This window comes from Nuphar pumila, chromosome 3 (assembly GCF_984573655.1).
Source record: "Nuphar pumila chromosome 3, dmNupPumi1.hap1.1, whole genome shotgun sequence".
Taxonomy (NCBI): domain Eukaryota; kingdom Viridiplantae; phylum Streptophyta; class Magnoliopsida; order Nymphaeales; family Nymphaeaceae; genus Nuphar; species Nuphar pumila.
The window spans coordinates 13,496,281-13,568,369 of record NC_143251.1 but is presented as its reverse complement, the minus strand read 5'-3'; the positions used below and the strand labels follow the sequence as shown (position 1 = coordinate 13,568,369).

The following is a 72,089-nucleotide window of genomic DNA, read 5'->3' as shown; positions in this document are numbered from 1 at the left end:
TTAGCACACATATGAGCATGATAGAATCACATATAGAGTTTTTTTATTGCCTTAGATCACACATGAGCATATGATAGAATCACATATAGTGTGTAATTTATTTCATTATATTTTGTTTATCAATACTGACTGTTCTTTTCTTGTGTAGGCTGCTAGCGATAATCAGGGTAGTGGAGCTGAAGGGACAGATAAAGACAATGAACAAGAAGACGCACAAAATCTTGGCGATGATTAGAGGACTGTGTTGAAGAAGTTCTATTTTTTTTTATTTTTCCTAATTGTAATTGTTGAATTGTAAATAATTAAACTTCTTAGTTTTAAGGTGGAACGATTAATTATTATAGATACTTGTTATATGATTTTTTTTGTGTGGTTTGTTTTTTATTTACAGGAAATATAAATTGTACAGGAAATATAAATTGTACAGTTCTCAGTAATTAATTTTTAAATAATTTTTTTTTGATTTTTTTTCGTTTTTGCGACGGATGATTCCGTCGCTATTCATATTAATCTAGCGACGGCTTAGCGACGGAATTAAATCCGTCGCCACGCCGTGGTCGCCGTTTAGTACCGGCGGATTGGCGACGGAATATAGCGCTCGTTATTCCGTCGCAATTAGCGACGGACTTGGCGACAGAATTATTCCGTCGCAAGTTAGCGTCGAAATATTCGCGACGTAAGCATACTGTCGCCGCGTTGTCGCTAATCCGTCGCTAACATGGTTAGCGACGGATTAGCGACGGATTAGCGACGGAATGTGGTCGTCGCTAATCTACTGCTTTGTTGTAGTGTCTTGGAGGGAGTCTAAATGGTATGTTGGTGATGGGATTGTGTTGCCAACACCAGCCCCAATGCCTCCCAAACACCCAAGGCATGTCTTGGAAACCCTGATGCAACACCAAATCTGTGGAATCCGTGTTTCCAAACATAGCCTTACTGCTTGAAGTTAATTTGTTGAAAATCACCATATATTTCCATCCATAAGCTTGTAAGTCTGATTCAACATGGTTGCTACCTTTCCATAAACTACTGTAGGGATGTAAATGTTCGGACTTGGGTCAGATCTAGGCATTCCTGGGTCTGACATATTGAATCTGACCTAATATGATTTGGATTCAGATTCAGAGTCATATGGGATCAACGAAAACCAAATCCACGTCCAAGTCCAACTGGCTTAAAATCCAATACATTTATACAAATTCAGATTTGGATTTTATTTGGATTAGGATCTTACTCGATCTCGTATTTGGATTCTGGTGTAAATTAAACTCAGTATCAGTCCAGATTTGATTATCAATCGAGCCTGACTTGACTTTAGCTCTGACTAAATGAATTCAGATTGGAGTTGGATATGTCAGTTAATATCCCACCTGTTGACATCCCTACTATTCACAAAGAGAAATTACTCACATAATATTGATTTTTTTTATGTAAAACAGTTTATCATTAAGAACACCTTAGGATCAAAACTTGAAATAAAAGAGACAAACTTCTTCCCTCAGAAGTTCCCTGACTATAACAAATTATGAGGATTTGTAATCCTTATCCAAACTAGAGCTTTTACTTTGCAGATTAGTTCCATGTAAATCAAGAGTACACTCTCCTAAGTTATGGTGGTTCAGGTTGAACTTGAAGTAGTTAACTATCTGTGTTATTTCTTTTTTGCAAATTTCGCTATTAAAACATAAAATATCGTGATAAAATGTGGCCTCTACGATTTGATAATAATTCACGATATTTTGAAAATCTCATGCTATTTTGCAATTTAAAACCGTGCGCTACCATATCGCAATTTTCGCGATATTTTCAAATTATCGTCCATATTTGTCACTGTGAATTTAGGGCCAATGGACTCCTTTCTTATTTTTTACCGTATATTTCTTCTTTTGCCAATACTAAAACACAGTAACATTTAAGCGTGGTACGCTACAAAATATATACAATTCCCTTTACCAGATATATATTGCATTTTCCATCACAGCCACAGGATCAATGTGGCCATCATTTTTCATGAAGATCTTTAGCAAGTTTTTGGAAAATCTACTGGCAAGAGCCATCCCCCACCGGGCCTTGGCGGATTGACGGGTCTGGTTTCTCCGGGTTATAAATCCAAAAAAAAAAAAAGGAGCCACCCCACCGTTGGTGGTTGAGAGATCATGTTGCAGCCCAAGAGGCCTTATATGGGCGTTGACAAAACTAACAAATAGAAGAAAATTTGTACACCATTCGACATTTGGTAAGCAAAATGATAACTTAATAAGGCAAAAGAAATTTTACCATAAATTTTTCTGGGCAAAAATCCATGTATTTTAAATAAAAATTTCCTCCTATCCATGGGAAATTTTGCCAAGAAGAGGGCCACTGCCCCCATGCACTCCGTTTGGCTCTCTGCACTCATAAGCGCTTAGTGAATATAGCTACGCACAAGTCCTTGTCATAAATTATAAATATGCTAATAAATGCATTTTTAGTTTAAGTTATGATATTTTTTTTGGAAAAGATTCAATTAGGTTTTAGGAGACCAACTTTTTTGCCCCTGTTTTCAACAATTGCCTCACGTTTCTGAAGTTCTTGTTATGGGCCTCTTATTTAGTTTCTATTATATATATATATATATATATCTTATGAGATTAAATGAGTTTTATCAATTCCAAAGGGCAATATGAAAAACCTAGAAAATCATCTCTCTCAAGATGATGGCTGTAAACCTCAAGTATTTATTTGACCGTTTTGAGGAAACCTGTAGCTCATATAAGGAATTTCAGAAAAGTGAGGCCTATTTTTGAAATTAAGGGCAAAACTTTGGCCCTTAAATAAAGTTGTTTTATGAATAAAAAACATAGAATTTTATTTATTTTTTACTAGCAAGCTTGAGCCACGGGCTTGGTTCACTGGTGAAGGAGCCAAGCCTAAACATGCATTGTTTAGTTAGTTCAACCCGTTTAACAGCCCTAGAGAGAAGGAAGGCTAAGACTTGTTTGCTTCAAAGGTGCCACCGTCAACAAATGCCTTTCCGGTAGCTAAAAAGTCAGAGATCAATGTACCCTGTTTGTTTTAATTAGTTAACTTTAAACCATGAGGATAGGAGTAGTAACAGAACCGTGCAAGACGACCCAACGGTGAGTTTTACTCTATGTAAGTCAAGAGAACACCACCCTAAAGTTACGATGGTACAATACCAGAGAGAGAGAGAGAGAGAGAGAGAGAGAGAGAGAGAGAGAGAGAGATGTCCATGGATAAGGCTAGTAAACGAGCCCAACTAATTAACTGAACAGGGCATGTTCGGCCCCGCTCTTTTACTAGTGGATTGAGCTCGTGGCTCGGCTCCTGTTTGTGTTTAGCCAAGCCGAGCTCGAGCTCAGCTCATCCCTAAATGAGATGAGCCGAACACGAGCTGACTCGTGTAAAAACATTCCATGTTATTTTTATATAGTATATACATTTTTATATATTATACTTGAAAATATATATAACTTTTTATAAATTACACTTAATAGTCGTATATATATTTTTCATTCATCCTTTTTTTTTTAATATGTTTTATGCATTCATCCTTTTATATATATATAAACAAGCACTATCAAGCCGAGCTGAGCTGAACACCTTGTGTTCGGGCTTGATTCATTTAAGCTAAATAAGCTGCTCGTGGCTCGGCTCACAAACTATATGAAGCGATCATGAACGAGTTCATAACGAGCCAAACCGAATCACGAGCTGCTCGGTTAGTTTGCCAGCCCTATCTATGGAATTGTTCACTCAGCCAAATCATATAGTCTAGCCATTTGGTCCCGTATGTTGTAGCTATCTTTAAAGCTATAGATAGGGCTGGGAAAGAAGCCTAGCTTCCAGTGGCTCGGCTCATGTTCCACTGGTAAAGAGCTTTCAAACTCGTAAAATAGACTCGACGTGTTGAGTATGAACAATAGGTGCTCGGCTCAGCTCGATTCTTGTAGCTCGTTAGATATTAAAAAATATACTTTAGATATATTTTACATGTATTTTTTTTTGTAGAGGGAGAGGAAGAAACTAGGGATACAGTAGCAGCAATATAGCATCTTTACATTGTGAATATAATTAATCAACCAATAAATAATAATGGTATTGCACCAGCTGACCCCTGCACGAGACAGAATTCAAACTACAAACCAGTTAGAATATCTAATAATTAACCATCAAGGATGAGGACAGTGTGTAGGGCACCCCTGCCGCGTCCAACCAATCTAGTCTGACCTTTGCGAACCCCTCCACGGTGAGCTGCATGGCCTCGTTGGCTGTGAGGTTCTTGTGGTACCCCTTCCACCGGACCCTGCGGTCCGTGTTGGAACCGGGCCCCGTGTTCTTGTACTCTATGTAATCCACGGTATCGAGGGTGGAGTATTGGTCCCAGGTGTGCCACCCTTCCGGGTCGATGAGGTCCCCCAGGTAGGAGTTCATCACGGCGACCCTCGAGTAGTTCTTCCAGGGGCGGCCAAGGTAAGTGGGGATGGCGTGCTTGGCGGGTGCGAGCTCCGGCGAGGCGTCGATGGTGCAGTACTGCATGGAGATGCCCGAGTCCTTGGCCTTGGTCTCCCTCCCCTGAGCCGTGATCATGTTCGTCTGGCCGGGGTTCGGCCGGCGGACGAGGATCAGGCAGTTCTGGAAGACGGCGGAGGCATCGCCGAAGATGAAGTCGATGGTGCCGTGGATGTTGCATTCGCGGTAGAACTGGGTGTAGGAGTGGACGTAGAGGGTGTCCTGATAGCCGCTGATGTTACACCGGTAGAAGGCGGAGAGGTCGGAGGAGACGCGCAGAGCCACCGCTTGGTGCTTCGACGGGCCGGCCGTGTTCACGAAGGTGACGTCCCTCGCTATGAATCCGCGGCCGGATACGCCTACCGATCCGAAATCATGAGAAATTGGAAAACTTGAATTAATTCATACGATTAGAGATGATGAATAATGAAACATGAATTGAAGTTTTTTACTTACCAACGGTGGCGGAGTTGTAGGTGGAGTAGCCGTCGTCGAAGCTCCTGTTGCCTCTGATGATGGTCACGTCCCTCCCTTCACCCACGAACATGAGGTTGGTCTTGTCGTTGGGCACGTCCACATTCTCGTCGTAGACCCCGGCCTTGATCTTGATCACGTACCGAACTCGGCTCCAACTGGGCGCGTTGCGGACAGCTCCGGATACGGTGCGGAACGTCCCCGTTCCGTTGGGAGCCACCACAGCGTCCGGATTCAGGAAGGATTTCTGATCCGCCGTCGTGAGCCAAACGGGGAGGCTGTTTTGCTGCTCCACCCATTCTTGGAGTCCCGGAAAGGAACCCAACGTTCGACGAAGAGTGTTTTTGGTGGCCGGAAGGGCTCCCTCTCTTCGACCACCATTAGTGCCAATCTTCGAGGTGGGCATGTTATCCAGGGTATGCAGAGAGCTGCTCATCATCTTGTTACTGTGATCTGCGCGTTTGAGAGTTGCGGATTGGATTCTTGGGAGGGAGAGGAAGGAGAAAGGAGGGAGACAGTGAGTGCAGCGTCGGTAGTTCTGGGTAATGGTGGTGCGTGGGATCTCTTTGATGGGGCAGAGCTCGGTGGTGTTGTGACTCCACATCGGGAGGGAAGCGTTGACGGCAAGAAAGCAGAGGAGGAGGAGGATGCACAAGGATAGTCCAATCGTCGAAGGGAAGGCGAGCATTCTTGTTCGAGATCTTGGTTTCTTGGAATAATCTCTGTGACTGCGAAGAGGAGAAAGAAGGGCTCTCGATTCAGGGGAGCGCGAAACCTGATGAATCCACGGTAACTTCTTTTTCTTCTTCGTCAGAGTATTCTCGTGTGAGCAATTCCATGGATCACAGTTTGATTGCAGAGAGAAGATAAAGAAAGCTGCAATCGAAAGCAAAAGATAAGAAGCGCAGAGGTTGGCGAGCTACGTCGGTTTCCATGCCACATAAACTCCGTCAGAGTTAGTATGAGAATAGGAAACTGGGTATCTCCATTTGCTTCAACGTATGGTAGAATGACACGTACAATACTTGGTCAAATCGGTCAGAGTTAGCATGAGAATAGGGAACTGGGATGACGTAATTGAGTCATCCAAGTTAGCCAGGCGCTATTTCTAGCCAAAAGGGAGTTTAATTCATGTAGGAACTCAAAGAGTATGAGTATATGATAGAGTCTAGAAACATTCACCGAGCTGGATAATGTGAAGCTCGGGTGCCCTGCCCAACTTGGGATCCAGGTATACTAAAAGCATATATATATATATATATATATATATATATATATATATATATATATATATATATATATATATACACAGAGAGAGAGAGAGAGAGAGAGAGAGAGAGAGAGAGAGAGAGAGAGAGAGAGAGAGAGTCTTTTCTCACTTGAGGCAACTCCTCTCATTTACAATTTTTCACTATATTAGCATTATCACTTTCTTTATTCTCATTGATCTTCCTTCTCATGTGTGCAGATCTGCATGTAAACGTTGGGCTGGTTGTGCTATCATCCTTATCTTGATGTGAGCACCATGGTGGCTATATCTTTCGAGCTTTCTATGTGCGGTGTGTTAGAATCTCATATCCAGATCCAATCACTAAGTCTAGATCTGGATCCAATACAATTAAAAAAGTCCAAAATAAACAAGAAGACCTGATCCCCATCAAGGAGTCCAAGAAAGTAAAACAAATTCAAGATTGTGTCAAAGAAGATGTTATGGGACTCTCACATAAGAGTGATCTCCCACATGAGAATTCATCCAAGAAGTTAGATCCCAATGGGACTCCTCCAAATTAAATATGAAGTCTTGTAGGCCTTGAATCTTGGCCATCTTGTACATGTATTATATATAAACGTGTACCAATGGAGCTCTACCCTCACTAATAGAAAACATTGAGGTGAAGGGTCATGAAGGTAGGATCATTCAAATCCGAACCACTTTAAATTGTGTAGTGTGTGTGATTGATTTATTTCTTTACTCAAATTTGTACTTGTTTATGGTATTAGAGCCTACCCTGGGCATCATGTCTGCATCAACATCAACAAACTCAACTTCAGAGACAAATTTTATTGTTCTTGCTCCAACTACCATACAATATTTCTTGAGCACAAAGTTGTCTACAAACAAATATTTGCTGTGAAAATATTAATTTATCTCACTATTGATTTCATATGCTATACAAATTCATTGATGAATCAAAACCATGCCTGGTTAAATTAATTACCCAAGATGGAAAGCAAGTGCTCAATCCTAAGTTCATTAAATGTCAATGCCATGACCAACTTCTCTTTAGCTAACTTATTTCTTCCTTAACTGAACCTGTTCACAGACATGTCATTGGCATGAAAACCTCATTTTGAGGTCTGGGCATCCCTAAGAGAAGCCTATGCTGGTCACTCTCAAATTTGTGTATTGCAGTTAAAAGATCAACCGCATACCATCAAAAAAGGAGAGAAAAGTATTGATGACCATTTAAAAAAAAAAAATCATCACCCACCAATTGGCCATGACAAGCAAACCTGTCCTAGATAAAGATTTTGTTTTGTTTATTTTATGGGCACTTCTACATGAATATACGACCTTAAGAGTCTCCATTTCTACTCATTTCGATCCCACATGCATAAACCAACATCACAGTCTAATTCTATGAGAAGAAGCGCACATAATAGAATCCACCACAGCTAGTCATGATGTTGTTCCATAAGAAAATTTCAACTGGAGGTTTAATAGCAATTTTAATAACTCCGATCGAGGATATGACAGAAATTTTCAATAGAGGGGCCATGGTCATGGGCGTCAAGGTGGACGTTTTAATGACTCACAAAATAATGCAGGTGTTACATGTTAATATTGCAAAAAAAAACAAATCACACAATCCACTAGTGTTATCTCATTCAGAGAGAGCTTTCATCAGAATCATCACTGACAGCATATCAAGCATCTATGTCAAATTATTCAGATTAAAGCTGGTTTTCAGATTCAAGTGCCTCTCACTATATGATGACATACTTGAACTTTATATCCCTTAACTCTGACTATCAAGGCAGCGATACAGTAAAAATTAGTAACGAGACATGTTTGCCTATCTCTCATATTGGTTAATCCATTTTTTATCATGCTGGTACTAAATTTTATTTACGAGACATATTACATGTTACTCAAATTAAGAAGCAATTACCATATGTTCAACGATTCACTCAAGATAATAATGATATTTTTTAGTTTCACCTGTTTCACTATTGTGTTAAGGATTTAGTAACAAAGAAAGAAATACTCGGAGGAATAACCAAGAATGGATTGTACTATGTTCAACTCCGTCACAATAAAGTAACCAATGTTGGAGAGTGAACAACTATTCACAGTGGCATTGTCGACTGGGTCACTCGATGTTAAGAATCATTCAACATATAATTTCTAAATTTAGTTTGTCTTTCATTAATTGTATTGACTCTAAAGTGTGTGGTGCTTGTCAAAAAGGGAAACACTATAAAATTCTATTCTCTAACACTATTCATAAGTTTTCAAAACCTTTAAATTTGATATTTGTTGATGTGTGGGGACATGCCCCAATCTCTAGTACTCAAGGTTTTAAAATTATCTCAGTTTTATGGATGGTTTATCTCGGTTTACTTGAATATTTTTTATGAAAAATAAATCAAATATAGCTACTATATTTAAAAAATTCAAAGCTCATGTTGAAAATGTTGTGGTCTTAAAAATCAAGTTTTTACAAACTGATGGTGGGAGAAAATTTAAGGCCTTAGATCCATTTTTATAGAGTTATCGGATCGAACATCAAATTTTTTGTCCACATACACAAGAACAAAATGGATCAGCTATGCCCAAACATCGGCACATTGTCAAAATATGGCTCACCCCTGTAATACCGACATTTTTTTAACAATTATTTAAATAAATATTATTGTCTCAAATATAACTTTTATTTATTTAAATATGCTTATGAATTATAATTTATGTGGTACATTGATTCAAAAGAAATTCCAAGTGAATTAAAATTTTATCCAAAGTTAAAATGAAATTTAAATTTAACCCTAGAGTTAAAATTGGCTAAATTAAAAATTAATGAGAATTTAATTTGAATTTGGGTTTGAAATTAATTTCACCTAAATTGGGATTTAGTATGTGGGTTTGGACCCAAATTAGGTTTGAAAATTTATTGGATTTGGATTTGGTATGAAATCTAAGTCTTAATATGGATCTAAGATTCAATTTGAAAATATAAGATTTTCTTAAAAAAAATAATAAGTATATTAATTATTTAATTAAGCAAGTTAGCCTAAGGGGTTGGGTCATCCCCCTAGGTGGGCCCACTCCTCTTAGCTGCAAATGATTTCCAAAATTCAAAGAAAAAAAGAAAGAAAAAGAAGAAAAAAATGCAATTTGGAAAGTTTTAAAATCCAACTTGTGTTGAATTTTGGAATTTCAAAAAGAGGAAAGGAATGGGGGTCAACCAACCTTCTCTCTCCTCTCATTGTGGGTTGCTAAGGTAAGACAACAACTTGCTCTGTCCATACCCTCTCTCTTTAAAAGAAGAAAACAAGGGGGGGGGGGTCCCCACCCACCCCCTTTCTCTCTCTTTCTATTTCTTTTTCTCTCTCTCCCTCTCTTTTATTCTTTAATCTTATAAGGAGATTCTAGCAACCATTGGAGCTGAAATTTGAGGTTGCATTAAGTGGAAAAGATATTCAATCTGTTGGAACTCATATTTGAGGTAGTTACCTCTATCATATATGCTCGAAAGTGGATTTTAGGTGTGTTGAGAATGCAAAATCAAGATCAATGGTGATCCATGATGGATCAACCATAGATCTTGTATTAGAGAGGTTTTAAATATTTATATATCACATACCTCATGTTGATATGTTTCAAAAATATTGATTTCTTTAAAACAAGATTCGTTTTGGGGTTTTACCAAAAAACAGTCTTCGAAAATCATGTAGTCTTGTATCTAAGTTGCAAATCGGTTTTGATTATGCAAGTTTACTGATTTGTATCAATGATTAGATGAATTATGATATTGAAATTTGATGTGTATAAGGATTTAATAGATCTGGAATAATGTTGGTTTTATTAAATTGCATGATGGTTTATGAAAAATATATTGTTTCACAGAAGTGCTTTAGATATTGACAAAAAACATGATTTCGATTATGTATGGAAGCATGTATTGATTTTTATTCTATGCTACAACATCATGATTGTTTGATTAGGTGTATACCATGCTTAGAAATTCATGTTAGATTATTTGCAAATGTGTTTTCATGTTGATGATTAAATTTAGAAAATAACTAGATGTTGTTTGTATTTTCCTAACTGAACAATGTCGGTAGGAAAATCATAATGCTTAAACGAATTAGATTCTGACAAAATCCTTTTACGTGGGTTGTGTAGACATATACATGAAGTCTCAGTAAATAGGTCTTGTCCCAAAAGTTATTTTTTCAAGAGTTATAGCTTCTATAATACGAATAAAGAAATCTAGTCTGTGTACAAAACCAAATCTAGTATGTCCTACCACAAAAACTCCAATAAATTTGTTTTATAGATTTTTAGCTGATTTTTAGATATGTGTTGTTAGGCATCTTAAACATTTTATGAAAAATAAGAAAAAAAATTATAACTCTTGCCAGTAAGTACTAGAACTTCATCCAAGTTGGTGAAAATCTATTACTTAAGAAAATCAAGACCTGTGTAATTCCCTAATAGGAGCTCGGTCCAGAATAAATTTAAAACTATTGACAAAGAGGTCTGAATCAAGAATGGATTTGGTTGAAAGGTAATAGACAAGGCTATTATAAAAAAAATAAAGAAAATTATTGGCCTTGAAATAGTGTTATCATCGCAAAATTGTTCCCCTCCCTAGCGAGAGAGAAACGAATTTGCGAGTCAAACTCGACCAAAGTTTTGAAAATGATTTTGAAAATTTACTCGCCTCCGTTTTGAAAATTTGCGAGAAAATTCCGTAGAATGGGATCCGCCTGTCGGTACGAGGTTCAACCGTTCCTGGCGCCTTTACCAGGGGTAATTAAACCAAGGACCAATTATGTGCTTTAACTCGACTCAAATATCTAAATTATGCTCTATTTTTCCTAGAATGCACAAAGAATCAGGCTTGTGCTATGGAATTTTAAAAAATGCAAGTTTGAAAAAAATATGATGTTTGCTTTGGAAAATTGAAATATGCTGGAAAAATGATTGGAAGAGTACTTGAAATTGGGATTCCTGGGAAAATCATTGAAGTTCATTGAAAATCAGAAATTTGCATTGGAAAGTGATTTCTCAGGAAAACTTGAACTTTGGAAAATCGATTTTGAAATTTGGAATTGCTTTTCTGAGAAAATGGATTTGAGAATTCTGAGAAAATCAAGAAATTCATTGGAAAATGACTTTTGAAATGGAAAATGAATTCTCAAGAAAACTGGAAAATATGAGAAAATAAATTTCTAAAAACTTGGGATTTTGAAATTTGAGAATTTGAAAACATAGGAAAATCTTGATTTGAACTTGGGAAATGCTTTGAAATGTCATTTGAAAACTTAGGATTTTGAGAAAATCAGATCCTGAGAAAGACTTGGAAATTCTTGAGAAAATTGAATTTTCTGAAATTGAAATTGGAAAATGAGTTTGAAATAATGCAATTTGAATGATATGAATGAATGAATATGAATTTGAAAGGGGAATTTCATTGAGAAATTGGGAAATCCTTTTGAAACTTTGAAAAATGCAGTGCATTTTTGAAGTTAGCCTAAGAGTGTAGGCTGAATGTGGCTGATATAAAGATCATAAATCTTGGTTTTCTTCGTATTCTGACTATGGCCATAAATACGAATCCCACCGAGTTTATAAACTCCATAAGAGCTTGTGCACGTGCCATTCGTGTAAACCATAGTGAATTTGAAATAATGTGCATGAATCATACATCACATATTAAAATTTTGCAGAAATTAAACTATATGCAATGCAGCCCTATTCTAAGCAGAAATGTAACTCTTATTCCAAATTATTACATTTGATGTTACATTGAATTGAAATAAAAAGAAAAATAAAATCTAAGTCTTCTTCTTGAATGTTCCTGCAAAACTAGAAAACAAGGTTAGCACAAAAATGTAGGTTTTTCTGAATTTATCCGAAAATATGGGAAATTATCGGATATTATTCAGATATAAACCCCAAATCATACCCCATTTGATATAAACATGATAAATAATGAATAAATTTTGAAAATAAACTTGAAAATTCGAGATTGGGGTCAAAATGACCAAAATACCCCTGATGACCTTGAAATCAGGGTTTTCTGAAAGAATTTTTATAAATTTTGGAATTTTGAAAATCAAATGAAATAAATCAAACATAATATGATAAAACATGATGATATGCATGAAAATTTATGAAATTAGAAATTGAAATTTCGAAATTATGGTCAAAATGACCAAAATACCCCCGATAACAAGACTATGGCCTTGAAACCAGGGTTTTCTGAAATAAATTTTGCAAAATTGAAAAATATGAAATGCAAAGGAGATTGAAATTAACCCTAATAAGATTCTACATGCTTATGTACATGATAAAAACCCTAAAATGGCGAAAATATAACAAAATATTGAATTTAAACTGATTTTCGCTTGATTTTCGCTTCTGAATTTAAAGATAAACTAACACATGGAGCAAATGAACTTGGAATTAAACCAAATTTGGCATGGACACCCAAAATAACCCTAAAAACAGAATGGAGCTCGAAAATCTAATTTTTTTGTATTTTTAGACATAGAAATTTAAGTAAAAACCCTAAATTTTATGATTTTTGCCTAAAATATTGATTCTAAAGGGGATTTAGGATATCAAACTTCCATAAAAATTTCCCAAATTTTATGGGGTGACAGAGGACAGTAAGGCAAGGATTTTTGCCTTTTACACTTTCTGTTTTTGACCTATGGTCGGAGCTGTACCACTCCGACAAGTCGGATCAGAATCCGGCGACTCGAGTAAATGAAGGAAACAGACAGGTTTTGGTAGAAAATATGAGGAAAATAGCATACAAATGGGAAAATGGCTGAAATTATGGGAACATGTCCCTGCCAAACTGAGGAAAATTTTCTATTTTTACAGAATTGGGATTTGGATTACAGTTTGGAAAAGGGAATGCTGTTATCAGAGATCTAAATCTCTGGAGTTTCTGGACATTGGAATCTGTTAGAAAGAAAAAGAAAATCCGGGAAAATTAATGAAACAGATTCAAAAATTCTCAAATTTTGGGAAATGTCAGTAAATTATGTTAGGAACAACTTTCATGTTGAAAGTTTTTGCAGACGAGCTACAGATTGGGCGGACTTGATGCATTAGGGTCTGTCTATACCCTGACAAAGGAAAATCGAGATTTTCCCAGGGGTCTGAGAAATCCGATTTTTTACAGAGATCAAAACTAATTGGAAAAATCTCAAAATTTCCAGATCATTAGTAGATTCAATCATGAATCTACTGTGATTTTTAGAAGACGATCCGAATCTCCCACAAGGGTGGTGCCGGAGGTTCTTTTTTTGCTACATGAGAAATTGAAAATTTAGAGAAGCAGAAAACCCGGTTTAGAATTTGATTAGTTTAGAAAGGTTCCGAACCTGAACAGACCTAAGTTTTTGACAGGACATCGCAGACACCACAATATAACTACCACAAAATTTTTAGAATTTTTGAACGAAAATATATATATGCAGTAACAACTGAATTCTGCATGTGAATCTAAAACCTATGAACTAATCATTAACTATTAATAGAACTAAGCTAAATGACTAGTAAATCAAGGAACAAAACTAAATGCAACATTAAATGTGAAGGAAACATAAGATCTGCATGATGATGATAAGGCATAAAAAAAAAAAAAAATTTAATAAAATATTAGGGAGGCATGAAGCACTTCATTGATTTTGGCCATTTGAAAAGGGGGACCTAATCCATCGAATTGGATTGATCATCTCGTTCATATGGCCTACACAAGAGCATCCCTATCTTCTATGATTTTAAACTCAAAAACATCTTTCAAATTTGAGTTTTGAATGAACCTTATGTTAGCTTGCTACACGGTTGGAGGTCTCGAAGTAGCTGGAAGCAATGATTGAAGAAGATGGCGGGGAGAGGTGCTCGGTTGAAGGTGATTGCAGCAGGTAGCTGGAGCAATGGCTGCACTGTTGGAAGAGGAGGCTTGCTACCTTGGTGTAGGAGACTGCAAATAGCTGGGTGTCTTGGAGATGGTGGTGCTGCTACTGTGCTGAACCGGTGGTGGAGCGCCGGCTATGGCCGGAGATGATGTTGAACCTGTTGCTACGGTACACCAATGGAGGGAGCTGCAGCTGTGGCAATGACTGCCAATGATTGTGGCTGGAGGTTCAGGAGGGAGCTTGGAAGTGCCGGCTGGTTCTTGAAGGGGCTGTGAGGGTTGCTGTGGCTGTCACAGCCAAGGAGAGAAGAAGAGAAGAAGAGAGAGAGAGAGAGAGAGAGAGAGAGATAGAGAGGCGTGAGATGGGAGAGAGGCCACCGTTCTTTTTTTGTGCTTCCTTTTTTTTGGTTTTAAACTTAGGTTTTAATTGCCTTCTAACCAAGGTCTTAATGACCTAATGAAAAAGGAAATCTCCCCTTTACGTGAATGGGTTGGAGGTTGGGGAAAAAGAGAGAAAGAAAGAAGGGAAGAAGGAAAAGGGAAAGAAGAGGAAGAAGAAAAGGAAGAAAGGAAGAAGAAAGGGAAAGAGAGGGAAAAAGAAAAAGGAAAGAAAGAAAGAAATAGGGCTGGAGGTTTGGGCAACCACCTTGTGGGTCCCACCTCTCTAAAAAAAAATAAAAATAAAATAAAAAAAATAAATAAAAATCAATAAAAATAAAAATAAACAAATAAAAAGAAGCATCTTTTTTTTTTTTTAATTAAAATAGAAATGCAAATGAATGGGCCATCTCAGAGCGGGTCCAAATTTTGATTTTGAAATTCATTTTGACGATTAGAGGGGCAAAATAGTCTTTTTAGAAAATTTTTTTAGACGAAACGAGCTATTTTTGGCAGTTTTTGAAACGAGCTCGGATCTTGAAGTTCAATACCCCGTTGCGAAGCAAATTCAATATAGAATTTAAAAATATAATTTTGAAAGAAATCCAGATTATTTTTCTCGAGAAAATGCTTCCAAATCTATTTTTAGACAAAACGAGCTATTTTTGGTAGTTTTTGAAATGAGCTCGAATTTTGAAGTTCAATAGCTCATTGCAAAGCAAATCCAGTGTAGAATTTGAAAATTTGATTTTAAAAGAAATCCAGATTGTTTTTCTCGAGAAAATATTTCCAAACGAAACGAGCTATTTTTGGCAGTTTTTGAAATGAGCTTAGATTTTGAAGTTTAATAGCTCGTTGCGAAGCAAATCCAGTATAGAATTTAAAAATTTGATTTTGGAAGAAATCCAGATTGTTTTTCTCAAGAAAATATTTCCAAATTTAGAATCTCGGGGTGAAAATGCCAATTTTGGAAACCCGAGGTTTGAAATTGATTTCTGAAAACTTTTAAAACTCAATCTGGATTGAAATTTATAAAACTGGAGTTCTGGACTTCGAAAATGAAATGAAATGTGATGAAATGTTATGAAATGCTGAGAAATGATATGAAATGATGAGAAATGACATGAAATGCTATGCGAAATGCTAACCCTGAATGAAGAATTTTGGATGTCAGACCCCGATCGACACTTGTATCAGTTTAGAAAGCATTAAAATTGATAAAATTTTCAAAATAGCTCAAGAAATGGTTTTTGGGACTCTACTGGGTCAGAGTGACACTGAAAATTGAGATTCGAGCTGGATTGAACTGAGATGAGCCAGATTGAGCTAGGTTTTAGAGTTTCAGAACTCCAATGAGCTGACAATGATACTGACTCAATTGACCTTTCCGACTGAATTTTCAAGAAAACTTGCCATTTTTAGAGAAATGGTACGGAATGATCACTGGAGCGAATTGAATTACGAACTTGAGCTGGCTTTGAGCTAAAAAAAAAAGGTCAATAATACTGACATGAACTAAAATCGAAGCTCAAACACTACCTCAATTGACTAAACTCAACTCAATTTCAGCTGAAAGAGCTAAAATGGACTAAGATGGGCTCCTAGACACTTGGAAATGGTTTTGAACTGAAACTGGAGTGCTTGAACTTCTGGTGAGCTCAAGTTAGACTCTGGGGAACATGACTGACTAGGAATGACTAACTTGGAGACAATTGGTTTGGATTTGAGTTAGAAATGAGCTCATTTCTAAAGAAATGATCCCATTTTGGCAGGAATGGTCAGAAATGAAAATGGTCTGTTCATTGTGAGCTCAGATGAGCTTGAAATGACTGATATTCTAACTATTCTGAATTGACCAACAAGTTTGGTTGACTCTGACTGACTGGGGTCCGGGATGACCTAGGGGTAAAATGGTAATTTTCCTAGTGAAAAAAGGTAAAATGGTGATTTTCTGAAACTGACTCGGGGTTTGACTCCTACACTGACCTGACAGGGTTGGCACTGAACAAGGAGGATTGTTTGAGAATGAGTGAGGAAAATTTGGGGTGTTTACAGATGCCCCTCTTTGCTACTAAGCCGGCTTGAAGACGAGCTTAGTGGCAAAGAAAAACACACCAAATTTGGGCTATAAAAATGCCCCAGTTAGAAGGATCTGACTGGATATGAAGAGATTTAGCCCTGATGAAAATGGTAGATATGAAATGGAGAATGAAGAGGAAAGAATTTACTTCAAAAGAAGTGATATTCAGGTTTTGCCCTTAATCTGGATGGGACAGGAAATACCTCGTGTAGAAACGAAGCTCAGGTTTGACCCTTAGCCTGACCGGGAAATGAAATACCTCATCAAAGGAGGCTCAGGTTTGTACCCTTATCCTGATTGGGCAGAAAATGAAATACCTCATCAAAGGAGGCTCAGGTTTGTACCCTTATCCTGATTGGGCAAAAAATGAAATACCTCATCAAAGGAGGCTCAGGTTTGTACCCTTATCCTGATTGGGCAGAAAATAAAATACCTCATCAAAGGAGGCTCAGGTTTGTACCCTTATCCTGATTGGGCGGAAAATAAAATACCTCAACAAAGGAGGCTCAGGTTTGTACCCTTATCCTGATTGGGCAGAAAATAAAATACCTCATCAAAGGAGGCTCAGGTTTGTACCCTTATCCTGATTGGGCGGAAAATGAAATGGTAAGTTGGATGGTGAATAAGACAATTTTCTTGAAGAGGAATAAGGTGACTCTTTCGACAACACGAAAGATGAATTCTTTCGACAATGCGAAAGATAAGAAAGGCGATCCAAAGGAACAAGGCGATTCTTTCAACAGCGCGAAAGATGACAAGGCGATCCAAAGGAGTAAGGCGATTCTTTTGACAACGCAAAAGATGAATTCTTTCAACAACGCAAAAGATGAATTCTTTCGACAACGCGAAAGATGACAAGGCGATCCAAAGGAGCAAGGCGACTCTTTCAACAACGCGAAAGATGAAAAGGCGATCCAAAGGAGTAAGGCGATTCTTTTGTCAACGCAAAAGATGAATCCTTTCGACAACGCGAAAGATGGAAAAGGCGATCCAAAGGAACAAGGCGATTCTTTCAACAACGCGAAAGATGACAAGGCGATCCAAAGGAGTAAGGCGATTCTTTTGTCAACGCAAAAGATGAATTCTTTCGACAACGCGAAAGATGGGAAAGGCGATCCAAAGGAACAAGGCGATTCTTTCAACAACGCGAAAGATGACAAGGCGATCCAAAGGAGTAAGGCGATTCTTTTGACAACGCAAAAGATGAATTCTTTCGACAACGCGAAAGATGGAAAAAGGTTACTCTCTCAAGGAGGTAAAAGGTGATATCAGGATGTGTCAAGATGGACATCGAGTTCTTCACTTCATGTCAAGATAGTAAGAAAATATTGCCAAAATATTAAAAATTATTTGTTGATTCAAAAGGCTTGAAATTGATGTATATTTGTATGAAAATCTTTCCTCTTTTCTACCTGAAGTATTACCTCCGACTGGGCTTAACTCCGTAGAATCCAGATTCGAATTCAAATTGCTTGCAATTGGCTTTCTTTCAAGGAAGCTATCAATTTCCTTGATATGAGCAGAAAAGAGAGTATTCTTGATATTGTGAGAGCAATTGGTGAAAGAATATTGATAATAGAATTTCACAAAATTAAAGAAGATTCTTTGGCAAATTTGGCAGTCTGATATCCTGGGATTCTTTTCTCATGATGATCTTTCTGCCCACTTTTTTTTTTTTTTGGCAGAATTAGAGCTCTCTTAGGCTTTTGGAGATTTTATTACATCATCCTTCATTTTGGAGATGTCCTGACTTTTCTCTCTCTCTCTTTTTGGAAGGGTACGTCACAAACTCTTTCATCTTGGAGATGTTCCGATCCTTCTTTTCTCTCAGGGATTATATCGACAGTTATTGGCTTATTGGTTGAAAATCTTTTGATGATAGCAGAAATTAAATATCCTTTAGGGTTTGTCGGGAGGCTCATCGCAGTCGCCTTCATCTTGACGGTGCTCTGAACTTTCCCTGGAAGGATCCGTCACAAACTCCGTCATCTTGGAGATGATCCAAATCTTCTTTGGCCCCGGGGGTCTACTCGCCTAATTCGCCTTCATCTTGACGACAGTTGAGAGATCCCTTTTGCAGATATTTAATTGCAGCTTAGGTAATTGAGGAGATATAAAGATTGAGTGGATTTTTCTGTATCACCCAGGATATTTCGATTGCTTTATTTTCCAAGAATGACCTTTAAAAATGTGCCATTGACTGCGATCAATATCAATCACTCATGGCTTTGCAACAACATTGAATTTTCTTTACTGGCCATATCGTGGATTTATTCTTCATCCTTTTGGTTGACCAATGGAAAGATTTTGAATTTTAAATCTTTTTTCGCGAAAGCTTTGTCCTTTCGGAAGTAGTACTGAAGGTATTCTGAGGTAATGTTTTTGTGCAATAAAGATTTTTGAAATCGACAAATATTCGACGACAAGTTGGCAAAATTTTCTTGAAATCCCTTGTGAAAGTGAGCATTTGAGATGCAACGCAACACATCCATGACTAAATTGAATCCTGAAAAGACTTAGTAAGAGATCAACTCAAAGGTTAGGTTTGGTTTTGATTTACCAGCTCGAAAGCAGGATTTGTTGACCGACCAGCTCGAAAGCAGGATTTTGCTATTTTTGGTAAAATAGTTGACATTGATAGAGTTGTGGCCCGAAGGCTTGAAAATGATGGACATTAATGAAATTGTAACCCGAAGGCTTGGTAAGTGATAAATATTGACAAAGTTGTAAATCGAAGGCAGGAGAATGACTGATGCTGATAAGATTGTAACCCGAAGGCTTGAATTGAGAATCTGATAGAGTGGGCGGCCCGGAGGCCTGATTAATCAAATTGGATGTCCCGAAGATTGAAATAGAGAATTAGGTGACCCAGAGGTCGAAATTAGAAATTTGGAAATTAGAAATTGGATGACCCGAAGGTCGAAATTGACATAATTGATATTGAACTTGAATTCTGATGAAAGGTCAGCGTGAAGACTGCACCTAAGAGATCGAATAACGCGACCAATGGGCAAGACACCAACACGAGTGTTAGATTTTTAAAGGGTACCAGTACGAGCACTGGATTTTGAAAACGTACCAGTACAAGCATTATGTTTTGAAAGATTACCAGTACGAATACTGGGTTTTGGAAGATTACCAGTACGAGCACTGGATTTTGAGAGATTACCAATACGAACACTAGATTTAGAAAATTTTACCAGCACGAACACTGGTTTTTGAAAATCTTATCAGCACGGACACTGGATTTTAAAAATTTACCAGCACGAACATTGGTTTTTTTGAAAATTTTACCAACACGAACACTGGATTTTTGAAAATTTTACCAGCACGAACACTGGTTTTTGAAAATCTTACCAGCACGAGCACTGGATTTTGAAAATTTACCCAACTGATTCTGATGAGAGATTTTCAATCTTCATCCTCACGATGACTTAGACAACTGTCGGGGTCTCAGGATTTATCCCTTATCCTGAATAGGTAGTTCAGGTTTATCCCTTAACCTGAAGGGGAAGTTCAGGTTTATCCCTTAACCTGAAGGGGAATTGAATATGATGCATATGGATGCAAATGAATGTGAATGAATGCATGCAAATGCAAATGAATGCAAATGTATGTAAATGAATGCAAATGCATGCAAATGCATGCAAAATGGGAGATTTATTTGACCCTGCCTGCATACAGGATGTTTTGAAGACAATTTTCAAAATAATGCCCCAGTATAACTGGGGAGTGAGAAGTTGGATGAAAGGATAAGTAATTGATATTTGAAGAATACTTTCTAACTTTTGATTGATTCAGGAGAGACTCTGAAAAATATCACTTCTCACAGAAGGACATGGTGCAGAGAAGGAGAAATTGATCATTTTATTGATGCATTGAAGGAAAATGACAAATCAAGGAAAGATAGGCAGGATTACATCATCCTTTGAAGGCAAAATGAGAAATGGGAAAATGCTAGCATCGTCGGCTTTTTGAGTAATCGAGGAAAGATGGCCAGTCCTTATTTTTATCTTCAACGAGGATATTCTTATCAATGCAATCTTGAATAATGTTCTTGAAGACAAAACAGTGGTCAGTATCGTGTCCTACTGCCCGATGGAATTTGCAGAATTGGTCCATGAACCTTCCCATGATCGTGGGAGGATCTGTGGCTCTTGGGAGCTTTACCATTTCTTTGGTCAACATATATTCAAGGATTTCATCGAGAGATTGCTCAAGAGGAGTAAACTGACGATCGTCACCCCAGCCATCCCGTTTTATCTTTTCTTTCTGCTGACTCAATTTTTCACTCTTCTTTGAAGACTTTTCTTTCTGATCTGCATGATTGCTCTTGCTATTTTTGTGGCCACTGTGGCCGACATTGGCAGAGAAGATGAAATTTTCCTTCTTCTTTGAATCTTGATTATTCTTGACAAGGGTGATGCCATCATAGACCCCATTCTCTATTCCCATCTCGAGCCACTCGGCCCGTTCAGTAAGCTCAATGAAAGATTTGGAAGGTGAGGTGGAGATAAGACCTCTCAAAGGTTGTGAGAAATTGTTTAGAATAATCTGGAGTGCGTGCTCCTCTAAGATGGGATTTCTCATTTTATTGCAAGTGCCCCTCCATCTGCGGATGAAGTTTCTGGCTTTCTCATTATCTCTTTGCTTTGTATTATAGAGATGGTTTAGCGTTGGCGGCGCTTTGGTGTTTAAAAGGAATCGTTCAATGAACAGATTGACCACTTTATCGAATTCCTTCAATTCGATGGGATTGATATGCTCTGAGTACCACTTGGCGGCGGTGCCCTCCAGACTGTGAGGAAAACATCTAAACAAAGCACGATTGTCTCTCTTGAATCGATTGCACTCCGCAAAGAACATAGCCAGGTGAGCCTTGGGATCGCCAGTCCCATCAAATTTGACAAATTTACGGGGGAGATCTTCTAGGCTGTCATCACCATCTAAACCATCATAGAAATCTTCGCTTGTAAAAATCCTTTTGCCCTTGTCGCGGGCTTGCAGATCCTTAACCATTTTGATCATATCTCTGAGTTGTGACTGATAAGAGTTATTAGCAGACTGATCTTTTAGCTTATTGTCTGACCCCTGTGTCATCTTTTGAAAAGCTTGCTGAGCCTCACACTCTTCATCGGTGCCACCTCCTGATTCTGCTTCATCAGATGTATCCTCATGTTGGATACACTTCTTGGATATCTTCAGTTGTTTCTTCAATGTTCGGCCCTTGATCTTTTTCTTGGTACGAATCTCGTCGGAACTGGCCCCTGTTTGCTCTGCCATCATCTTATTCATCATCTTTTGAAACATGGCATACATCTGGGGATCAATATCATTATTGGCTTGTTGACTTTGGTTCCTAGCAGATCGTGGAGAATCCATCTCTTGCTCGCTGCTACTGTTAGGGTACTGAAGTGATGCTGTTTTCTTCTTGGATCTGGTTTGAACCATTCCACGATGCTGAAACTCTCTGTAAGACAAATAGGATGATTAGAGTGAGGGAAAATTCTTGAAGGCAATGACTTGGAGAATAGAAGGAAAACAATGGATGAAGATCTAAAATCGGGTTGACAATTTGAAGGATATCCCTTTACCAGGGATGAGATTATTGCTGGGATTGCGACAATTGCATTGTTATTCCATGAGAGGAAATAAACAACTGAGATATACCTTGTTACCTAGGCGAGGTCGTCAACCATGAAGAAAAAAACATTTTTAAAGGAATATAACAAAGTAATGCATAATTGGTAATGAGCTTCCCTACGAACTTGGGAGGTTATCTGAGAAGGAAGAATTTTTTTCAGGGAAAAGCATTCATCACAAAGGGCATATTGCATGAGAGTTGAGAAAATAACATTATGAAGAAAATGACCTCTAAATATAAGGAAAACTGGTGATTTTATTGATATCTTGGAGGAAGGATGACAAATTTAAAGAAAGCAACTGGAGACTACATTTATTCAGAGAAGCAAAAAGCAGAAATGATGGAAATGAGAAAGCATTGGCATTTGCTGTCTTCATGAATGATCAAGGAAAGGCTCGGTCAGAACGGCCGACTGGTCTTCCTCTTTAATAGGGAGATTCTTGTCAACGCAGTCTTGAACAATATTTTTGAAGACGAAGCATCGCTCAGTATCATGCCCTGTAGCTCGGTGGAATTTGCAGAAGCGATCTTTCCATTTCCCTAGGGCGACCGGAGGATTAGCAATTCTTGGAAGTTTAACCATTTCTTTGCTCAGCATGTATTCAAGGACCTCTTCGAGGGGCTGATCTAGAGGGTTAAATTCGCGATCGTAACCCCAACCGTCATGTTTTGGCTTCTTTTGACTGCTTGCTTTCTGCTGGGATCGGGATTGAAGGGGTTTGGCTAGGACAGCCGGTTGGTCTACTATTTTGCTTTCCCCTAAAATATTCTTATCAACATGATCCTGAACGATATTCTTGAAGACAAAACAATTTTCTGTATCATGTCCTATTGCACGGTGAAACTTGCAAAATTGCTCTTTGAATCTGCCCATGATTGACGGAGGATCAACGACTTTTGGTAAATGGACCATGCCTTTTGCAAGCAAATTTTCTAAAATAGTCTCGAGCTTCTGATCCAGAGGGGTGAACTTTCGATCAGTGCTCCAGTCTTTGTGTTTTGGTTTTTCTTTCTCCTTCCCTTTATGCTGGGTACTGGACTGGAGAGGTTGATCATTCCGCTTGGCTGGTTCCTTTCTGGTGCTTGACTCGGGTAGCTCTAATAGCATCTTTGTCATCATTTTTTGAAACATTCTGTACATGACTGGATCAATCTCATCTTCACTTGTCTTGTCCTGCTTCTTGACTGGCCTCGAAGAACTCATCTCTTCGATACTGCTTGGTGTTGTTCTCTTTCCCGACCTTGTTTGAACTATAGTGAAATGCCAATACTTTCTGCAGAATAAAGGAATAGTTTAGACTGAAGGATTTTTGGGAAAAATAGAGATGATGAAGGAGATGTCTAAGGACTTGGAAAGAGACAAAAATTCTGAATAGAATTTGGAAGACATATATGAAGAAGAGAAGTTTGACAAGATTTGAACATTTGAAAAATTGCAGGCAGGATCAAAATAAGGTTAGAAATTCGAAGTCCAGAGGAAAGGTAGAAAAAGGAAAATCGCCTGGACTTTTGAGGAAAAATATGAGGTTTTGAAAGTTGTCCAGGGTTTTTGATAAAATTGTTGAAGAAAAATCGATGAAATTTGTAAAAGGAAAATAAAAGAGAATTGAGAAATAAAAGAAGAATGCATTCAATTACATCATGCACAAACAATTATGCATATACAACATTCCCTAAGAAGCTGACTCTAAATGCATCAATTTTGAAAGAGCTTTAGGATCCTAATCCTGACTCTAGGCTCAGATCATCTGTGTCCAACCATGCTATGCCGATATACTCGAACCGAGGCTCGATGTACGTGGCATAAAAATTCATCTCCGGTTCTAGGCTTGTGTTTTCCCAACATCCTTGAGCACCTGCCGATATACGTTGGACTATGGCCCTTGGTACGTGGCAGGGGGGCGTTAGCCCAAATAAGTGGCCCAGTTGTGAGGCTCTGTCCTGAACTATGGTTCTGGAAGAGAGCCCAGCAACGTGAAGACCGGGTAGACATAGGTGGGGTGATTTTTGAAAATATGAGCACATGCAGACAAACAGAGGGCTCTAAGTCCTAAAAAGATAGAATTTTTAAAATTTTTGAAGAAGCAAACATTGTTTTCATACAATTCCTAGATTGAGGAGTGTTGTATTTCAGACCTAAGTCTAAGTGAGCATGCATAATTCTCCTCAATATGGTCCTACCAAACCATGCCTAGTCTATATGCAATCCATGTCAGCTGGGTTCAAGTCTAGGCTCCTAGGTTCACATGATATCAGAAATTAAAGCTGATATTTCATAGAACATAATTTTGACAATTGGGCTAAGTTAAAGCACATAATTGATCAGGCGAGGACAGGTCCCATCTCGGTCGCCAAACCTGTTATCATCGCAAAATTGTTCCCCTCCCTTGCGAGAGAGAAACGAATTTGCGAGTCAAACTCGACCAAAGTTTTGAAAATGATTTTGAAAATTTACTCGCCTCCATTTTGAAAATTTGCGGGAAAATTCCGTAGAATGGGATCCGCCTGTCGGTACGAGGTTCAACCGTTCCTGGCGCCTTTACCAGGGGTAATTAAACCAAGGACCAATTATGTGCTTTAACTCGACTCAAATATCTAAATTATGCTCTATTTTTCCTAGAATGCACAAAGAATCAGGCTTGTGCTATGGAATTTTAAAAAATGCAAGTTTGAAAAAAATATGATGTTTGCTTTGGAAAATTGAAATATGCTGGAAAAATGATTGGAAGAGTACTTGAAATTGGGATTCCTGGGAAAATCATTGAAGTTCATTGAAAATCAGAAATTTGCATTGGAAAGTGATTTCTCAGGAAAACTTGAACTTTGGAAAATCGATTTTGAAATTTGGAATTGCTTTTCTGAGAAAATGGATTTGAGAATTCTGAGAAAATCAAGAAATTCATTGGAAAATGACTTTTGAAATGGAAAATGAATTCTCAAGAAAACTGGAAAATATGAGAAAATAAATTTCTAAAAACTTGGGATTTTGAAATTTGAGAATTTGAAAACATAGGAAAATCTTGATTTGAACTTGGGAAATGCTTTGAAATGTCATTTGAAAACTTAGGATTTTGAGAAAATCAGATCCTGAGAAAGACTTGGAAATTCTTGAGAAAATTGAATTTTCTGAAATTGAAATTGGAAAATGAGTTTGAAATAATGCAATTTGAATGATATGAATGAATGAATATGAATTTGAAAGGGGAATTTCATTGAGAAATTGGGAAATCCTTTTGAAACTTTGAAAAATGCAGTGCATTTTTGAAGTTAGCCTAAGAGTGTAGGCTGAATGTGGCTGATATAAAGATCATAAATCTTGGTTTTCTTCGTATTCTGACTATGGCCATAAATACGAATCCCACCGAGTTTATAAACTCCATAAGAGCTTGTGCACGTGCCATTCGTGTAAACCATAGTGAATTTGAAATAATGTGCATGAATCATACATCACATATTAAAATTTTGCAGAAATTAAACTATATGCAATGCAGCCCTATTCTAAGCAGAAATGTAACTCTTATTCCAAATTATTACATTTGATGTTACATTGAATTGAAATAAAAAGAAAAATAAAATCTAAGTCTTCTTCTTGAATGTTCCTGCAAAACTAGAAAACAAGGTTAGCACAAAAATGTAGGTTTTTCTGAATTTATCCGAAAATATGGGAAATTATCGGATATTATTCAGATATAAACCCCAAATCATACCCCATTTGATATAAACATGATAAATAATGAATAAATTTTGAAAATAAACTTGAAAATTCGAGATTGGGGTCAAAATGACCAAAATACCCCTGATGACCTTGAAATCAGGGTTTTCTGAAAGATTTTTTATAAATTTTGGAATTTTGAAAATCAAATGAAATAAATCAAACATAATATGATAAAACATGATGATATGCATGAAAATTTATGAAATTAGAAATTGAAATTTCGAAATTATGGTCAAAATGACCAAAATACCCTCGATAACAAGACTATGGCCTTGAAACCAGGGTTTTCTGAAATAAATTTTGCAAAATTGAAAAATATGAAATGCAAAGGAGATTGAAATTAACCCTAATAAGATTCTACATGCTTATGTACATGATAAAAACCCTAAAATGGCGAAAATATAACAAAATATTGAATTTAAACTGATTTTCGCTTGATTTTCGCTTCTGAATTTAAAGATAAACTAACACATGGAGCAAATGAACTTGGAATTAAACCAAATTTGGCATGGACACCCAAAATAACCCTAAAAACAGAATGGAGCTCGAAAATCTAATTTTTTTGTATTTTTAGACATAGAAATTTAAGTAAAAACCCTAAATTTTATGATTTTTGCCTAAAATATTGATTCTAAAGGGGATTTAGGATATCAAACTTCCATAAAAATTTCCCAAATTTTATGGGGTGACAGAGGACAGTAAGGCAAGGATTTTTTCCTTTTACACTTTCTGTTTTTGACCTATGGTCGGAGCTGTACCACTCCGACAAGTCGGATCAGAATCCGGCGACTCGAGTAAATGAAGGAAACAGACAGGTTTTGGTAGAAAATATGGGGAAAATAGCATACAAATGGGAAAATGGCTGAAATTATGGGAACATGTCCCTGCCAAACTGAGGAAAATTTTCTATTTTTACAGAATTGGGATTTGGATTACAGTTTGGAAAAATGAATGCTGTTATCAGAGATCTAAATCTCTGGAGTTTCTGGACATTGGAATCTGTTAGACAGAAAGAGAAAATCCGGGAAAATTAATGAAACAGATTCAAAAATTCTCAAATTTTGGGAAATGTCAGTAAATTATGTTAGGAACAACTTTCATGTTGAAAGTTTTTGCAGACGAGCTACAGATTGGGCGGACTTGATGCATTAGGGTCTGTCTATACCCTGACAAAGGAAAATCGAGATTTTCCCAGGGGTCTGAGAAATCCGATTTTTTACAGAGATCAAAACTAATTGGAAAAATCTCAAAATTTCCAGATCATTAGTAGATTCAATCATGAATCTACTGTGATTTTTAGAAGACGATCCGGATCTCCCACAAGGGTGGTGCCGGAGGTTCTTTTTCTGCTACATGAGAAATTGAAAATTTAGAGAAGCAGAAAACCCGGTTTAGAATTTGATTAGTTTAGAAAGGTTCCGAACCTGAACAGACCTAAATTTTTGACAGGACATCGCAGACACCACAATATAACTACCACAAAATTTTTAGAATTTTTGAACGAAAATATATATATGCGGTAACAACTGAATTCTGCATGTGAATCTAAAACCTATGAACTAATCATTAACTATTAATAGAACTAAGCTAAATGACTAGTAAATCAAGGAACAAAACTAAATGCAACATTAAATGTGAAGGAAACATAAGATCTGCATGATGATGATAAGGCATAAAAAAAAAAAAATTAATAAAATATTAGGGAGGCATGAAGCACTTCATTGATTTTGGCCATTTGAAAAGGGGGACCTAATCCATCGAATTGGATTGATCATCTCGTTCATATGGCCTACACAAGAGCATCCCTATCTTCTATGATTTTAAACTCAAAAACATCTTTCAAATTTGAGTTTTGAATGAACCTTATGTTAGCTTGCTACACGGTTGGAGGTCTCGAAGTAGCTGGAAGCAATGATTGAAGAAGATGGCGGGGAGAGGTGCTCGGTTGAAGGTGATTGCAGCAGGTAGCTGGAGCAATGGCTGCACTGTTGGAAGAGGAGGCTTGCTACCTTGGTGTAGGAGACTGCAAATAGCTGGGTGTCTTGGAGATGGTGGTGCTGCTACTGTGCTGAACCGGTGGTGGAGCGCCGGCTATGGCCGGAGATGATGTTGAACCTGTTGCTACGGTACACCAATGGAGGGAGCTGCAGCTGTGGCAATGACTGCCAATGATTGTGGCTGGAGGTTCAGGAGGGAGCTTGGAAGTGCCGGCTGGTTCTTGAAGGGGCTGTGAGGGTTGCTGTGGCTGTCACAGCCAAGGAGAGAAGAAGAGAAGAAAAGAGAGAGAGAGAGAGAGAGAGAGAGAGAGAGATAGAGAGGCGTGAGATGGGAGAGAGGCCACCGTTCTTTTTTTGTGCTTCCTTTTTTTTTGGTTTTAAACTTAGGTTTTAATTGCCTTCTAACCTAGGTCTTAATGACCTAATGAAAAAGGAAATCTCCCCTTTACGTGAATGGGTTGGAGGTTGGGGAAAAAGAGAGAAAGAAAGAAGGGAAGAAGGAAAAGGGAAAGAAGAGGAAGAAGAAAAGGAAGAAAGGAAGAAGAAAGGGAAAGAGAGGGAAAAAGAAAAAGGAAAGAAAGAAAGAAATAGGGCTGGAGGTTTGGGCAACCACCTTGTGGGTCCCACCTCTCTAAAAAAAAATAAAAATAAAATAAAAAAAATAAATAAAAATCAATAAAAATAAAAATAAACAAATAAAAAGAAGCATCTTTTTTTTTTTTTAATTAAAATAGAAATGCAAATGAATGGGCCATCTCAGAGCGGGTCCAAATTTTGATTTTGAAATTCATTTTGACGATTAGAGGGGCAAAATAGTCTTTTTAGAAAATTTTTTTAGACGAAACGAGCTATTTTTGGCAGTTTTTGAAACGAGCTCGGATCTTGAAGTTCAATACCCCGTTGCGAAGCAAATTCAATATAGAATTTAAAAATATAATTTTGAAAGAAATCCAGATTATTTTTCTCGAGAAAATGCTTCCAAATCTATTTTTAGACAAAACGAGCTATTTTTGGTAGTTTTTGAAATGAGCTCGAATTTTGAAGTTCAATAGCTCATTGCAAAGCAAATCCAGTGTAGAATTTGAAAATTTGATTTTAAAAGAAATCCAGATTATTTTTCTCGAGAAAATATTTCCAAACGAAACGAGCTATTTTTGGCAGTTTTTGAAACGAGCTCAGATTTTGAAGTTTAATAGCTCGTTGCGAAGCAAATCCAGTATAGAATTTAAAAATTTGATTTTGGAAGAAATCCAGATTGTTTTTCTCAAGAAAATATTTCCAAATTTAGAATCTCGGGGTGAAAATGCCAATTTTGGAAACCCGAGGTTTGAAATTGATTTCTGAAAACTTTTAAAACTCAATCTGGATTGAAATTTATAAAACTGGAGTTCTGGACTTCGAAAATGAAATGAAATGTGATGAAATGTTATGAAATGCTGAGAAATGATATGAAATGATGAGAAATAACATGAAATGCTATGCGAAATGCTAACCCTGAATGAAGAATTTTGGATGTCAGACCCCGATCGACACTTGTATCAGTTTAGAAAGCATTAAAATTGATAAAATTTTCAAAATAGCTCAAGAAATGGTTTTTGGGACTCTACTGGGTCAGAGTGACACTGAAAATTGAGATTCGAGCTGGATTGAACTGAGATGAGCCAGATTGAGCTAGGTTTTAGAGTTTCAGAACTCCAATGAGCTGACAATGATACTGACTCAATTGACCTTTCCGACTGAATTTTCAAGAAAACTTGCCATTTTTAGAGAAATGGTACGGAATGATCACTGGAGCGAATTGAATTACGAACTTGAGCTGGCTTTGAGCTAAAAAAAAAGGTCAATAATACTGACATGAACTAAAATCGAAGCTCAAACACTACCTCAATTGACTAAACTCAACTCAATTTCAGCTGAAAGAGCTAAAATGGACTAAGATGGGCTCCTAGACACTTGGAAATGGTTTTGAACTGAAACTGGAGTGCTTGAACTTCTGGTGAGCTCAAGTTAGACTCTGGGGAACATGACTGACTAGGAATGACTAACTCGGAGACAATTGGTTTGGATTTGAGTTAGAAATGAGCTCATTTCTAAAGAAATGATCCCATTTTGGCAGGAATGGTCAGAAATGAAAATGGTCTGTTCATTGTGAGCTCAGATGAGCTTGAAATGACTGATATTCTAACTATTCTGAACTGACCAACAAGTTTGGTTGACTCTGACTGACTGGGGTCCGGGATGACCTAGGGGTAAAATGGTAATTTTCCTAGTGAAAAAGGGTAAAATGGTGATTTTCTGAAACTGACTCGGGGTTTGACTCCTACACTGACCTGACAGGGTTGGCACTGAACAAGGAGGATTGTTTGAGAATGAGTGAGGAAAATTTGGGGTGTTTACAAATAGGGTACTAAAACACTACTTTTTTTGGGAGAAGAATTCTGCACCTATCTTTTGACAAAAAACCATTTTCAGTCCTAGAATTACCGTGGTAAAAATTTAAGAGGTTTTCAAAATTTTAAATTGAAGATGTTAGGGGACACCTATAGGTATTACCTAAAAATTTTAATTGATTGTCAGAGTTCTGTATGAGTCGTGATAGATTCTGTAACAACAATATGATTTCTGCTAATTATTGTTTTAAAGTAATGCTTGTGAACCTATGTGATATGATGCCTGTCATGCTCACATATACATAGTTAATGTATGAATCTATGTACTGTCTATAAAATATGTATAACTGCTATGTGACAGTATGATAAGTGTATGCATGATGATTATGATGAATGCCATGTTACTTGATGTGATAAATCATGATGAGATAAGCTATGTATAATGATAAATTTCATGAATGATGCATAAATGGCTTACGTATAGGCATGTGCATCATGCATTGTATTGAAAGATACATGTAAAGCATGTCGGATGTGACATGGGTCATGAGGGACTCTACAAGCATATGACCCGAGAGTGAGCCTAGGTTCGGAGGAACCAATGTAGTATTTTTGTGCACCCTATAATAAATAATTATAATACATTCACGTACACTCTTTAACCTCAAGGGAGATATGGCTCAAGGGTACTCCCAAGGAGAGTATGTTACCACGAGTCTGGCTCGAGGGTATCCCAGAATGGAGATATGTTACCGAGAGCTTGGTTTGAATGGGTTGACCTGAGTTGACTTGTAAGTTTAATTAATCAACACTAAGTACTCATTCAAACAATTGTCTAACTTAGAGAGGGTAGGCGGTACATATGACCAAGGAAAAAAATGATTAATTTGGAGAAAGAGACATCTCTTCGATTTTCCATCCTTGGTGTAGGGAACCAAGATGACCTGATAAGGCTTAAGTTGATAGATCCACGAGTCTTTAGAGTATGAATCGATTTCCTAGACCACTGAAGTGTCTCTCAACTATTAGCTGATTCAGTGGGTGTTTACAGATTTTTTTGAGTCCATAAGATTAATAAAATACATAACCTAATGAACCCCCATTGGATTGGTTAAATCGAAGTTGAGTCTCTAAAAGTGTACCCTTATAGGGCAAGAAAAGAGAAACAATGCATTAGAGACGAGGTTCACATGTTCTACATGTTGAGATGTATGAAATAACTGTATGCATGTGATTGTTGCAAAATTTTTTCTTTTTTTTTTCTCTCTTTCCTCTTCTTTTTCCTTTCTTGCCCTTTTCCCTTTTTTGAAGGAAAAAAAAGAAAGAAGAGAGAAGAGAAAGAGAAGAAACTCTTTTGCAAGGTCTCACTTGACCTTTATTTGAAAAAGATATTTTAAAAATTTACTCGCCTCCGTTTTTGAAAATTTGCGAGAAAAAATAAAGAGACGGAATTCGCTCGTCGGTACAAGGTTCAACCGTTCCTGACGCCTTTACCAGGGGTAATTGAACCAATGATCGAATAAATGCCTTTTGCTTTGCTTAAATTTATCTAAGTGACTATTTTAAAATTCCTAAATGCACATTGAATTATGCTTGTGCAATGAAAAAGACGTATGCTCTTGAGAAATGCTTCAAAAATCTTGGGTTTTACCCAAGTGATTTTGAAATTGAATTTTGAACTTGAAAATGAATTTGGAAATTTAAATTGAATTTAGAATTCGAAATCAGAATGGAATTTCAAAGTTGAATTGAACTTTGAAATTGGAATATTGAATTGATTTTGAAATTGAATTTTGAACTTGGAAATGAATTTGGAAATTGAAATTGAAATTGAAATTGAAATTGAATTTAGAATCTGAAATGGAAATTGGATTTTGCAATTCAAATAATGAATTCAAAAGTTGAAATTTTAAAGAAATAATGATTGGAATAAGAATTTTGAAATAAGATTTGAGAATAAAAGATGAATTTGTATTTGTAAATGAAAATTGGAAATGAATTTTGAATTTAAAAAATGAAAAATCATCTCAGAAATCACTTGGAATTTAAAGACAATTTGAAATGATTTGAAAAAGAATGCAATTCTATCTTGAATGATGAATGATTTGAAAGAATTTAAAGTTTGAGATTAAAAAAACATATTTTATTCTTTATAAGAATTGAAATAAGATTAAATCATAATATATTCATGACTATGGTCACAAATATATTATAATATAATCTATATTTAAATTCTAATAAAGAATAAAATAAAATTTTGTGCCTTTATAGGATTTAAAATGAAATTAACTTTTAATATATTCATGACTATGACCACAAATATATCTTAAGTTAATTCACATATTAAATTCTGATAAAGGAAAGAATATTTCAGAAAAATATGATGATTTTCAAAAGAGACCTAAGTGGAGGTCAAATATTATTCCATAAAAGATAAAAATCTTAAGTATTGTTCACATTTTGACTATGACCATAAATGTGAATCATTTACTTAGGATTTAATTACCTTTTTATTACAATGGTGCACGTGCCATTCGTGTTTCACCATTGTGAATTTTTGAAAATAAAATAAGAATAAAATGAGATGAAACAAACAATTATGAGAATTATATGCTCATACATTTTATTCTAAGCTGAAAAGGAGAAATTATCATTAATTAAAGTTATTACAACCTTCAAATTGAAATTGAAATGATAAAATCCTTAACCTAAGAAAGGAAATCAACATTTCCATGTATTCTTGCAAAACAAGGTTAGCATAAAGCAAAATACTAAATATGGAAAGAAATTAAGGTGTTGTTTTGGAATTAAAAATGCATATGATGATGCCTACATGCTAATGAGAAAATATACATGAAAATGCATATGCAATGCATTATGCTAATAAGAAAACGTGTATTGGAATACATATGTAATGCACTAAACTAATGATGAAGTAGATATTGAAATGCATATGTAATATCCTAAGCTAATGGTGAAAATAGATGTTAAAATGTATGAATAATATCCTAAGCTAATGAGAAAAGGATATTAAGATGCATATGTGATGCATTGAGCTAGTGAGAAAATGCATGTTATGATGCATATGTCATGCACTGCATTAATGAGAAGGTACATATTAGAATGCCGTGAAGTGTTGTGAAGAGGTGAAGTAGGGCATGTGAAAGTATTGAGAAGGTGGAGGTGGTGCTGAAGGATATGGAAGTGCAGCAGGGTATAGTGATACATACATCGTGAAATGCAGGGTAAGATGAGGGTACAATGAAATATGCTGCCATCAGCTAAACCGATCATAGGAGGTGAAGGTGTAGGTAACCATGTGGATGCCGTGTGGTGGATGTGCGCAAATAGATGTTGCAGGGGGATGGAGTGAGTGTAGTGCTGGTAATTGGAGTGCACAGGTGACATGCAACAGTGCTGTGGCAGGTGCAACATAGTGTGCAGTGATGGGGTGTGTAAGTGCAGGTTGTGCATTTGTGAAGGAAGTGGAAGTGCAGGAGGTGGGGTGTGCACACTGTGAGAGATGCAGGTGCTACTAGGTGTGCTGCAAGTGGAGATGCGATGCATGGGAGAGTGCAACAAGTATACAAGGTGCTGTGACAGTGGTGACAACAAGCATAGTGCAGGTGGGAGTGATTGTGTTGGGTACAGAGGATAGAAGACAATGTGGGTGCCTGGTGTTTGCAACATGCAAGTGACTGATGTAAGTGGAAATGTGTAGCAGCACATGATTGTGTTGCGAGCATGCTGAAGGTGATGTGCACAGGGAATGGTAAACATGCTTGTGTCATGGAGTGAAGGAGTGAAAGTGTTGGCAATTAGAGTGCTGAGGTGACAAGGGATATAGTGAAAGTGATAATGATTCCTAGATGGATAAGTGATGCTGGGTGATGATAGTATGTGAATGTATGGGTGAAGTGATGATTTTGCAGCAAGTGGGTGACATTGCAAATGTTGCGGTAAGTGGGTGACATTGCAAATGTAGGTACTGCAAATGTAGAGCACAAATACAACCGGGTGCTGATGTAAGTGCAGTGAAGATGGCAGTGATGCCTAAGGGGAGGTGTAGCAAGTGAACGTGGATGCAGTGTTGCAGGGGAGGAAGGTATAAGGGTGTTGTGTATGCAGGGAGTGCAATAGACTGTGAGGAAGTGAAGGAGATAGATAATCAAGAAGTGGAAGCATTCTCCTTGAAGGAGACTTTATCCACTAATCCAAGAATGAAATGATATATTTATTGACAAAAAACAGGTAAATAAGCCACTGAATGCTTGTATGCAAGATAGAACAACTTACAAAACAACGACAACTCCAAGTAACCAGAATCTAATGATAATGAACAAACTAAAGTGCTAATTGGAATGAATCCTTTGAACCATGGGTATCAGCTCGTCACTCATGAGTCATATCTTTCCAGCAAACAAGGAAAATGATTTAAGCCCAAACCATAAGAAAATGAGTTTCACCATTCGCAAATCATCGTTGTCTATTTCTATGCTAGGACCTTAGAATGATTTAATGGAAACATCTAAAAAGTCATTCATGCATTCCAAATGGGTCCATCCACACTTGACGTCTTGGAGTTGAGAAGTGTTTCTGCCTTCAATAGAGGATACAAACTGAAGTAAGGGTCTCTCCATGCCTTCAAATTTCTCAAACCCTGTAGTTAGGCTAGATGACTCTTAAAAGCATAATTGATCGAGTACCCTGACCAATTAGGCTATATTAGATGAACTGCTCGTCTTAAGCCAATACTCTCTTCAAAAAGGAAATCTACCTTACAATCATTGAATGTCCTACTTATTCACCATATTCATTACACGACAACTATCAACTTGGCGCATATCTCAAATGTACACGCATGCAACACATATATACACAGGAAAATAGTTATGCAAACTTCTGCTTGGGTTGCTCATGATCCAATAAATATTGAGGGCTTGACATTAACTGTCTAAGGCAAGTCAAGAGGGGTTACATCCGATTCAGCTAAAGAAGACATGTATTAAACACTTGCTGTATGATATGGTGTGTGCAATGAGATGAATATAGTGAATCAATAAATGAAACAGACGATTAAGTGAAAACATGGGTAAATGAACATGATGCTTATTATGCAGGTCAGGCGTTGCCAATAGTTGAATGGGGAAGATACCGTGTGATATAACCAGAAATTTAGAAAAGAAAAAAAAAAGAAATGAAGTAAATAAACCGATGCATAACTAGTAAAGCAAGAACATAAACCACAATGAAATCAACAAATCCTCAAAAGAGAAAGAACAACAACAGGTAAAAGGGGGAAAGGGGAACCTCTTATGCAATACAAATGCAGAGGATGGGAAGTTGTAGAATGTGTACAGAAGGAGGTGAGATGCTTCAACTACAATGAAAACATGGCTCATCCGGATCCATTACAGAAAATGTAGATAAGGTGAAATCCCATTCTAACTTATGAAACAAATGATGAAGATAGATGAAATTATCAAAAACATAGGGAATGAGACCGAAAACACATGAAACTAGTTACTGAAATTAATTAAAATCAAGCGATATGCGATGCTAGTGGAATGAAAAGGGATGGAACCAAGATACAAATGGGTAATATTGATGGAACGAGATTGTGACACAGATTTGAAGCTAGAGAGCTTGCAGATATGATGTCTAGCCTGATAATTATAGTAAATGTAAAAGGAGCCGATGCAAACGAAGAACTAATGCTGAATTGCAACAGAGAGCTGATAAAGCATTGAACACAGAGGCCTCTATGCTAAACTAATGCATGAATTCAAAATTTCGATAGGAGGTCATGCGCATATGCAGATGCTGGAAATGATTTATGACATCTATGATGCATTGTAGTCTTTAACATAATAGGCCTTGATGTTGTTGCAGAGGTGTAACATCGATATTGCTATAGGCAATTCGATGATACACAATATGTTTTTGATGAACAAAAAATTCTAAGAGAGGAGGAGAAGGAATTAACAATGCAAAACTTGAAAAATATAAGGAATAAATTCACAAAATATCAAAGAGGGGAAGAATGGAATTCTTACCGTAGATGAAGCTGGCTCTGTTGTAGGGAGGGCTGGCTTCTTCGATCAGTTTAGGAGAGAAAAGACTAGAGGGAGGAGGAAAAGGGGAAGGAGAAAGAGAAAAGGGAGAAAGTAGAGCGATAAGAGCAATGAAGGGGTGAAGAAGCGATGAAAACCATCGACCCCTTCGGCTCTGTTTTATAACAGAAAGCCATTAGGGGCTTTTCAAAAATGGTTCTCTAAGTTTTTAAGATTTTCAAAATAAGGGTTATATTTACAAAGCTTTCCATAAAGGGGGTTTAAGCTAATATTTTTTTTTGAAATCTTTTTATATTTTTGAGAGAAATTCTCAAAACATGAGGATTTTAAAAGATGGGATCCAGACGAGGTTTTTGAAATGTTTTTGTAAAATATTCGTTCTAAAATTTAAAGATTTTTTGAAACAAAGTTTTTGGGAAAATACATGGTTAATTTTAGAAATTGGGTTTCAAAACGGGTCTGGATCTGAGATTTTGATATAATATTTGAGTTTGGACCTCGAATTGAGATTGGATCTTGAACCAAATGCAGAGAATTGATTTTTTTGATTTTCTGAAAAAAAAAGAAGACCCGAACTCAGAATCGAATTTGGATATCAGATCTGGATCCAAAATTGGGTCAGATATGAAAATTGAATTTGGATTTCGGATCTTCAACCAGTGAATCCGAGAAATAAATAGAAATCAAAAGTTGACCCGATTTATTCAGAAGATGGGGGCCAAGGGCAAAAAAGGAAATTTTGAATTTTTTGGAAAATTTGGGGTGTTCACAATGCAATAGTGCATGATCTTAATTACTGACAAGTTTGAATACAAGTATTGTACTAAAGAGTAAGTTAATGTCATTTATTTACCTGTATGCTCAAATGTATGTATAGGTAATCTGGATCTGTGGTATATGCTTGATCGATATGGGCATTACATACATTATGCATTTGAAATTTATTTTCCTATTTATATGGCATAATGTTACCTATTAGGCCATGGTTTGACCTCCTAATTTTACTATTTTTCAAGCAATGAGCAAACTGATGATGCAAAATGCTTGTGGTGGTGCCAGGACAAACATTGTTGTCTTTCCGAATACTTGACTTATGTTTTGACTCTTAGGCATTTTAAATATTTTTATAATGTGTTAAGACTCTAATTTAATTATGCTTAAACATTTTAAATTAATGAATGGTTTATTTAGAAATCCATTTCAATCATGTATGTGTGTTGTGGTTTGATTGTTACCAGCTCAAGTCCGAGTTTGCAAAAGACTGGTATAGCCCTTTCGCAGGTTTCAAAAAAAAAAATTCACTAAAATTTCTTGATTAAAATTTGGGGGCATTACACCCCCCATGTCCTTATTCAGTTTTGGACTCATGCCTTCTCCATAACAATCTTTTTGATTAATCACTTACCTACTCCCAACCTATATCATCAATCTTTTATGAAGATTTTAATTAATCAAGATCCTAATTATACTTTTTAAATTTTTTTTGGATGTGCATGTTACTCGTACCGAAAACCTTACTGAGCTCATAAATTAAATTACAAGTCCTCCCATCATATTTTTCTTAGCTATAATCCTATTCACTATGGATACCTTGGCCTAAATCCCATAAATCAAAAAGTCATTATCTACCGACATGTTATTTTTTATGAAAGCTTCTTCCCTTTCCAACATCATTATATATCACCTTCAGCAAATTACACACCCTCAGTAGTGCCAAACTTTATGTTACCTATTAATGCCCCTCATACTCCCTCTTTTGAGAACCTACATCTTCCTCTGATATGCCACCATTACCTTCTATTGTTCTCAGTTCCCCTCCTCTTCCTTCACCACCTGTTGTAGAGTCCTCACTTGCTCCCATTATTCTTGACCCTACTACCCCTCCTTCTGCTCACACTCATCATATGATCACCTGTGCACAAGATGGGACCTTCAAACTCAAACTTTTCTAAGCAACCAAGCACCCTCTACCTATTGCCTCTTCTTACTAAACTATTCACTAACATTGAACCCACTACCTTTAAACAAGATCAGTCCGAGTTCCACTGGTGTGATGTTATGCAAACCGAATTCTCTGCCCTACTCAAAAGTAACACTTGGACTCTTGTTCTGCCTGATCCATCCCATAATCTTATTTGATGCAAGCGAATCTATTGCATTAAAAGGAAGGTTGATGGATCTCTTGAGTGATATAAAGCCTATTTGGTTGCTAAGAGCTTTCATCAAGACAAAGGCATTGATTATTTTGAAACATTTAGACATGTTATCAAGCCTCACTATTCATGCAGTACTATCTGTGGCCCTCAATCAATGCTGACATGTTTACCAACTTTATTTTTCTTCACGAAACTATTAATGAGGAAGTCTATATGTAACAACCTCCTCGTTTTTGGCATTTACGGTTTTCTCATCATATATGTAAGCTTAGTTGGGCTCTCTATAGTCTCAAATGGGCACCTCAGGCGTGGTATCAACATTTGAGTATTGTTCTTTTGAGCAATGGTTTTATTGAATCTCAAACTGATGCAACCCTCTTTATTTAGTGCAAACATCATTTAAGTGCTTATATTTTGGTATATGTTGATGGCATTCTTGTCACAAGCAAGTCTTCAGTGTTTGTTTGATTCTTAATAACATGATTAAGTTAGAGTTTTGTATTAAAGGATCTTGGGTCTCTACATTATTTTTGGGCATTAAAGTACTACAAACCACTGATGAACTGCTTTTATCCCAACGCAAATATACATCCTACACCAGACATCCATGCGAGAGACCAAACCTATGTCTCATTCTGCATGGCTAACATCAGACGAACCATACTTTTATGGTCCTACACTTTATCGGATAGTGGGTGCACTGCAATATGTAACTCTTACTCATCCCGATCTTGCCTTTTCTTTCAACCACGTGTGTCAGCATATGCATAAACCATTAGTTGACCACTAGAATGCAGTGAAACAAATTCTCCAGTATCTCAAAAAAACTATTTATTATGGACTTCTGATAAGGTCATCCACCTCTATTTCACTCACTGTTTCAGACGTTGATTAGGCAGGTTCATTTGATGATCACAAATTTACTTTTGGCTATGTTGTCTCTCAATATTATTTCATGGAGTTCAAATAAATGCTTGTTTTAGCACAAAGGTTGAATACAGAGCAGTCACGAATGCAGCAACCAAATTTTCGCAGGTTTATGCCCTCTTTTGAGAACTTGGCGTACCTATCCATATTTACAATCTACAACTTATCTTGTTGTGAATCTTGTTCTTCACAATCACAATGAAATTGACGTGCATTTTGTTCAGGACCACATTGCGAAAGGCAAACTCAGGGTGTCTCACATTCCTTCACCAAACCAAATTGCAGATGTTCTCACCAAAGATCTCCCAGTTTTGGTGCTAGGATTTTTCTCTTTGGTCTCTCTACTCTCCAAGTATTACTTTGTTAAAGAACCAAATAAGAAATATAGGCCAAAGTGTTCTTTATTGCTAGGATTTTAGAAGATAAAATGGTAGTTTCCGTTTTGAATTTGTGTTGACTATTACTTTTAAGGTTTTATTGCATTGTATTTTTGTTGACATGCTTGGTATCATTCTAATGAGTTTGATTAGCCTTGATTGTTTTTTAATTTACCCTTTTTAAACCCATTTTTACTTAGTTATCTTCCATTGAGCTGGTTAATAGCTTGATAAAGTTCAACCAAACTTGAACATCCATGGTGGTTGACTTAACTGTTGCATTTATGTTGATGCATGTTACTTGTTCAATAAATGCTTGAGAGGCATTCCGAAATGGTTTATGTTGGTTTTGATGATCCTTTTTTTTGTGATGATGATGATAGGGGTTCCCTTCCAATGATGTATCTTGGGCTGCTGCTACATATGGGTGTATCAAGGGACCTACATTGGGTTAGGGTAGAGGAAGAGTAAGGGGTGAGAGTACAAAAGTTTGATAAAGTTTAACATAACTCTTATGGTTTCTACAAATTTTCAGGTTGCCAACAAAGGTAGATAAGCGCTTAAAATGCATCCTTCAATGGTTCATTTGAATAGAAAAGTCAGAAGGTCGATCAAATGCTATGGTAAGTTGGCATACTATTGTGAATTGGGGGGTTTGGGAGTTCATAACCTGCACATTTTCAACAGAGCATTGTTAGCAAAATGGTTGTGAAAGATATGCAGGAGGGAAGGTCTCATAGCAACCATATTCCCTAGAAAATATGATTTGATTGGGTGGCCTTGAACATGGTCAAAAAGTTACAAATGAAAGAGGGGCTCAGAGGTTTGGAAAGGTTGGTCAATTGTTATTGAAGATATGGGTAGTAGTGGAAAATGAGAGCTGCACACTATTAAAGCATCCAAATAAACACAAAAACTTTAGGCAAAAAAGATACTTTGGCCTTGATTGAATATGGCCCTAAAGGGCCAATTACCCAAACCAGCGCCGGGCAGGCGCGCACGCGTGTGGTAGTCATCCCAACCTCTTGTTCTTAGGAACAAGTGTGAGAGTTTACATGTAGGTTTTAAAGCCTACAACAAACTCAAACATCGTCAATATGAGACTATTCCACGTCATCAAGTCTAACCTTTTCCAAACAGCCCATGTTTTTCATATTTGAATTCTCTCTCCTCTACTTCTCACACCTAACATCATTTATTGCCAAGTCCCCAGAGTTCAAGGGACGGGCTGAAATGAGTGCAAAAAAGAAGAGGAAGAACATGTATAGGAGGATTCGTCTGCGTCCATGCAAAAAATGGGATACATGACCTTTTACATGAAGTCATTCTCAACCTTGTCCATAATGAGTTGTGCAACTTTTTTCGAGATAGAGAAACTTCGTCTGAATTCAACATGAGCTCCGGTGCCCGTCAGGTATAAAGATTCATGTAATTTGTTTCATGTTGTTAGATTTCAAGCTGGTATATGCATGATTGAACACATATAAGCATGATTTCATCACTATAAAATTTTTTAACTGCCTTATAATACATATATGCATGATTGAATCACTATAAAAGTTTTTTGACAACCTTAAAACACATACACGCATTCTTTCATCACTATGACAACTTTAGAACACATATGAGCATAATATTAGCATATATGAAAGTTTTTTGACTGCCTTATAACACATATATGCATGATTGAATCAATATGAAAGTCTTTTGACAACCTTAAAACACATATATGCATGATTGAATAACTATGAAGGTTTTGGCACATGCAACTAAATGTGTCTTCTTTGGGTATCCAAAAAACCAAAAAGGGTATAAATGTCTTGACCCCATTGCTCCTTAAGAGTATATCAGTGCGGATGTCACATTCTTTGAGACCATTCCTTCTCACTGTGCGCGTCTCGTGTGAATCCTGATATGTCCAAATCTTTTCCCTTACCCATTCGTCGCATTCCTTTGGAGTTAGTTCCTTTGTTGCCTTCATTATGTTCTGACCCATCTTCAACTCGGTTCCATGATCCTCCATTGGTGTATACTCGCCGTCAAGCCTCCTCTCGTGGCCCTTCATCATCTGTGGATCGATATGCACTACGTTTTGGCACCGTGCATGGCGAATCTTTGGATTAAATACCAAAATCCTGCAATTAGATGTTAGAAAATTGCGCCTGACTGATGTTTCTGGAGGCATTGGGTTGCGTTTGTTTGCTAAATATTGGATATTGAAGACTTTCACCAGCTTATGGGTACTTTTCTGTTAAAGTTTTGGTAGGCATCACATTTGGAAGATGCTGCTTTGCTTTCTTCACCTCAACATTCATCACTGGCAGATGCTGGTCATGCTTGTAGTTGTCAGTGAGAGTTTTGGATCTTCTAATATTTATTTGGTTACTTCGTCGAGATTTTTGTAAGTAGACATTAGGTGTGTGATACTGCATCAGAGTGATTGTTCTCTTAAGGGAAATTGGATTCCTTATTTCTTCCCTCTCCTTTATTTGGTCTGATCCATTACAACTTTGTCTACATTTAGGGTGGATATATTGTGAACTCCTTCACTTCCCACTTCTTAATTTATTTGTACCCAGTGACATGAATCACCATCTATTTCATTTGTATAGAAGGTTTGGTTTCTTTCCTGTGAAGATCTATGTAGTTCCAGTCAGAAAAGTTGATTGATGTTCCTTGCTATGTTTCAGATATGAAACATTTCAAACTTTGTTTCTTATATAACTTGTATTCGTTATGTGACTATTTTCCATTAGTCAAATGCTTATACATAGCATGTGTGGGCTGATTCAAAGTTCGAATCTTAGATGAATACAAACCGTCAGGTTTTTACCAACGATCCTTTGTATCAGATTTTTCCTATGGCTGGTACATGTGAAAACAAAGTTTTTCATTCTACAAGCCTGACCGAATAATCAACTCGAGTCCTGTTTCTGTACTAGGGAGTGTGCACTATGAAGGATCTTAAACTAGTGCTGAATCTATCATGCTTTGCAGGTATACTCTGCATCCTGTAAGGAGTTATAAGTTTGAACATAGGTCACATGCATGGCTATTGCTAAAGAGTTACCTATATTTTTGTTGCCAAATCCTGTTTAGTTAACAAAAAAAATTATCTTGATGTGCATAAAGAACCTATTCCATCATTCTGTATTCTCAAACTTCATTTGTTTTAGATTTTATCTTGAATTCAAGTCAACCATCAATAAAACATGCATATTGCTTTAAAAATTTAAGCTATGATCATGAGGTTTGTTAAAGTGCTGATAGTAATACATGCAGGAAATGCTTCAATCATATACGAAAAATTAAGATATTTATACATGATATATATTTTAGATATAAGGCTGATGTATAAAATTCTGAGCAATCTTGTCACGACTCTTAATCCATAATTTGGTAAAGCAAATTACTGGATATAGTTGCTATGTCTGTTTTCACAAGAAGGGACTTTAGACATTATGTTTTTCTGGATTCTTTCATAAATTAGTATCCTGTTGATTATTGCCTCTCCCCTTATGCAACATAATAGGTGTGATATTGTCTCTTTGTGGAGTCCAGTTCTTGTAGTTTGATTGAGATAATGTGGTTGTGTTTGCTGCTTCATAGGGCTGGTAAACAAACCAAGCAACTGGTGGCTCAGCTCGCCATGAACTCATCCGTGTTCGGTTTATGTAGGTGATCAACCGAGCCATGAACAGCTCGTTAAGCATAAAAAGGGTGAGAATGGACAAGGAGTGTTTGTCTCGGCTCGGCTCGTGGAAATATACTATATAGCATTTAAGTGTAAGATATTGTACAAAAAGTAGTTTTGTACAGTTGTAGTTCTTGGCATGTGAAAAGCATGTAGTTCTTGGCATGTTCTTGGTTTGAGGTTCAAAACCTAATGGCATCAATTTTGAAATTGATTCAAATTTTTTTACACGAGCCAGCTTTTGGCTCGACTTGTTTGACTTGAGCTTGTCTCGAGCTCGAGTTTGGCTCATCTAAACACATGCACAAGCCGAGCTGGAGCTGGAGCTGGAGCTGGGTTCAATGGTAAATGAGCTGATCCCAAACAATCCATGTTCGGTTCGTTCGGCTTGTTTACCAGCCCTAGTGCTTCAGGATAAAAGGTAATTTGTTGTGCTTTTGGATTTTCTTTGTTTTATGTTTTATGCTTTTGTCTGGCTGAAGACAACCGTGGAGGTTTTCAGTCTATTGGAATTGTCAAGGACCTGTTTCTTGGAAGCTGGTTGTTATGGTTTGCTGGAAATATTAGAAGCTTCAAGATGATATGGTAGAAGTGGGCATTTGGCATGTGTTCTTATGATCACTACTTTGGATAGTCTGTTCATGAAAATTCTGGATATATGATCATTTGCACTCTCAGATTTAATAGTAAGGGATAGAACATAAGGAGCTTATAGAAGATCATGATTTGATACTTGATGTTTCTATAGGAAATAATGTGTTCTCTTGGTGTCCATATTTACCTCTCCAAATACTATTGCTTCTGGGTTGATTAAATTAGGCTTCAGGTCCAGATTGGCTTAGATTCTTTGTCAAGAACAATGCCACAACCCCAGCTCCCCTAGAAAAGTAAACTAAAAAGATAGGGGAGAACAGTCAATGTTGGTGAAGACTTCAATTCTCAGCAATAAGTTCAATATTCATTGATATAATAGATTCAGGTTTAGGTTAGCTATCCATAGAAATTCACATGATCACTGAATCTGGCCTCTACAGTTATGAAGCAGCCTTTTCCTTGTCTTCCTGGATCCAATAATATAGTTCTGTTGTGTTAGAATACAAGAATAAGAAGTTAATTTCTTATCCAAAATAATTGCTATTTGGTTTTTGAATGACATTTTTTTTGCCAATTCCTAAGATGAAAGTTTTAGATGGTGATTATTTAGGTACTGGGCAATGGACTAGTTATATAAAAGAACAATAATACATGAAGGTGAAATAGAAAACCCTTCTCTTAACATTAATGTGCCAATGAGCTAAGGCTTGGTAATCCTGTGTTTATGTTTTGACTAGTGTCTCTGTAAAAAATATCTATTGTCTACATTGTCATGCTTGGTGGCTGTCTCTAAACCCAGCTGCTTGATAAATACTATCACAGGCACAAGCTGATTTGATATCTCAGACATAAAAAAAGAACTTCATTGGTTGTGTTTTTAGTTTTCACACTATTTAAATGATAGGCATGTCATGATTGGTTTGTTATATGCTTGCTAATAAATTTGATGCTTTATTTGCAAATATTGAATAGCACAGTTAAATTGATACCTAGCATCCATGAATGAAAATTTTAACTTTTCACACTATTGATACCAGTTTTACACTATTTAAATGATAGACATGCCATGATTGGTTTGTTACATGCTCGCTAATAAATTTGATGCTTTATTTGCAAATATTGAATAGCACGGTTAGATTGATACCTAGCATCCACAAATGAAAATTTTAACTTTTCTCAAACTAAGAAGAGATCTGCTTCTCATATCCATTTTCTCCAGTATCAAGAGAGGTTACCCCTTGGCCACTGGCCAGATATGGGAACAACATCTGGTGTGATACGCTTATGTCACTATAAATAACCTATTGGGTGGTTCAATGATTGGTATGTGTTTATTCATGTCAAATATTTTCATAATAAAAAATCAAATATGTGTAATAAAAACTTGTGGGCAATGTACATCAGTAAAAATCTAGTCAAAAATTGGACAAAAGTAGCTTTTTCAGAATATATGACAAAGATAGAACCATAAACTGTAAAGATGGTCCTCAGTTAAAAATGTTACCTCACCAGAACTAGGTGCATATTGTTGAGAATAAATTAAACTTGAACAAGAGTCTTCTAGAATTATTGAGTATGTACAAGTTTCTAAGAGTCTTCTAGAATTATTGAGTATGTACAAGTTTCTAAGAGTCTTCTAGAATTATTGAGTATGTACAAGTTTCTAAGAGTCTTCTAGAGTTATTAAATAGGTACAAGTTTCTAAGAGTCTTTTGGAGTCTCAATACATCTAGAAAGGTCTTACTAGTGCTATAAAAGCTTAGTCTAAGAGTCATTGTAGGTATCTAAGTGTGAAGAGCCTTTTTTGAGTAAGAAGTATTAGAAGTCATTCTCCATCATTGTTCTCAACTTTTCTCTCCATTCTCTATTTTATTCCCTTCACATATGCTCTAGTTACTTCTGCTGCTAACTTCTATATTTGTTTCCCATTTGATTTTATTTGTGTTTAGTGTTTTTTTGGTTGTTCAATTCCTATTTTATTTCTTGTTCAGTTCCCTTTTGGCTTCTTGTTCAATTCCGGATTCGCTTCTCACTAATTCCTGATTCAGTTTCTGCTTCATTCTCAGTTCCCTTCCAAATCGATTCCTGATTCTCACTAACTAGAAATTTTAAAATGTCCCACGTCTTGATTTTGCTTCCCGTATCATTTCCCACTTCTGCTTCCTTGTTTGGCAACCTTGGTTGATCTATAATAGAATCCTATTTATTCAAATAGTCTTACTAAAATAGAATAAAAATTTGTTTGAAAAATTTAGATTTAAACTGCCAAATGGTTTGTATCTTATAGGATATGACCTGTACAATTCAATATCGTGTCATACTATATGACATGATTCTCACCTTTTCTAATATGAGAATTGTATCTTGTCCAATGACCGCTGGTTGCTGTAATTATTCATATCATACAAAATAGTGTGATTTTTTTACTCAGTGACTTGTGACTGGACTTGTTGACTTGGGACTTTGCTTAGTAAACCCATTGCCTTCGTGGAATTTTGTTAACTTTTATTTAATGTATAAAAATAGTATAAATTGAAAAATTATATGCAATGGATAAAATATATATGACATCAAAATATTAAAAAATTACAATTAAGTAACATCTAGTGACTTTACTAGTTTACTAACATCTAACTGTCAAAAGGCAAAAAGAATTATAGAATGTGAATAGTAAATAATATAAATTGGGATATAGCCTACATGAATAGTGCTCAAGCATGGCTCATCTAAGCTTGGGTCAGGGAGAGCCAGTCATGTTTTCTGAAAAGGTAATTTGTTCTTGTCATTTTAAAGTTGAAGGAATAAGGAAAGGGAGGTTGAATGTTCTAACTCTTTTCTTTTCTTCACTGAGCATTTTCATGCTTGAGGTTGGCTCAATTTATTAAATAAACTTAAAATGTGGTTCTAGCTCTGGACATTATTGAATAAATGGGTTTCAATGTATAACTTGAGCAGCTCAATTTGTTGCAGTGTTGTAAGTTTCATACCGTATCGTTACTTTGGGGGAAAACGATACGATACACACCCGTATCTTGATATATGGGTGTGTATTGTACCTGTATCGAGAGTATCGTACGACACACCCTCTGTATTGTACCATGTCGTAAGATACATATTTTTTTTTATCTTATTTCATAAACTTGGTTATTTTGTTTTTGTTTATATAATATGAAATTATGAGTCTTGTGGCATTGTTCCGGTGAGATATGCATGCAATATTATCTATGATTCTATATTAGTTGATGTTTGATGATGTCTTATGTAGCTCATAGAGACATAAATGTGATTTTATGGTTGTATTTTGTGCAATTCATCATTGTTTCATGTGTTATGATTTTTTTTAGATTTTTTGTTGTTTTTTTCTGATTTTTCTTGATTTTTTTGGATTTTTTGGATTTTTTTATTAAAAATGTACGATATGCTTACGATACGGTGTTACTTTGGGCCTGACCATATGGGTAACGATAGGATACTTACAACTTTTATTTGTTGCCTCTAGTTATTCCTTTATCATGTTGTCAAAGGTGATCCTTTTTTTTCCTAATTCAATGCTTTACAAATGTGGACACGGACATCACACATTCATAAGAAAATTGCTGCTTGTGAATTTACTTTTGATTTAAAGGATTGCATCTGATTTCTGACTCTAATATTCTTCTGTATTTTATATTGAGGTTGATACGGCAGCATGTTTCTGTAGGGTAGATGCAGGCCTGAAAACTGTTGCAGGGGCAAGGAAGTTTGTCCCTGGAACAAAGCTTTGCATTCAGCCTGACATCAAGCCATCCATACATTCTTCTAGAAACAAGGCTATTCGAGGTGATCGGAGTAGGGGCCAATCCCCATTGCTGCAAGGCCTTCCCGATGACCTTGCAATAGCATGCTTAATTCGGGTTCCACATGTGGAACATAGAAAACTTCGGCTAGTCTGCAAAAGGTGGTATCGACTCCTTGCAGGAAACTTTTTTTACTCTCTTCGTAAGAGCCTTGGAATGGCTGAGGAATGGATCTATGTCATTAAAAGAGATAAAGATGGAAAATTTTCATGGCATGCCTTTGATCCAATATACCAGCTTTGGCAGCCGCTTCCACCTGTTCCTGGTGAATATTCTGAAGCACTTGGATTTGGTTGTGCTGTTCTAAGTGGATGCCATCTATACTTATTTGGTGGTAAAGACCCATTGAAAGGATCCATGAGACGAGTCATTTTTTACAATGCTAGGACAAATAAGTGGCACCGGGCTCCAGATATGCTTAGGAGAAGGCATTTCTTTGTTTCTTGTGTCATAAATAACTGCTTATATGTTGCAGGTGGAGAAAGTGAAGGAGTCCACAGGTCATTAAGATCAGCAGAAATGTATGACCCCAATAAAAATAGATGGTCTTTTGTTGCGGATACGAGTACTGCTATGGTTCCATTTATTGGAGTTGTTTATCAGGGAAGGTGGTTCTTGAAAGGATTTGGCTCTCATCGTCAGGTCATGAGTGAAGTTTATATCCCAGAAAGCAACAGCTGGTTCCCCATTTATGATGGCATGGTTGCTGGCTGGCGAAATCCAAGTGTCTCCTTGAATGGGCAGCTTTATGCATTAGACTGCAAGGATGGGTGCAAACTAAGAGTATATGATGGCACAACTGATTCTTGGAGCAAGCAAATAGACAGCAAATTACACTTGGGGAATTCTCGAGCCTTGGAGGCAGCTGCTCTTGTTCCTCTCAATGGGAAACTATGTATTATCCGCAACAACATGAGTATCAGTCTGGTTGATGTGTCAAAGTCTAATGAGATAAGCGTGGATCAGCTTTGGGAGACAATTGCAGGTAAAGGTTACTTCAAGACATTCGTTAGAAATCTTTGGTCAAGCATTGCTGGGAGGAGTCGTCTGAAGAGTCACATTGTTCATTGTCAGGTGCTTCAAGCATGAGGCTAACATTTTGTGTGGCACATACTATTGTTGCACAAGAGGACATGTTGGACCAAGCACTTTTCTCTGAGGCTCTTTTCTGGATCCAGTGCTTCTCTAGTTCGTGCTGGTTGGAAAATGTATCTTTTTCATCAAAAGATACTCATGTCATAATCTATTTGAATATCTCACTTGAGAACATAATGCGATAGTGATTTCATTGCTTAGTTCAGTGCCCTTGGTATGTTCAGATGATTGATAGCTCATATGCCATGAAGATGTTATTATACAACCTACTCGACGGGACCATGATCAGAAATTGTTGCTCTTCGAAGGATTGAAAGCTTTAAACTTTCACTCATTCTGACAGATGAAGCACTTTACATTGATGACTACCAACTATCTTGCTTGTAGATTGGAAGAAGAGAATGGAGCTCAGCAAAATAGAGATAATCATGAATATTTTTTTTAGTATATTATGTCGAAAAAAGCTTCTTGAAACATTTTACTAGGTACAATGGTAAAAGATGTTATCCTTCAAACATGTACCATAAGAATCTCTTGAAATAGCATCTCTTTCTTTGTGCTTCATATTTCTTGGACTCCATTGTATGTAAATTCATTACTGTCACATAAACAGTTAATTATAATAATTAGGTCAGCTTTTGGCTACTGCATCATGTTTGCTGTATAGCAGCAATAGAAGGACGATTGCAGAATGTTATATCGCTATTGTGCTTTCTCTTTCCTGAGTATATCTAATCTGCCATGTTATTGTTCTTATTTGCTTGAATACCAGATCTTATACAAGTGCATCTTTGATTAGGTTAAAGTTCTCTGAATTATATCCTTCAACCTGGATTGCCTCATCCATTCTTGCTGTGCATTATAACCATCTTTGCTATTTCTAAATTCTTTGCTTATGATTCTAATCTAAGTTTTAATTGTTGGTTAAAAGGAATGATTCAGAATTGCATCTCCTGATAATTTGAGTTTTTTGCTTAATAAATGAAGTGTAACAATTGTTCATATCCGTGTTATGAATTGAAAGAAGATTTATTGCATGAGTTTTTTTTTTCATGTTTTGGTATGACATTGAATTATTCTTTTCGAGGAATAGATAAGACTCTTGGATATTAATGTACAAAATGGAAGAGTATAAACCCATCTTGAAGTGGAAAATAGTTTTGAAACAAACCTAATAGGATTGGAAATACACAATTGACTGGATACTAAATTAAGGAACTTGTTTCACATATTGATAGATTATTTTATAAATTGAATGGTTCATGTGCTGCCAACCTTTCAAGTGCCAATGATTGATCCCTTTTATGTACAATTAGCTGCTCGGAGCAAATCCAGTGATCGGAGCCAAGTGCTTTACAAAAAATCAGAAAATTGTTGTGCATGTAGCGATTTTATGTGCAGTGATTTTCTCCGTCGCATAATGGTTTTCTGTGTTTTGTGTGGCCCAAGTACTTTCTAAAATAGTTGGGTCCGATCACCTAACCACACCTCTTTGCTGCTGGGTTTGTTGGATAGTGCTGATACAAAGCTTAACTCTCCAGATAACGGTTCGTTCTGCATCATTGTTTACCAAAAATGAAGGTGCGAATGTGGGACTGGGTTTTGTAGAGGACTAATATATATATATATATATATATATATATATATATATATATATATAGGAAAATGGAAACCTACAAAATACAAAACCTATTAAATGAAGCATGATAGTTCGGGTGTTTTTTAAAAAATCTGTGATCTATGGTTGTCACGCACGTTCACCCATCTGCGTAAGAATCAGTGGGCCCATCAAACTTAACCATATTAAGAAAATGGTTTGTACTGTTTGTTTCAGAAAATAAAAAAGATATAAAAAGAGAGAGAGTATCAGGTCAGAGGCAGCTCTTGACAGTATCCGTCAGCGCTGCCTTGGATGCCATTCCATCCATTTTCTGAATGGCCGACAGAACACTATCTAAAACTTTTTGTTTCAACGCTCTAAGGGACCCATCCAAGAAACAATCTATCCGTCCATAGTGCTCTGGCTGCAGTTCATCAAATAGATGAACGGCATCCAAGGCTGACCTGATTTGCTCTAAAAGAAAATGGTTGGTACTGTGAAAGTTGGGTAAGCGAGCGTGGCCGACATGCTCTCTTTGGCATAGCCTGGTTTAAAGGAAAGCCAACCAACAAACACTTGCATCTCACACAAGCCGCACTGAATATGCCTTGCCACACCTCGCGTGCAATTTATTTTTATCCTACAATTGTCAACCCGGGAGCCCTCGGAGGCTTACGCTGCTGGCATGAAGACTGTAGCTATGGCAAGTCAGCATGACCAAGTTATCGTGTCAAGTGCAGTTTCTTGGCATTATAAATAAAAAAAATACTTGAAAAATGATTATATTCTATGAAATATAACGTGTCACGTGTCATTCTTTATCCATCTCGATGGCTACGTGGACTAATCCTATCCATTCAGATATATTCGGTTGGATGACACCCTACCCATCCATATGCATTTGATTGGTGAGCAAGGAAGCATCATATGTCATAAGATACAATCCTAGAATATATTTTTCATGTTTTTGATGAAGAACCCTTGCTGAGAACCAGGTTACTTAATGGCGCCCCTCCCCCCTTCCCTCGGTGAGATAAATCTCAAGTGGGGTCACCGACACCCTTACAGAGCCCACCAGTTAAAGGCATCCATCCACCTTCACACCCCATGGGAGTCGGAACATGCGATGAAGGGATCAGCACCTTCTCCCTAGGCCCGCTGCCACTCAGTTGACCCGGGCCAGTGTAATCCTAGAATATCATCGATCACAAATGTATACCATGTTGGCACCAACAATCTCTGTGGGCAAGAGAAAAAGTATTTGTCGCTAAAATTGAAATTTAATGCGAATTTAGAGACAGAAACATTTCGTCTCATACTTCATCGCTACTTAGCGACAGATTAACAACAATTCCGTGTTAAACTCTGTCGCAACGTAGCGATAGATTAGCGACATAAGTTTTTGGTCGCTAAGGAAGTCACTACTTAGCGACAGAGTTTGAGACGGAATATTTTTGTCACTAATCCGTCGCTATTTTTCGATATAAGCATGTCTAAGCCGCAACATTCTCTCTCCTCTCTCTCTGATTTCCCCCAAATCGAATCCTAACCCTTTCGTCTCCGCCGCCCGTTTCCGCCGATCCTCCTGTCCGACCACCGGTGCCTCCTCGCAGTGCGACCAACCCCGTCCGGTCACCTCACCTCCCCCCCCCTTTCGTCTTAGTCTGACAAGGGCCATCGACCCCTGCCTTCTCCTTTTCAAGAGCCGCAGGGGCCTTTGGCCCCTGCGTCCCCCACCCCTTTTTTCATCTTGGTTCGGCAGAGGCCATCTCCCCTCCCCCCTTTCCTCCTTTTTTTCGTCATGGTCCGGCATGAGCCATCAGCCCCTGCCTTCTCCTTTTCAAGAGTCGCAGGGGCCTTTGCCCCCCCTTTTTTCTTGGTCGTATATAATTGTGCTTTGCAGGTGCGTAGCTGAGCTAATTGCGCAATGCTTAGTGCTAAGCATCACATGCAACTAAAAATAAAATAAAAAAGAAATAAAAAAAATGCAAAGGCAATAACATGCAAATCGGGTAAATACCCGTGGTGAGTAAGTGATGCAAGTGCATCACAAGTTATTTAATTTCTTGGATGCAACAATTTTTTGTTCACATACTCACTTAGTTGTGGATATCTATGACTGCTTTGATGTAGTTCAGAGATCATGATGAGCATGATTTTAATGTATGAAAATAGAAATGCTCTTATTTTTAGAGTTTGGATTTCATGCTAGTCATGGTAGTAGTTAGCGAGATATTAGAATGTGTTTGCTGCAGGTACATGTTTGACATTGTTTTAATATGATTGATTTGAATGTATTGCAGTGTTTGATGTAACTGTATCCATGCTTGCATGCAGTTATTTTCAATTTGATTATGCCTTTCATATAAAATTATATCATGAAAACATGCTTCAAATGAATGTATCGTGTTATGAATGAGTTTGCACATAAAAATTAATAATAAGTTATCAATGCTTCAAACATACTTCAAATGAATGGTTTTGCATATGAAAATATTAAGTTATCAATACATGCATCATTGTTCTTGTAATTGAATGACATTATATATATATATATGTGTGTGTGTGTGTGTGTGTGTGATATATATATCAAATCATTACATCTACCAGAAATGCATGATAAATTTTATATTTTCTTCATCATAACATTCTTATGATTCTCTTTTAACTGGTTAGGATAATATCTGTAACATCATAGGACAAAATGACTGCAAACCATGAATGAATGTACTGTAGGATAGTTGACAATGAGATATCGCTTAAATATATGGGTATGATGTTGACAGTTTTATTGAATTTGCAATGGCAAGTGTCAGTACAGTGGATCCCACAGGTCGGATCAGGTGCTTGTGCATGATGTGTAAGAACAATCGATTTACATAACCTTATAGCGTTAGACATCACCTATACAAGAAGGGTTTTATGAGTGATTATCAGAATTGGACGCTTCATGGTGAAGAATTTTGAAACAATTTTGATGCACGGGTGGATGTGGTGCACGATAATCCATATGTGGATTTGATATTTGATGCCGCAGGACCAGAACTAGGTTCTGCTATGGGTCCTAGTGATGTACCAACTGGGGTAAAAGAAGAAGCAGCAAACGATGTAGCTAGTATATTTTATGATTTACTTAGAGATGCTGATGTGCCACTTTAGAATGGTTGTGAGAGTCACACTATCTTGTTTGCAGTTCTTTAATTAATGAATTTGAAGTCTGAGTATAATTTGATCTAATCATGTTTTGATCGTCTATGCTCTATTGTGAAGAGTATGTTGCCCAAAGATGAGAAATTGTCACAAAATTTCTATCATGCGAAGGTTATGGTCAACGCTTTAGGTATGGGGTATCAAAAGATAGATGCTTATCCAAATCACTGCATGTTGTATTTCAAAGATCAAAAAAATAACAGATCATGTCTGTCATGTGGGCATCCTCGGTTCAAGCAAAAAACAAGGGGCAATAGTAGCACGAGGTCAAAAGAAGTGCCATACAAGTCGCTCTACTACTTCTCTCTCACCCCTAGATTGCAAAGATTGTATATGTCTTCGAGAACAACTACACACATGAGATGACATGCAAATAAAGTTTGACATGATAAAGACAAGATCACGCATCCTGTTGACGCAGAAGCTTGAAAGCATTTTGATCGTACTCATCAGACCTTCGCAATGAAAGTGAGAAATGTTAGGCTTGATTTATGTACAGATGAATTTGATCCATTTGAGGGTAGATCAACCCCATACTGGTGTTGGCCAGTATTTGTCACCCCATACAACCTTCCTCCAAGCTTGTATATGAAGTGTCAAAATCTTTTCTTGTCTCTATTGATCCCTAGCCCGACGTCTCCAGGCCAAAATCTTGATGTATATTTAAGGCCATTGATGGATGAACTGAAAATATTGTGGGATGACGGTGTTCTCACGTATGATGCTCACAAAAAACAAAACTTTAATATGAAGGTTGTTGTTCTATGGACAATTAGTGACTTCCCTGCATATGATATGTTATCTGATTGGAGCACACATGAGAGGTTGGCATGTCCGTACTGCATGGAGGATACAAAATCTTTTAGATTGACGCATAGAGGGAAGCCGTGTTGGTTTGATTGTCACTGTCAATTTATACCCAGCGACCATTCGTTCTGACGACAAAGGAATGCGTTCGAAGTAGGCACAACTAAAATAGAAGGTTCACCTACACGGTTGTCTGACATAGAGATTTTAAGACGATTACGATACTTTTCATATGGACTGACAGATGCCTGTAGTGAGAGGCCCTTCCTTGGATTTGGGAAGGATCACAATTGGATAAAAAATTTTATATTTTGAGAACTACCATATTGGCCGACCTTATTGATATGACATAATTTGGATGTGATGCATGTGAAGAAAATGTGTTTGATAATGTGTTCAATATGATAATGAATGTCAAAGGAAAAATGAAGGATAATCCGAAGGCCTGTATGGATTTAAAAGTAATATGTAAAAGACTATAATTGGAACTCAAAGAGTATAATGGTAAAGTACTGAAACCAAAGGTAAGGTACGCGCTTGAACCATATCAAGTAAAGCAAGTATGCTAGTGGTTGAGATAGTTGAGATTTCCAAATGGATATGTCTCTAACATTGCTCGGGCTGTAAAGATAGATGAAGAACAATTATATGGGTTAAAGAGCCTTGATTGTCATGTTATCATGCAACGGTTGATTCCCCTAGCATTCCATGATATGTTAAACAAACCTATATGGGGGTATTATCTGAGTTGAGTCAATTTTTTAGAACATTGTGTGCATCGAAAGTTGTAGTAACTCAGGTAAAGAATCTAGAGGATTCTGTCGTCACTACTATTTGTCAGTTAGAGAAGATATTTCCACCAACATTTTTTGACGTTATAGAACATGTGATCATATACTTGCCATATGAACTTAGGGTTGGTGGTCCTGTGCAATATCGGTGGATGTACCCATTTGAAAGGTATTTTTTTAATATTTTTCTCTCTAATGCTATTAAAAATTTATTGTATTACGAGAATTATATTGTTGACAAATGCATGTTTGACCTAAAAAAAAAGGTTCAGAATAAAGCAAGAGTGGACGGTTCAATTTGTGAGGTGTACATTTAGAAGAGATTTCAAATTTCTCATTTATGTACCTTGAGCCTCACATTCCAACATGTTACACTTGCCCACCTCATAATGATGATGAAGAACAAGTTATTGTGATTGACAAACTATCGATATTTAAATCACTTGGGAATGCCTTTGACAGTTGTCGGTCAAGACTCTTGGAAGATCAAGAGCAAGACACAACACAAATCTATATCCCTTTTAATTGCTCCTTTTTAATTACTCAGAGATCGACCCCTACATCGAGTAAGTATACATAATATGTTACACTAAGTTCTCTACGTACATGGTTCGGTAATATAATTATTTGTTAAGTGCAGACGATTTGATCTGAAATTATGAAGAGAACTTCTCCATTTCACTGATTCAGAATTACAAATAGAACGTGAAAATAAGTTTGTGGCATGGTTGAAAGAGTTGGTAAGGATGATGACATTCATTCTTTTTGTGTAAACAACAATATGTTACTTAATTGGTTATTTTTACAGTCATTGTTTATGCTTGTAGTTTCGTCATGATGATGTTAATGACCAAGAAATATGTGATTTACAAAATGGTCTGACCAAAGTTGTGCAATGTTATAACAGATACATCGTAAATGGTTATCGATTCCATACAGAAGACTACGGTGTAAACAAGTCAAAGATGAATAGTGTCGTGTGTGTCAAGGATAGCAGTTACGGTGAAAATGAACTTGACTACTATAGTGTTATAGAAGAAATACTAGAGTTGACTTACTCAGGCATAAATAACATGGTAACTTTATTTAAGTGTCATTGGTTTGATCCCACAACAACAAGAGTCGACAAAGCCTTAGGCATTGTGGAGGTGAATCATAAATCAAGGTTTGAAACATATGAACCATTCATATTAGCATCGCAAGCTCAACAATTTTACTATACTTCATATCCGAATACAAGAAAGTCAGATAGAAATAAATGGTGGGCGGTTTGCAAGGTAAGTCTAAACTATACCCAAAGTATGATGAGTTATAGGAAGACAAGATTGTTGAAGAGGGTGATTACTATCAATCAGATAATATGTATGACTTCTCTTATGGTCATGATGTCACACATGGTCTGCATGTCACATCTCCATTGTCCGATGACACACGTATGGAAGAATGTGATCTAAATGATATACTAAGTGGATGGGCGCTCAATAAAGAAGAAGAGGACGAAGCGGAGGAGGAGGAAGAAGAAGAATATGAAAGTCAAACAAGTGATGAAGAAGCATACTCGAGCTAGTGAAATACATTTTGTAATACATACCTTATGTTTGATGTGAATGATTTAAATAATTTGAATGTATTAAAATGTATTACAATGATTTGAATGATTTGAATGTATTGCAATGTTTGATATAAAATATTTGAATGTATTGTAATGTTTGATGTGCATGATTTGCAATGTATTGCATTGATTTGATATGAATGATTTGAATGCATTGCAATGTTTGAATGTATTGCATGAAGTTATTTTCGATTTGATTATGTATCCATGAAGATATAGAGTCGTGTAACTGATTCAAATACAATTTTTATTTGTTAGAATATGGTTCATGGAGGTTACAATGATCAAGCACCTAGTGGTAGCCAGTCTCAGCCTTCATCTTCACAAGCTACTTCGATAGGTATATCATTTAACTAATTGTATATTTGATTAATTTAAATATGCATTGTGTGAATTTCTAACTCAATTATCTATAGGTGATATTTCACCTGCACATGACCCACCTACACCATCTATTCATACATGTCATGAGACAACGTCGGATGCAGGGTCTTCTCAGTCTAACATACGATGACTCATTCAAATAGTGTATATATATCGATAGTCGACCGTAAGTATTTCATTGTCACTTGTCCAATACTTATCTTATAAATAGTGTATATCGACAATCGATTGTTAATATGTATGAATTCATGTGCAGCGCGTGGTTCGAGCAACAAGAAGTAGTATGAGAAATTAGGAAGCCACTAATGCAGCATCTTCCAGGACCTGTCGCTCAATGGAAAGAGTACCCGAAGGAGGTGTTGGACAGATTATTGTCCTCATTCATTGTATGCAATCGTTTATCATAACTAATGTGTTTCATATTTAATTTTTTGTTATAGTCATGTGTGTTAACCTTTTGAAAGTATTTGTAAGCTTCGCATCGCTTTACGACCGCGAATGAGAAGAAAGACACAAGGGTAGTGTGTCAGAAGGTGACTGTCAATCGATTTACCGACATGCTGCATAATATGAAGACTATAACAATAAAAACAGCTGGTAGGATAGATGATCCACTACAGTGGAAGGGCCATGACCCTTCTACTATCAGGAGAGATTATTGGGAGAGAATATGTGATAAGTGGGCGAGCAATGAATTTCAAAATCACGCTCAGCCAATGCTGCACAAAATCGAGCGAAGATGATGTCCATCTACACACAGGTGGATCTAGGACTTTTGGGAGCCACCAGAAGGAAATGATAACTCATCAATATATATATATATATATATATATATATATATATATATATATATATATATATATATATATATATATATAAGCAGAAAAAGGATGCATTGTGCCTTACAAGGATGTGTTTGTTGAAACACATAAACGTAAGAGCACAAAAGAATTTGTATCAGAGAAGGTGAAAGCGATATCGCTATGTATTTATTGTATTAATAAACATTGTAATATACAAGTTACTATAAATTATATTATCATAAATATTGTAATTCTTAATTATTAATTCATATTGTAATCATTACTTTGTAGGAGTCATACGAGCATCAGATGATAGAGAGATATGACGATGACTCCACTTAGCATCCACCTTTTGATCCTGCAGCATGGGTGACTGCAACCTATGATTAAAATTTTCTCATTCAATGCAATTGTTTGTAATTATAATTGTTAAATTTTTTTCACAGTGTTGTTTGTAATTGATTGTAATTATAATTGTTAACTTTTTTTTCAAAAAAAAAGATAGAAAGATAGTGATCGGAAAAAAGTATGGTCTTAGATGAGTTTGTCATTTTCAATTTCACAGATTGGTTAGAGGAGCACTCCACGCTTGTGTTGGCCATTTCACAAATGACAGAATCTGTTGTGCATTTACAAATGTTGAAAACTTCATCAATTTTATTTATTTTTCTATGTAACAAACAATGTATTTATAATCCTTGTAGAAAAGAAATTACAATAACTAAACCATGCAGATTTAATTTCTTTGAAGATTTGGTTTCTCTGACATGACATTCAAAGGCATCCTAAGTGCCCCAGTGAATCCCATGACTGCATTTTGAATGGGCCCTACATTTTGTTGTGGGGGACCATAGAAAGCGAAGCATATCTAGTGCTCAGGGCAACCCAACTGGGGTGCCATGTAGTGGCTAACCGCTCATTGGAAAGGGCACACCTTCATGGAATGCTGCCTCAGCAACTTACACGATCCCCTGCCTGCAGCCTCGTCCTTCTATTAACCATCTTTATGAAATCAACCTAATTTAGCAAGCAATTTAGGTGCATAATATCACATTCTTCAAGACAAAGGAAACTCTTAGGGCGTGTTTGCAATTTCGTGTGATTCTTGGATTTCATAGATAAAGAAAAAACATAGCTAGAGAACTTTACTTTCACAGCAACGTATATATCGTGATATATCACGGTACTTGTTTTTTGACCTATTTTTTCGGAAATTTATAGGATTTAAATTGAGTACTAATATAATGCGTTACATAGGCTGTTTATAGCCGATACTGTAACTACGCTCTCTCTCTCTCTCTCGCGCGCGCGCACGCGTCGTCTTCCTCCTTCGTCTCCGTTTGATGGCGGACGAATCGCTCAGGCGAAACCATCGAGCCTAGAGAGAGAGAGGGACCATCGCCGCTCTGCGGTCACCATGTTGACGACGCTCACCTACTTCAAATCCTTCTCCCTCTCCCCCACGCAGACTCGTCTCTACCTCCCTTCCTTCTCTCAACCATCCTCATCCCGGAACCTCTCACCCGCAAACCCTAGGTCGAATCCTGAGGGGATCCAACGGAGGAGGAGAACAACCCCTATCAGAGCCATAGACGCCGCTCAGCCGTACGATTACGAGGCGCAGATGCGGCTGCAGCTCGAGCGGAAGTCGAAGCTCAAGGTCGCCATCGCCGGGTTCGGGAACTTCGGCCAGTTCCTCGCCAAAACCCTAGTCCGGCAGGGCCACACCGTCCTCGCCCACTCCCGGACCGACTACTCCGCCGTTGCCGGGAAATTGGGCGTCTCCTTCTTCGCGGACGCCCACGATCTCTGCGAGGAGCACCCGGATGTCATCCTCCTCTGCACCTCCATCATCTCCACGGAGTCTGTCCTCCGGTCCCTGCCCATGCAGCGCCTGAAGCGGAGCACCCTCTTCGTCGACGTCCTCTCCGTGAAGGAGTTCCCCCGGAGGCTGTTCCTCCAGATCCTGCCGCCCGAATTCGACATCTTGTGCACCCATCCGATGTTCGGGCCGGAGAGCGGGAAGGACGGTTGGACCAATCTTCCGTTCGTCTACGAGAAGACGAGGATCGGACACGAGGATTCGCGGGCTAAGCGCTGCGATCGGTTTCTGGATATTTTTGCCAAGGAGGGATGCCGAATGGTGGAGATGTCCTGTGCAGAGCATGACCGCCACGCTGCGGAGACGCAGTTTATCACACATACAGTGGGGAGGATGTTGGGCAGATTGCAGTTGCAGTCGACTCCGATCAACACAAAGGGTTACGATACTCTGCTGGATTTGGTGAAGAATACATGCGGGGACAGCTTCGATCTGTATTACGGGTTGTTTATGTACAATGTGAATGCTACGGAGCAGATTGAGAGGTTGGAGGTGGCATTCGATTCGTTGAAGAAGGAGCTTTTTGGCCATTTGCACGATATACTCAGAAGGCAGATTTTCGATGGTGAAGTGGGGAGGTTGGATGGTTTCTCCAGAAAGATGATGCCTGCCCTGCCAGAGAATGGATCTGTATCGGAGCTGAAGGACGTGCAGCAGAACATAACATCTTAAGTCTTTTTTTTTTCCAGTACCTCCGGTAAGCGTATATTTTGGTCTTGTCTCTCAATTTTGGAACTTCCGTCTACGACTCTACATAGTACCAAGCAAAATTTTGTTGAGCAGTGCACTTGAGGATCTTCTCGTGTTTGAACATTGTAAATCTTTGTGGGATTACTACCAACATTTTAAAGACATAGTCGTCAATACATCAATAGTAAACTTTTTTCTACCATATAACAATTGCTTTGTTAATTCAGTTTTAGAAATAATTCAAATGTTCCATTTTCTTTCTGTTTCATTCCTTAGAAATGCTGTCACTGCATCAGTGAGCCTATGATCACTTTGTATGCTTTAGAACCACTTAAAATTCGAGTGAGACTCTCAACCATTAATATATGATTAGATGATTTGTTGTGCACGGTCTGTCCATGTGTACCAGTTGAGACTTTACGCTCCGGCAATGATATCACATACTTGGGCGCTTATATTCGGATTTGCAAGTTGTGAAGGGTTGTCGAGTGGCTCGATAACATGTTTTGTATTTTCATTAACTGTAATTATCTGGTCTGTCCAAGGGTTTACAAATGTCATACGTTTGGCATGCATTAAACAAGTAGTGGAATTTCACTTACGATTGTGAGATCCTACATTGTGAACATATTACACCTGCATCTTTTGTAGAAAATGTATTAACTTAAGGACAAGGTCAGAGAACAAAATTGGCGTGTTAAAGTTATTGAACAAGGTTTTGATTATTGTAAATTTTTTAGTAAATACCTTCAATGTTTTTTCATATTAATAGTAATTAACAAAACTCTGTTCAATAACTTTATCATGACTGCATAATACCGTAACAATAAGTATTTGCAGATATAACAAGTATTGTAGGCCCTGTTTATGGGCTTGTAATTTTTAGTAAATACCTTCCATGTTATTTCATATTATTAGTAATCAACAAAACCCTATTCCATAACTTTATCATGACTGCATAATACCATAACAATAGGTATCTGCAGATATAGCAAGTATTGTAGGCCCTGTTTATGAGCTTGTTAAATGGAACATCTGGAACCTTCTTTTTTCTTGGGAAAACTTTTGTAATTAGGTTATAAGTAGGATAAATGCACTAGCATCTTGTGAATTTCTTCGTAAGTTTTATTATTCTTTTTTACTTTGAGAACGAGAGAGAGAGAGAGAGAGAGAGAGAGAGAGAGAGAGAGAGAGAGAGAGAGAGAGAGAGAGAGAGAGAGAGATGTACTGCAGGTGTTGTTCTTCTTGAGTGTAGCACCTTCGTAATTCCTTGGTTCTTGACAGGAGTGGTCAGCAAAAGGGGAATTGGAACTGTTTGAGCTACTTCAATGAAAATACTTGCATCATAATCTCACTTGTACACTGTACCTGTGAAACACTTATGGATATTCCAATGAAAATACGTGCATCATAATCTCACTTGCATCATAAAAGCAAAAGGGGAATTGGAACTGTTTGAGCTACTTCATTGAACGAGAGAGAGAGAGAGAGAGAGAGAGAGAGAGAGAGAGAGAGAGAGAGAGAGAGAGAGAGAGAGAGAGAGAGAGAGAGAGAGAGAGAGAGAGAGAGATGTACTGCAGTTGTTAATCTCCTTTTCTTTTTTTTTCTTGGAGTTGCGGACATTCTACCAAAACCACTGATGGATATTCCAATGCCTAAAGCATGGCCAGTATTTTGTAGTTCAATTAGACAGACTAATATGAAAGATCAAACCATGAAACTTATTAACCTTGAAAGATAGATTCTTTATCAGTTGCCTGTTCCCCCCCCCCCCCCCCCTCCCCCCTTTATGCAAACATTTCTTAGTTCAACTATAGTAATTCCACTTTTGTGTAAATATTTCAGAGTAGAAAATGTTCCTATGAAGTATAAGAATACTACCTGGTGAAAACATTTCTAAGTACCAACGGGGGGTCCGCTTGTATGGTAGCATCAGCTAGTGCACATCACCTTGTGTTGGGACGTTGCAGGTTCAAAACCCAATGGTATAGTTCTATAATTGGTAGGGGTCTGCCTAACCCCAGCTTGCCTTAAAAAAAAAACATTTCTAAGTTCAACTATAGTAATCCCTTTTCTGTGCAAATGTTTTAGAGTTACAATGTTCTTATGATGTATAAGAATGCCACCTGGTAAATCTGTGTGTGTGTTTGTATTTGAGAGAGAGAGCGAGAGAGAGTAAACAAATGATGAGAAAGGTTTATTAGTTTAAATCAAATAGGGAGCTGTTCCAGCATACGTATTGGTCCAAAAAAGTAAAAGCCTCAATACCAATTTATAAGGAGAAACAAAATGGGGGATCGATGAAGAATCTATGTGATACTTCTGTTCACTTTCAAAAAATGAGACATGCAAAACATGCTGTTTGTTAGAATTCTTCTCTAATAGACTAAATCCTACATCAGCTACCCATTATATGTATCTTTCAACTGTTACCATGGTTTTCTCCAATTACTTTTTCCACTGGGTTCAGCTTCCCTAGTCCTTTTTCTCCATGCCTTCCTGTAAATGTGTTATGCCACAATCTTTCATGTCATCACTATATCTTTAAGTATATTAAAGTACTAAAACACCTTATGGTATTTTATGGAAGACTCGAAGGAAATCAGATTATCACAACCATTTATTTGCAGTATTTGATACGGCAATGGTGTGGAGTCATTCATGGCATGTCATGTCACATAAATACTTCACTTGGCATCCCATGGTTAAAAGACATGACACTGATAACTGACTTACCATGACACTTCATGGAGATAGACAAACCTATATTGAACACTGGTGTTAACACTGTCTCTAAACGTCATCTGTATTTTTTTTTTACTTTGATCTTCCATTTTGTAGTTTAACTTTCTTCTTTTCTAAAGTTGGCGTAGGTCGTGTATATTTCAATTTTCAACTTGGATTTATTTATTAATGCTATTAGCTATGAATTGGTGTTCAAGAGTTTGCACCTTTAGTATTGAATTTTTATTTTATTGCTTTGTTCTAAATATACACAGTTACACACACATCCATGTCCTTGTAGCCATGCCCATGGTCAAACAAACTTTTAAAAAGTTTTGACCATTTTGTCTGGGAATTAGTTATAATTGAACTACTTAACAAATGGAATGGCATAATGGCAGTGATTAGCTTGTGGGCACGTCTACAAAGCTCCTATCATGATGAGGAATGAAAAGGTTTAGAGGAATACTTGGAGTTAGAAGTTGTTTTCATCTAGTGTTGAAGTTACTTGGGAACTTGGTGGTTCTTTCAGGTTCAATGTCTTTGTTTCTGTGGGTATTACATTGTCAGCTTTTAAGGTTTTGAGTCTGCTTTCAAATCCAAAGACAGATGTAGTTATTTGACAGTGATGTTATGTAATGCGTGGTTTATAGAATTATCGTTGTTGATATTGGTTTGATGGCCTACTCCTCTTAGCTAATTAGGAAGTATATTTAAAAGAGTAGCTAAAAGTTGGGAAGTATATTTGAAAGGTTGTACATCATGTTTCATGGACAGTAATACTGTATATGAATTTGAAACGCAAGTTCTCTTGATGGCAGAGCGTCAGTTGGTTGCAAACTTGCTACCTGTTAGGTTAGTTTTTATTCCACCAAGACAGCTAAGACCATACTCTTTTTAGCTTTTTGTTTTGCTTGTCATTTACTTCTGGGTGCACAACCTTGTCCGAGAGAAAAACTTTCTTTTTTTTTTAACGTCTTTATGCTCTCAATATTGTACAGGGAGAATTAAAACTGTCAACTTTTGATTCTATTAAAATCTTTGCAAGTCGTCATGGTAGGCTTAAAGTACTCTTGTGTTAGTGCATTAAGTTATAGGTACATGACACCCCTCGATGGGGAGTTAATAAATGCTACCTACCCCATTTACCCTCATTGATGTTTTGAAGTCTGGTTTTGGGACATGGGAAGGGTGTTGGGAGCGGAGAAGAGTGGAGGATGGACCTTTTTCAACTACATGTTCACAGGGATATAGTTGACAACACTCTCATCACCCATTTTCTTCTTTCACTCACATCACCCCTTGTCAAGACACATGTTCCAGATCCAAGATCCACGGTCCAAATCCATCAGGATCACACGACTGGAGGAAGCCAGGACTCTTCTAACATGGATGCTTGTAATGTGGACTCCTCTTATGTAATCTTCACTAATGAGAGCAAAGTAGTCTAGCACGACAAGGACACTTTGGAAGAGAGCAACCCAAATGAGAAAGACTCCCAACACTAAGTAACTATCTTCCCCTAATGTGGGAGACACCTATTCAACCTGTAACTCTTCATCTTTAAATAGAAGATCCTCTATCTCACGTTAAAATGAGAGAGATAGAGGTATCTTGGAGGTAGGCCAGTGAAGATCGAACCACGTGTTCCTTGTATATGTGTTGAATCCCTCCATGTGAAAATTGACATCTTAGATGTGTGTTTCTCATCCATGCATCCCTTGATTTCTTTATGGTATTAAAGCTTAATATTGGGCAGTCGTCTTGTTTTTTGTCGCGTGCTTGATCCAAGTTGGAGCCTTCATCGTTTGAGACAAGTTCCTTTGTCTTGTCTTGCTTGTTTTTCCCTCACCTAGCTTTCTTCAGTATTTGTTATCTATCAAATTAATTGTAGAAAATTATATGTTATAGGAGTCTCAATTTATTTTACACATTTCACATGATCTTGAAGGGTTCATAGATGGATCGAACTTCAATATACTACCAAGGATGGAGTTTGAATCCTGAGTATGTCTCATAGAAGAGATGAGACTAAGCTCAGTTGAGTTGGATTATCTAGTCTCTTACTGAACTTGTGCATACACAAGTCATTAGTTTAAGAACATCTTTTGATGTTTGAAAAGCCTCGAGAGAGGGGTATACTGCTCACTCTCAATCAAAGATCATGCAGTTGAAAGGCCAACTGTAGACGATGCATAAAGGTAACAGGTCCATTGAAGACTATATCTAGAAGGCCAAATCTATTGGTCTAGCCATGGCTACTAGGCTTGTTGGCGATGTCCATCCTCAAGGGTCTATAACATGAATATGCCTCTTTCTGCATATCTGTGACATGTTGAACTCATCTCTATAAGTGAACTACACTGCCTGTTATTTTCTAAGAAAGCGCAACTGCTCGACAGTAAAGAGGAGTCGAGCCTTGCAAAGGTTAACTTCACTCAAAGAAATAACTATTGCAATAACCGTAGCAAACATGACAGTTTCTCTAATCGCGATAACAAAGGCATAAACAGAGGAAGAGGACGTTTTCAGCAGAATTAGTCCTTAGGTTGTGGCTATCCAAATAATGCAGGTCGTGGTAATAAACAAGGTTCAAGTCAATCGTTCTACCAACAGTTCATATGTCAACTGTGTGATACAAGAGGACACACTGCCAAATCGTGCAACCTGCTTGCACAAAATCAGGTTGATGTTGATCCTCCACACGTCTATTCGACTGACTTCGATACGGGCAACAACAACGATGCCTGGTCATGTTGCACCAGACTTGAACTCATTGGGCCTTCATAATGAATATTATGGTGGTGATTATGTGAAAATTGAAAACGGTAAAGATTTGAGATTTCTTCACACTGAAAATAACTTTGTCTCTTTAAATTCCTCTAACCACTTGTTGAAAGATGTATTACATGTGCCTGAGATTACTAAATAGTTGTTTTTTGTTTAAAGATTTGCATAGGACAACTGAGTAAAATTTTTTAGTTTCGCCTTGTTGCGTCAAATATAGCAAAACCGGACAAGAGTTACTTCAAGGCATGAGTAAAAATTGTCTATATTCTATAAGGTTTGATGATTGCAATAAGGAGGTGAACGTGTTTCACTAGATCAGTGGCATAATCGTGTTGGTCATTCATCTTTTAAAATTGTTAGAACCATTGTTAATCGTTTTGGGTTGTCTTTCATAAATAAATTTCCTTTTAATATTTGCTTGGCATGTCAAACTGGAAAATCTCACAAGTTGCCCTTTTCTGTTTTCATTAATCCTGTGACTCAACCTCTTATGCTTGTTTACTCTAATGTTTGGGGGCTAACCCCTTGTTCCAAGAAATAATGGCATGTGATATTATGTGGTTTTTGTTAATGGGTTTTCAAAATATACTTTGATATATTTATTGTCACATAAGTCGGATATGCTTAAGGCCTTTGAAATTTTAGCTGAAAACACTACTGACAAGAAAATAAAATTTTCACTTAGATGGTAGGGTTAAATTCAAAGCCCTGAAACCCTGCCTAAATGAGTTTGGGATCCAACATCGTATTTTGTGCCCTCACACCCAGGTACAGAATGGCAGTTGCAAACACCAACACATTATTGAAATAAGTGTGTCCTTCTTGGTATATGCATGTGTTCCTACACGTTTTTTTGGAGCTATGCATTTTTCCACAATAGTTTACCTTATAAATCGTCTCTCTACCCCAACCTTAGGCATAAAACCCATCTTGAAATTTTGTTCAAGAAGAAACCCAACTATGTCTTTCTTAAGACCTTTGGTTGTGTATGTTATCATAATCTTCAACCTTATTGTGCTCATAAACTCGAGTTTCATTCTAAACTCCATGCTTTTCTAGTTTTCAGTCCCACTCAACATGGTTACATTTGTTTGGATCCTAAGTCTAATAAAATTGTCATTTCTCGGCATGTCATCTTTGATGAAATTGTTATTTCATCCTTGTGAAAATTGGATTTCAGAAAAGAGATTTCAAGCCTAGAGGCACGTTCTTAAGATCGCTATCTTTAGAACTTCAATCGCCCCACTCTGGAAAGTCCGAAGATGCGAAAAGGGGTTTGATGCGACTGAGTTCCCAGGATACAACTAGGCTTGAACCTCCAGAGAGTCACTGCTTCGCAAGGACAGATGATCTCTACCACACTTGTACTCTGCAAGCCAAATCGAGAAAAAGGAAGAAGAAGATTTTGGAGAGTCAGAAAATTCTTGTATATTCAAAAGACGAAAATAGAAGATATTTATAGACTTTTAGAGAGGCCAAAACGTTTTGCGATAAATGAGATTAATGGCCATAAATTTGACGGTTTGAAAATAGGACGAAAAAGTACTTGAACTGTCACCCACCTTTGACTGTCAATCAAAGGCCTCCAAAACTGCTCAACAGTCACAATGCAACATTAACTCGATATGCATGCAACTTAAATCTTTTCAAACGGCCAGATCACTCAAACCGAAAAGCAAAACGGATATTTTCACCTCATAAGCACCTCGCACCGCTGCGAGCGTGCAAAGTGCGCCATCAAAACGCCACATTGCGCCTCAAGCGCCCTTGCGTGCGTGTGCGCGAACGGCGCGTCCGTTGCTGCACAATGCGCAACAACGTCCGCAATCCACTTAAAGAATCAAGGGTTACCAAAGTAAAGAATAGATAACAAACTCTCTATTTAAACCTCTTGAAAAACTTTTCTCTCTTAGATACGAGACTAAACTTTTTCAAAACTCTTTTGGTAGTAATCATTAATATTTTAAAACTTTCCTAACAGAAACCAGATTTTCTTTGCGGCCTACCTTTGCTTTTGACCCAAAACCCCCCGATGTCCAACCCGTGATGCTTCCAACACTACTTGTTCCGGCTCCTATGTTTGTGAGGCTGCTGACATCATCAACCCCCTCTTGCGCCAGTCTTGTGCCCTTGCTCTCTGGGTCAGATCCACTGAGTTCGGCCTCACCGACATCCTCTCCCATATTGAGCACTTTTTGGTCATACCCACCCATAGCCCCCATTCGGTGTCATCCCTCCTCTTCCGCACACCCATCATACGGTGACCCACACTCAGGATGGCACCCTTAAGCCCTGTTTGTTCCTTACTACAACCCACTCTCGGCCTATTGCTTTTGTTGTTGAACTTTCTTTTGATTGGGAACCACTACCTATAAACAAGCCTCTAGTGATCCTATGTGGGAGCATGTCATGCCGTCTAAATATCATACTCTTCTTCATAATAATACATGATCACTTATACATTTGTGTCTCCATGAGAATATTGTTGGTTGCAAAATGGGTTTACAAAATCAAAAGATGGGTCCCTTAAACATTATAAAGCATGCCTCTTTACCAAAGGATTTCATTAGGAAGATGAGATTGATTTCTTTGAGACATTTAGTCTTGTTGTTAAGGCTCCCACCATTCATGCACATTATGTGGTCAAGCTGTATATATAAGGCCCTCTATGGGCTTCGACAAGCTACACATATGCTTGGTTCCAATGCTTAGTTAGGCTCTCGTTGAACATGGATTTCATAGCTCCTGCACTTATCATTCACTATTTATTCTTAATCCGAAAAATCCTCACCTATATGTTCTAGTATATATGGATGATATTTTTGTTACTGCCAACTCTATCAGTGTGAGTCACAAATTTTACCTTAAGGATCTTGGTGATTTGCATTACTTTTTGGGCATTCAGGTTGTCTGTTCGTCCTAGGGGTTGCACTTGTCTCAATAGAAATACATTTTTGAGCTTCTCCACTGATGGTGACCTCCACTCATCTCTCTGCTTCGTCTAGATGTCTACGGATAATCCGACCATGTACTGTAATGTGGTTAGTGTACTGTTCCAATACGGTCACCCTTACGCGTCCGGACCCATCTTTTTCAGTCAATCGTGTTTGCCAGTGTATGCATGCTCTGACCACAAAACACTGGGTTGTTGTTCTATCTCAGGTACACTATTCAACATGGATTATGCTTCATGCCAGCGAGATCAGCTTGCTGACCTTCTTACCAAGCCTCTTGCGGTTTCACGGTTCAACTATTTACGGTCTAAGCTCACCAAGGCTATTGTGCTTGTGGGGAATGTCAAGCAAGACACATGGTCACGATTCAAGATCAATGGTCCAAATCCATCAGCCCATGAAGAACTCTTCTAATGTGTGGATGCTAAGGACTCTTATAATATGAATGCTTCTAATGTGGACTCCTCTTATGTAGTCGAAAATGCCATTGCTTGGCACATACGACCTGGACGGACCGTTCATCTTATTCGAAACCTCTAGGACAACCGCTGGTCGTCCATCTTGTTGATGGGCGGTCTAAAGTTCACGATTCGACTGGTCGGAGACTATAGTCTTTTTTTAATTTGAAATGTCAGTTAGAGCGAGCTTGAACAAGTTGGCTGAATCCCATTTGGGAGTTTAAGCTTGAGCTTGACTTGCTTCAACCTGCACGCAAACCATGAAAATATCACAATTTCAATGTCATATTTTCAAACCTTACAGGTTTTGAAAATGTTGCATTTTTAAGTGTTCTTATTTTTGTTATGACAAAGCAAAACCCTCACCGAGAACTGGGGTCACTTAATGGGCCAGTTTTCTTAGGAAGCAAAACTTTGGGTTGATGATACAACCATCCAGCCTTACATGCTCCAATCGTGATAAGCCAATGGCAGCCCCCATGTGTTAGGAGGATTCGATCTTGGGCCTTCAGCTGTCACAGGGCCCTGCTGACCACACGGCTAACCATCGCTGTAGTGTGATCTTATTGTAATATTAACACGTTAAAATGATTTTTCAAATTTTTGTATTATTTAAATATGTACTATGATATACATTGATCTTTTTTTTTCATGAAGGTTCCCAAGCCTCGTTGCTGTGTAGCCGTAAGTCTTGCCATCAAGCAAGAAGCCTAAGGGCATCACGGTAGGTTATCCTCGTATCATTGACTATTAAGAATGATGGGATGTTTGTTAGAGAAATGCACAAGATTTTTATAATTTCATTTTTGTACATATAGCTTTAATAGCAATTAAGTAAATGTTGCTTTTATATAACATTAACTACATCATCGTCGTCTAAAAATGTATTCATATATCTTCATCATCTAATTTTGGAGTGCACTTATACGAAAAGATCATTAACTCTTTCATATATCCAGCTTTTCCAGACATTAATGCTAAAAATTACTTATATTTGTTGTTTTTAAATACTATTATAGATCTCAAAATGGGTTGCTCAGTGATACAAAGCATGCTAGGTATTGCAAAAATAGGACATTCAAATGAAAAAAATAAGGTTATGAAACAAAGCATCATTTATATGTGATTAAATTTCAGAGGAACAAATAATTTCACAATACAGGTGCGATTAGAATAAGAGATTTTGCAATATCTAACTTTTACAAATATTTTAAAATTTCACAATACTTCATGTGACACTCGTCAATATTTTTGCAATTATCGAACTTTCGCAACAGGTTTTTGCATAAATTCGTGACGAGTTTTGTAAATTGTTTAAAATTTTGCATTCTTTTTTAGAATTTCTCAACCTCATATGCGATTTTATTGACGAGTTTTGTGGGTATATTATTTCAGTGTTATAACTCGTGAAAATAAAAAATTCACACCTATAAAAGGTAAACTGACAAAAAAAATTAAGAACCTGCAATAGTCCATTTGACAAATTTGATAAATTATGAGGCATTTTAAGAAAAGTGTTAATCACACAATAACAAGATAGATTCCAGCAAAAGAATTTTTGAAAGAAAAAACAAAGCAGAAACTTGTACTCCAAGCATCAGTAAAAGTGAGGCTGCTGGTTCTTTATATGGTAAAATAAGCCATACCCATGACCCAGGAAAGTGGAATATGTAAATCAACAAAATATGCAAACTGCTGATATTTTCATAGGTTTTTTGCAAATCTAACCCTGCAAATGCATTGGATGTAATCCATTTGCTTGGAATTGACTATTGGATCATCATATTCGGATCAAGAAATATAATTTTTTATGCTTAAATATTTACGCAAATTTGATTTTCAGGCCTAAAAGGATCTTTATACATTATAATCAGATGACTCAAGAGTTGTATTTCTATAAAACAAAGCAACTAGATTGCATAGGTACGATGAAATTTTAGAAAAAAAAAAAACTTGAAAATCATAATCTGTTTGCATATTTTGCTGGTTTACATGTTCCAATTACCCCGAACGACCCAATCTCAAAGTTGGTTATCATTTACAACTATTCTCTTCCAGAAAAAACTTCCAACTCATAAAGTTTTACAGTCAATCAAAGACGCACCTATTCTATTAATATTGTTGAAAGCACACCTAACTTGTTCTCGTTGATGAAAAAGCACGCTTATGTCAATTTAACTTGAGTTATCATTAACCTAAGTTGAGTTAATAAAACAAAGTTACTGATTTACCCTCAAAACAATATTTTTTTAAAATTTAAATCACACCATTTTTTGA

The 72,089-nt window shown here is 37.1% G+C and overlaps 2 protein-coding genes and 1 pseudogene across 2 annotated transcripts; 2 read left to right on the top strand and 1 right to left on the bottom strand.

The window, feature by feature from the left end:
- Positions 1 to 4,158: 4,158 nt before the first annotated feature.
- Positions 4,159 to 5,392, bottom strand: LOC149842041 (pectinesterase pseudogene; annotated as a pseudogene).
- Positions 5,393 to 48,168: 42,776 nt separating this feature from the next.
- Positions 48,169 to 49,101, top strand: LOC149842040 (F-box/kelch-repeat protein At1g55270-like). The gene has a single exon (XM_090001257.1). The coding sequence runs from the start codon at positions 48,169 to 48,171 to the stop codon at positions 49,099 to 49,101; it is 933 nt and encodes a 310-aa protein (XP_089857383.1).
- A 10,502-nt stretch (positions 49,102 to 59,603) lies between these two features.
- LOC149842039 (arogenate dehydrogenase 2, chloroplastic-like) lies at positions 59,604 to 64,075 on the top strand. The gene is made up of 2 exons (XM_090001256.1): positions 59,604 to 60,893; positions 64,012 to 64,075. Exon 1 carries the CDS (start codon positions 59,732 to 59,734, stop codon positions 60,866 to 60,868), a length of 1,137 nt encoding a protein of 378 aa, XP_089857382.1. The 5' UTR covers positions 59,604 to 59,731; the 3' UTR covers positions 60,869 to 60,893; positions 64,012 to 64,075.
- Positions 64,076 to 72,089: the final 8,014 nt, after the last annotated feature.

What these genes read in the sequence shown, in the direction of transcription:
- LOC149842040 (XM_090001257.1), top strand. Translation starts at nt 48,169, where the DNA reads ATGGCTGAGGAATGGATCTATGTCATTAAAAGAGATAAAGATGGAAAA.
- LOC149842039 (XM_090001256.1), top strand. Translation starts at nt 59,732, where the DNA reads ATGTTGACGACGCTCACCTACTTCAAATCCTTCTCCCTCTCCCCCACG.